At 25.8% G+C, this 70,287-nt stretch overlaps 5 protein-coding genes and 1 long non-coding RNA gene across 6 annotated transcripts; 2 read left to right on the forward strand and 4 right to left on the reverse strand.

Moving 5' to 3' along the window:
• The first annotated feature begins 843 nt into the window (after window positions 1-843).
• On the forward strand, window positions 844-12,217 carry LOC135926729 (metabotropic glutamate receptor 8-like). Its single transcript, XM_065462660.1, has 5 exons — window positions 844-1,119; window positions 3,929-4,092; window positions 7,502-8,642; window positions 11,905-12,153; window positions 12,212-12,217. Exons 1-5 carry the CDS (start codon window positions 844-846, stop codon window positions 12,215-12,217), a joined length of 1,836 nt encoding a protein of 611 aa, XP_065318732.1.
• Window positions 12,218-27,015: 14,798 nt separating this feature from the next.
• LOC135927632 (H/ACA ribonucleoprotein complex subunit DKC1-like) lies at window positions 27,016-39,599 on the reverse strand. Its single transcript, XM_065463749.1, has 12 exons — window positions 39,543-39,599; window positions 39,330-39,416; window positions 39,198-39,289; window positions 38,900-39,152; window positions 38,533-38,659; window positions 32,334-32,611; window positions 31,565-31,685; window positions 30,909-31,027; window positions 30,328-30,500; window positions 29,561-29,609; window positions 29,122-29,319; window positions 27,016-27,368 (listed from the first exon to the last, which is right to left on the reverse strand). Exons 1-12 carry the CDS (start codon window positions 39,567-39,569, stop codon window positions 27,294-27,296), a joined length of 1,599 nt encoding a protein of 532 aa, XP_065319821.1. The 5' UTR covers window positions 39,570-39,599; the 3' UTR covers window positions 27,016-27,293.
• A 3,290-nt stretch (window positions 39,600-42,889) lies between these two features.
• LOC135926004 (splicing factor 45-like) lies at window positions 42,890-51,128 on the forward strand. Its single transcript, XM_065461634.1, has 8 exons — window positions 42,890-42,986; window positions 43,032-43,108; window positions 43,199-43,261; window positions 44,421-44,620; window positions 48,984-49,253; window positions 49,471-49,631; window positions 50,006-50,152; window positions 50,322-51,128. Exons 1-8 carry the CDS (start codon window positions 42,935-42,937, stop codon window positions 50,813-50,815), a joined length of 1,464 nt encoding a protein of 487 aa, XP_065317706.1. The 5' UTR covers window positions 42,890-42,934; the 3' UTR covers window positions 50,816-51,128.
• A 3,716-nt stretch (window positions 51,129-54,844) lies between these two features.
• Window positions 54,845-59,193, reverse strand: LOC135926730 (uncharacterized). The gene is made up of 4 exons (XM_065462661.1): window positions 59,094-59,193; window positions 58,576-58,727; window positions 55,455-56,792; window positions 54,845-55,404 (listed from the first exon to the last, which is right to left on the reverse strand). The coding sequence occupies exons 1-4, from the start codon at window positions 59,191-59,193 to the stop codon at window positions 54,952-54,954; spliced, it is 2,043 nt and encodes a 680-aa protein (XP_065318733.1). The 3' UTR covers window positions 54,845-54,951.
• A 4,533-nt stretch (window positions 59,194-63,726) lies between these two features.
• LOC135926416 (beta-alanyl-dopamine/carcinine hydrolase-like) lies at window positions 63,727-65,168 on the reverse strand. The gene has a single exon (XM_065462290.1). The coding sequence runs from the start codon at window positions 65,110-65,112 to the stop codon at window positions 63,970-63,972; it is 1,143 nt and encodes a 380-aa protein (XP_065318362.1). The 5' UTR covers window positions 65,113-65,168; the 3' UTR covers window positions 63,727-63,969.
• A 2,345-nt stretch (window positions 65,169-67,513) lies between these two features.
• On the reverse strand, window positions 67,514-68,680 carry LOC135926527 (uncharacterized). The gene is made up of 4 exons (XR_010571906.1): window positions 68,400-68,680; window positions 68,295-68,343; window positions 68,179-68,248; window positions 67,514-68,135 (listed from the first exon to the last, which is right to left on the reverse strand). It is a non-coding gene; the product is annotated as an uncharacterized LOC135926527 (long non-coding RNA).
• Window positions 68,681-70,287: the final 1,607 nt, after the last annotated feature.

Consider the following 70,287-nt stretch of genomic DNA (forward strand, 5'->3'; position numbering starts at 1 on the left):
AATAAACGGAACTCCGAAATCTCTCGTTTGGAAGATACTTTTAAATATGTCCTATAACTCCTCTAAATTTTTACCGCTTTACATAAAATATTACCCTAAGCTATTTTCCCATTACTTTTATCCCACCATTAATTTTTTTCAGTTTTTTATTCTTGTTTTTTTCCTATCCTTTTTTCCATAATATTTTATTTTCCATATTTTTTTTTACCCTTTCTTTCCTATTGTGATTTTACCAAAAACGGATTATATATTGCTTTAAAGTGTTTGTGAGTTCAGATAATTAAGTTATTGGAAATAAAAGGCTTTAAGTGCTATCCAGCGAACCTAAAGAATACTTACATCAACACCAGAATATTGACTTAATAATTTGCAGATCAAATTCTTAATCAATCCATGGGTAGTTTAGAAATTTTTTTATAATTTTAATATCTCATATTTTTTTAAAAATTTATTTTAATACAGTTTTAATTGTTTTTATATATACATTTTTTTAAATATTTTTTAAAATAAATAAAAGTTTTAAATCAAAATAAGATGGTTTTGCATTTATATAATTATTTTAAAAATTAAATACCTCAGAGTTTCTCCAATTAAAAAAAATAATTGTAAAAAAGATTCGATTTTTCCACCCAATTATATTTTTGCAATTATTAAATTTGAGTTGTTCTTTCTAAAATATTATACCAACAATTTAAAGGTTATTGTTATTTAGACAATCGAATAAATTATTGAAGCTACCAATAAATTATATATTTTTTTATAAAAAAAAATCCAATAATTATTTTACACCCTTTAATTTATTAGACGAAAATGTCAATTTTTAGATTATACACTCTTTTACTAATGATATACGGCAGTGAAAGTGTCCTCAAAAATTTTCCTCTTACACAATTGTTGAATTTGAAAGATATCAATATCGGCGGGCTCTATGATATTTACGAAAGAGATCCCAAACATTTTTCTCTATGCTCAAACGAATTAAGTCATTCCTCTTTACTGAAATCCTTCAGCATAATTTATATCATTGAAACGTTTAACGAAAAATTGTTCAGACCTACTTATAACATAAGTATTGGATATTTTATTGTGCCCACATGCCATAATGGCGGAACTGCTCAAGTAAGATACAAGTTGTTCTTTTAGATTATATTCTCGATTAATAAATATAATTAATGTTCAAAACTAACTTTTACTTATTAAAAGTTATTTGTTTTTTATAAGAGGGGAAGGGGGGGGGGGGTAAAGAATTTTATAAAAATTTTTTGGGACAGAAATATTTTGCATAATGTCGTCTGATACCATTTTTTTGGACTCAGTCCCAAAATATTTAGCATATTGTTCTTGGCTGAAAAAATTATTTATTGACGTTATTCTAATAATTTGTTAAGTAAATGAATTACTTAATTCGATTGAATAAAACAAATTATGCGAATTAATCGAAACGAATAATTCTTTATTAAAATTTGAACCGAACAAATAATTATTTACTAATCCCATTCGCTACGCTATTCCATTCGAATTATTTGAAACTAGGCCTAGTCCTAGTCGTCTTTTTTTCTCTTTCCGAATTAGCTATTCGGAATAGTAACTTTTGGCTTTAAAAAAAAGAATAAAGTTATTGTTATCAAGAACATTTTCTTCCAAGGTACTTTCCATTTCATAATATCATAATTGACTGACTCACTTACATCGATTTGGATATCCATTTGCGATGACATTTTAAATAATTTACAACAGATGATTTAGGTTTATAATTCAAATTGAAAATATAAATTACAAATATAAATTTCAGTTTCAAAATTAAATAATAAATTATAAAAATTATAATTAATTATTATATTATATTTAAATTTTCATGTTTATAGTTACATTCATTATATTTTTGAAAAGTAGCTAAGTAGCGCAAAAAAAAGCGCGTTAAAAATATAAATAATTGTAAAAGAGTAGCGCTCTATTAGCTATAGCTATCAAAAAAGTTAACGTTTGACAACTCTGATGCTAACATACTTACATATAAATATTTTTTTATAATATTAAAGCAATAGAGAAATGGAACGAATATTATTTTGGAGATCAATAGTCTACAATACTAATATATGGGGAGGGGGGGGGGGTAAATGAATTATATTATATAATAGAAGTATATTTAAAAAAATATTGCGATAAAAAAACATTTTAGGGTTTAAGAGGCATTTTCCATCTTGTTTATACTGATAATTTTTGGTATAGTATTGAAATAAATTTGCACATAAAGAAATATTATAAATATTACAAGTAATACGAGGATCGAAACAAAACCTGGTACGTAAAAATAAATAAATATTCCTAAAATATAAATAAAAGAATTCAATAGAGTATTTATTTGTAAATTTTTTATTTCCATGTATGCCTTAATAAATTTTTGATTTATTTGGATTGCCTGGGCGAAGAGATACAACAAAATTAGAGCCTGAAAGCATAATTCTATGATAAGGTAACCAGGATTCGTAGGGTAAGGTGTGCAATATTCATTTACAAAAGGTTTAAAGGCAATTTTTACATTGTTGTTTGAAAGCTTGTCATGAGAAATATATTCAACGCGATATACGGTTCTATGTCCCGTTGTAAAATATAAGACGATTAGAATTATCTAGAATAATGAAATATTGTTTATAAATAGTGTTTTCTTTAGTGAAAAACATAGAAAATGGTTATTTGAGCGTGTTTTTTTTTAAACTTAAAAATCTGATTTTACAGGAAATATATTTTAAAATACCTATTTTAAGAAATTATAGGCAATTTTACCGTAAATCCTTTGAGTCATTTATAATTTATATAAATTATATATGGAATAACTAATATAAATTACATTTAAGCTCATAAATTCATGTTAAAATTCTCTGTAATTCATAGGGTAGCTATTCCAAACATGATGGAATACGTCTCTGGTGAAATCAGATTTTTAAGTTAAAAGGCGGGCTCAAAAATGGATTTAAAGTTGAAAAAATAACACATTGCCGTCAAGTGCCGCTAAGCACATATACTTTTAAGAGTATTAGTATTAAAGAATCTTAAGTAAAAAATCTATAATAGTATAAATAAACTAAAAAATGGTGTCAGGACTTTAATTTCTAAAAAATATTTAGAATTAAAAATAAAGTTTTCCTAAATTGCCCTTATAACGACTGATTTATTTAAATTTCTATTCTATTTGTCTATTTATGTTTTACATAACTGTAGAGATCTGCAAATCACGGTGGCTCGGTCGGGCCTAATATTTTTTAAAAATCGGGCAAGGCCGGGTTGGGCTTAAATTTTTAAATATGATATATCATTACATTTTATCAAATAAATTTATATATTTTTAAATTCTTGCAAGAAATAAGGCACTAATTTTTTTTATTTATAGAATATTTTTTTTACAGTAAAAAAATTATAAATTTTTCTACATTTGAATTCGGGGGGAGTGCTGGGCAAAAAAATAATTTTTATTTCTTCGGGCTTTTCGGTACAAGTAAAAGAAAATTTTGTTCGAGATCCGGCAGAGCAAATTATTTTTAAAAAATCGGTCCGGGCGTGTTGAAAAATTAAGCCCGATGCAGATCACTAGTACGCACCTTCTTCCACCCCATCCCCTATAATTTTGAATTTTATATCATTTTTTTTAAATTATATAATAGTCTTTAAAAATTATGTAATAAAATGGGTTATTTTTAATTACATCGCCATGACCTGTGATTTGATAGGGCATTGATAAAAATAATATTAACCCAACCTTTATCCAACTCCTTACTTCAGATATTTATTTAATTTAAAATATATTCCATCCAATTACACAAAATCTCCTGTAACTCAACATTCCTTGAGTTGAAGTATTTTAATAATACAACCCAAAAATTAATGTTTTTTCTTTGTAATGTTAAAAAATTTTTAAAAAAAATAATTGTAGATTCAATGCATAATTAAAAATGATATCAGGTACAAAATCGCTTTGGTTGGTATGATCGGACCATTAAGTAGTCATATGACATCTTTCGTATCACCATTATTAACGTATTATAAATTACCTCATATTAGCCCTGAAGCAAACTCTTTAAGCCTTTCTAGAAAAAAGTAACAATTTTTCATTCATATTCTATATTTTTTTATAATAAAAATAATAAAGCCATTGAAGGATAATAGTGCGATCTACAGTGTTGTGCAAATTTAATTTAAAACATTTCCATAATTTTTAATTAGTTTGTAAATAAAATTATTTAACTTGTATAAATGGATAAGAATATTTAAATATGTACAACACTGTAATTGAGCATTTTTGAAAAAAAACTGTATTTTTTTTTGATTATTTTTATATTTGGAAAAATACATATATTTATTATCACTTGTTATTTTGTAATTAAGAGAAAATAAATTGTGGAATATAAAATTTAAATTATTTTATAAAATTTCTTTCAAAGATGATAATATTCGAAATAAAAAAAATATTATATGGAATAAATCAAAGTAGCGTTTTCAACATCAACACGGTAACCAGTTTGCATTTTTATAAATGCTTGAAAGCGCTGATCAATTTGCGCCATATACAAATTGAAATGCATTGGGTTTTGCATGACGAAACAGAAACGCTTAATTAGCTCGCACTATAAGATATTTTTTTTCTAAAATAGGTCCAAATTGAGCCAGAGTTCAAAAAAAAATTTTTTAGCAAAAATCTTTGAAAATTTATTTTGAAGAACATTTATTATCTAAAAATGCTAAAATCTTTTTTTAAAAGTCTATTGTAATTTTCGTTCATGTATAAAAAATCAAAATTTTTAAATTCTTTGAAAATTTTTACAATCTTTAGGTAATCCCTGGATTACAGGGTTGCAGGTGTTTTATTTGGTGATATATTAAAAACAAGAACTATTAAGTGGTATAATAATAAGTTTGAAGTGTTTAAAAAAACAGAAATACCTCATTTATGTATTAGGAAAAAAATAGTAAGTGAATATTTTTTCAAATTTTTACAATAATTTTTTAAAAAAAAGTAACATAAGAATTTACCTATGAAATGTTTCTAGAATATCGTATGTAATTGCAAAATTAATTTTTTGGAAGTATAAGTCGTAATACTGTATTGTATAAATCACCAACAAAAAATAATACTATGTATATAATGATCTTTATTTCAGATTCTATGAACCTTAAATCTCAATATTGATCATAAAGACTTACACTAAAGAATTTAAACTTAAAATCAGCCACCACCCACCTTTAAAGTAATTAACTTATATTGCAGATAAATGTAAATGCCATTCTTTTTTTTCTATAGAAAGGCACTCGGAAGAACGAAATATAAAAATTAACAACCAAAGAATATTTTATTTTGTATATATTATAATAATCTATAATTACAAATACAAACACAATAATAATAATTTACATAATGATTTAATTTTGTAAGAAAATATTATATTTTAAAATTGCATTCTCGTTTAGTTTTGAGTGTTTCGAAATTGGCATCTTTATTTTTATATAAATAGAGAAAAGATAAAAATATATTTAAAATATTATATAAATTTATATTATCTTTAATTGATTGGTTGTCCACGAAAACCAAGTTCCAAAAAATCATGCATATGATTATAAAAGTTTGTAAAATCGTACATGTACTGATTTAATATCGAAGTAACATTATTTATGATTTGATCTCTATTGTTTGGCCTTGGTATAGACCTATATTTGTTTTTCATGACCCCGAAAAAGTTTTCAATAGGATTTAATTGAGGTGAATATGGCGGAAGATATTTAATTCGATTTTTATAGCTATTAATAAGATGACCCTTGTGTATTGCGGCATTATCTATAATGATAATTGCATCATTTGGAAGAATTTTAATTCTCTCAGATAATCAAGGAAAAGCAACCCATTAAAGGGCCCATATAATTCGATAGGTTATAAGGCCACCAATTCCTATTGTATATAAAATGCTAACGTTCTTGCCTTTGGAAGGTGGATCTATCACAGCTAGTGTGGCGTTGTAGGGGGCCAAAGCATACACAGGTACAACATGTAGGTTTATGCCTGTTTCATCCAGGGAGAACATTTTTCATAGGAATGTTTAGCATTTTTAGGCAATAAGCCTGGCGAATGCGAATTTCTCCTGGTTTATTTCGTCGATCGGGCTCTATTCCCCCTTTTTTTAGACCATCCTATTTTTTAAATATATTTTCGGATGGTCCCCTCATTTTTTGGGAAACCTGGAGGCTTTTCTATGATATCTTTGATAGTAGACGTGTTGTTATCCATTAAAAATTTATAACCTTTCTTTCGATTTTGGATGTGTCTTTTTTTGCATCCCTTTTTTTGAATTTGATATTGCTTCAATGGTCCCCCTATAAACTCTGGAAAGATTTCTTGCCTTAATTTGTTAACCGAGGCTATTGACATATCAATATGTTTGGCAATGTCCTTTATTTTCATTCTTTCCATATACGGCTAGGATAATAATTTAGTTACTATCTCTTTATTCCAACAATTATATTTTCTTTTTGGGTTTTGAATTGCCGGTGAATTTATAGGGTTTATTATAGTAGAATTGGCACTTATAGCAGATTGCGAAAATGATGTGGAAAAGGAATAATTAGATAAAAAGGAATTATTACTAAATAAAGAGGAATTTCTAAAACTATTATTGGTATTATTGGATAAAATATTATTAATATTAAACATTTTAAATTTAAAAAATTATTTTTTTGTAATTAAAAAGTTTTATGAGAAATTTTTATTTAATTATTAAAATTTTTTCTTATTACATAAATGTGGTATTTATGTTTTTTTAAACACTTCAAACTTATTAATGTACCACTTAATAGTTTTTGTTTTTAATATATTACCAAATAGAACACCTGCAACCCTGTAATTAATTATTTATTTTGTTATAAATAATTATCATTATATTATTATATCAGTAAAAATTATATGTGGTCGTATAAATCTGTATGATATCATGATTTCGAGTGAAAAAGAGGAGGAGGGTTGAGTTGGAGTTGTTTAAAAAGTATTTTATTTTGTAATAAGTTTTACTTTCTATTTAAATGTTATGAATTGGATTATAGCCAGAGGAATAGATATTTCTAGTGAGAAAGAAAAACAGATTGGCCCAGATCGTCTTTGGCAAAACTTATGCTTGATCTACATATACCCTTTAGATAAATATAAAATTGTTCTTTTTTTTGTAGATCTAGAATATCTTTTTCTTTTATTGATTCCTTTTCCTTTTAAACTTATACCCAACTTAGTATAATGTTCTTCTTCATCATTGTTAATCAAAAATTAGTTGGGATATTTGAAGCGAGTCCTCTCCTGCCATATGCTCGACTTTGGGCCATGTCAATGAAATTTTTTTATCTAATATATCCTGGCGAATTTGAGAAATCCAATTTAGTCATGGTCTGGCTTTAATTTATTGGCCCGAAAATATAATTACAGTTATTATTTCAATTCTTATCCAAATTATACTGTATAAATATTATTCAGATTCAATTACCTATTTCGGATAACTTCAAGTCAAATATCATATATCAATGCATTGATCAGTTTACTTCGACTCTTTAAATGGAATCAAATATCCATAATTTATTCATCCGCGTTGAACTTTGTTTGGCTTAAAGATCAATTAAAAGCTGCATCGATATATAATAAGTTTTGCATTTGGCACGAAATTGAGATATATACCACTACCGAAAATGAAGCGCACAAAAAAACTTTCAAGACTTTGATGAACAATACAAGGGCAAAAGTTGTATTTTTATTTATCGAAGACGGTCATTTTGAGTATGTCCTAAAATCGATATATTCCATAAATCCCGATCCCGAATTAATATTTGTGGGGATTGATACATGGCCGGCAACAGATGAATTAATAAGGCTGGGTTTAGCAAAAATTCTTGAGGGAGCAATAACGGTTTTTGAATTTAGCAGTGATTTAACTCATTATTCTTCATGGTTGTTAAACTCTAAGAAAACTTCTAAAGCACTCAATCCATGGTCTTTTAGTAATAAAAATGGGCTTTTTCATTATAAAAACGATAATAATTTCTCAGACATTATCGATATGGTTAAATCTGATAAGAGGATTTCTTTAAGCATGGATGCCACTATGGCTTTCCTATACTCCATAGAAGCTCTCATAAAAGATAAATGTCAACATATTAATAAAAGCCAAATAAAAAATTGCATAGTTGATAACAATTTAAAAAATTATCTTCAAAATTTATCGTTTTATGGAATGTCTGGTCAAATCCATTTTGGCGTAGATCAAACTGCAAATAATCCATTAAAAATTGGCAACTTTCTCAAACTCAATAGCCATTATGATGTTGTTAATGTTGGCAGTTATAATATGTATGATACGGAAAACGGAGATCAATTAAAATTGATAACCAAATTTAAATGGAGAAATTATACTTTTTACAATGATCTAACGGCACCATCTTCAAGCTGTTCAACTCCTTGTAAAATAGATGAATATCCAGTGACAACTTCAAGTGTATGCTGTTGGATATGTCGCCGTTGTTTTGAACGAACTATCTTTACCCCATCGGATATGTTTAGATCCCATAATTATGGGGAGTGTATAGCTTGCCCAAATTACAAGTGGCCGAATTTAAACAGGACCGTATGTTTAAACATGGCAATTCATCATATTAAAGACTCTAAATATCGCCATTTAATCAATTTTTTAGCTTCAATAGGTATCCTTCTAGCAATTTTCATGGTCGGGTTTTATATATATAAATACCAAGCTACCCCATTTAAATTAGAATTTCGATCTTTACTATATTTACATTACGTGGGAATATTTTTTGGATTTATATCAATATTTCTTATAACCAATCGTCGTCCAGTTAAATCTAGATGTGGGTTTGTTCTATTTTTCTATCTGATGTCCATCTCCCTCATTTTTGGCGTATTGTCAAGTAAACAAAGTTCGATAATAAAACGATTAAAAACAAACAAGCCGGGATTCAAGGATAGAAAATATGAAAAGTGGACACTAACATATGTCATTATAATATGTTTGGTTCAGGTAAAATCTATATTTTAGAGTTTTCTATCCAAAAAGAAGAAAGAAATAGAACCATCTTTATTTTTAATATAATCACTCAAATGACGATTAATTTATGATCCCTCTTAAATAAATATTATATAAAGAACTAGATTATTAATATAGTTCTTGGGGGTAAAATAAAGATAATTAAAAATGCTATTAATATAGGTATTAGCGCGCTACAGTGACACCGTTACATTTTAATTTTTTTGAGTAGCAGTTAGTAGTCCCGCTAACACAGCGCCGCTATTGTTTAGATACTTTTAAAAATTAATTTAATACATTATTTTGAGCTAGTTTTGTTAAGTTTTGATTTGAGCCACTTTAAAAAACGATTAACTCAAATATTTTATCTAGGAAAATATTGTCCAAACCTCGAAAATTGATGTCCAACACTTTGTGGCATCTATGAATAAAATCTTCAGTCTTGTGTAATATTTTTCTGGCTAAAATATTGAGTTAGCCGTTTTTAAAAATCGCCTCAAATCGAGCCGTTTAACACTAATTAGACCTGACTTCTTCTCAAAATTCTTCGAAAAATTTTCTGACTATCCCAATTATATCAATTCTATTATAGATATTCAACAATTTTTAGGTCCCCTGCTCTTTTACCTATATATTAGCGACAAAGCAGATCTACAGCTTAAACTTTTAATTCAAAAGGTAGGGGGGGGGAGTAAAGTTGGCCTCTATTTTTTTTAAAGGGATATTATCTAAATATTAAACTAAATTACTAACATTTCTAAATTGTTTTTAAATAAAGTATATATTGACGCCATTTATTTCGCAATAAAAAAATTTGAGTCAAATTCGTTACTCCAACTCGAGTTCTTTTTTTATATTCTAACTTAATTTTAGTATCAATAACAAATTCATGTTATTTATTTTGACCTTTTATCCTTGTGGATTTGGATTTTTCTGAAAGCAAGTTAAATTAAAATAAGTATAAGTTAATCTCATTTTATCTTTATAGGGTAAAAAGGTTGATAATTTCTTTAATCTTTCGAAACCAGACCAGTTCCCGCTGATAACATTTATAATTTTCCGTTCGGTTTTTCGGTTCGTCACTATAACGGTTTGTTTCGATTTTTATTATAGCAATTAATTTCGCTTTCGATTATTTTAAAAATATATAATCCTGGTAAGCTCTGCAATTCAGCCCAAATCCTGCCGCGAACGATAAAAAAACTATAAAAAAAAGGATTGTTTTTTTATCTAGTTTAAAATTTTTTAATTTTAATTGGTAAATTTTGGATCTGAGCGAACTTACTTTTTAATTATATGTTTTTTTAAAAAAAATTAAACACCTGAACCGAGTTTGCTTTTTATTTTCTAATTTATTGTGAGTTGATATTGCTTATCCAACAAGATATATAATTTATGATTAAAACAGTGAATATCTGCATCACTTTATTGGGTCCATTTTGAACTTAGATTATGGTAAGACAGAAATAAAAAGAATATATAATTAATTTTTTAATCACTTTTAGATATATATACTTGGAAAACTTCTTTTTTTATGTGAAATATGATGGGGAAGGGGGGGGGGATAATTTTTTTCACCCTGTTCTTAAGAATTATATATCTTCATATTTACCATTAAGGCAGAGAACTCAAATTTTTCATTATTGTTATGGTTCGATCAAGGTTTAAGTCAACAATATCATAAAGGCTTAGTTATAGTTCATATAACCTATAATGCATCGGTTTGCTTTTTTGTTTGCAGTCCTTTGTCTGCTGATATGTTTCATCTTTGGTTAGAATTTAAGAGGTTATAACGGCCTATTTTTGATTCCGGGACTCTACTTGTAAATCTTTTCATTTATAAGAAAAATCGTATTTTTTTAATTTTAATGGATCGCCTAATTTGGTATTTTAATTTATATAATATAATATTCTTACTTTCAGTGCCTCTATCAATATCAAAGTTAGAGTATTCCCCTTTGAAAAGCTCGCCATTGACCTTAGTATTGTTAAAGGACTTGATTCGATTTTTAAAAACGGCTAACTCAATATTTTAACCAGAAAAATATTGCCTGAACCTCGAGGTTTCGCGAAAAGATGTTCAAATCTTTATGGTGTCTGTACAAAAATCTTCAGGCTTGCGTACTATTTTTTTGATAAAATATTAAGTTAACCGTTTTAATCGGCTCAAATAGAGCCGTATAACAAAATTGACATTGAGTGATGAATTTAAGATTTTATTTGGACTGGTTGACCACTTTATAAAATTAGTGCAAAAGTGGTTTGTCGCATAGGGCTATGATCACTTTAAAAATATGAATAATTCTCTTTCCTAAAAGTATTCATATAATATAAATGGAAATTAATAATAGTAATATTCCTTTTATGATTAGACTCTTAAATATATGATTGTTATCTTTCTTTCTTTTGGTATGGAAAACCTTTTAATGTAGACTATCGGCACACGAGGCATGGTCAGTAAATAGTCCCATACGAAAAGAAAATTTTAGATGCCATATTTAATATATTCCCTCCTTTGGTTTTCTAAAAGTAAATTTTAGACGCCATATTTAATATATTCCCTCCTTTGATTTTCTGGAAATCAATCAGATGAACTAAAGAATTTTTATCTTTAAACAAATTTTAAAATTGTGAAATTTAGCGTGTTGCATTTAGAACAAACGACAATATCAGACCCTTTATAAATTTCTTTTATTGTATATAACCAAGTTTAAATAAATAATTTCTCCGTATGAGGCTATTTACCAACTTTTGCATTATGTCCGCTCTATTCTATATTGTACAAATATTATATAAATTTCCTATTCATTTACTGTAATAAAACACATATTTATTCCTTTTTTAGGTTTTGATGGTAGCCTTGTATCTTATATTGGGAAATAATCCTGTATATCGGGTCGAAAATATTCATGACTCTTTCTTGCTCACTAATGAAACTAAAAATATTTCCTACATTCCTTTCGTGAATGAATATTGCTCTCCTTACCCCATGAATAGTGATTATCTTATCATAGAGTTATGTTTTCAAGCTCTCATTTTGTTGTACCTAATAGCCCAAACCATCCAAATAAATCAAAAATTTATTAAGGCCTACGTGGAAATAAAAAATTTACAGATAAACATCTTATTGAACATTTGTATTTATATCTTAGGCATGATTATTTATTTTTCCAAGCCAGGTTTTGTTTCCATCATCGCATTACTTATAATATTTATAATACTTCTCTACGTGCAAATTTTTTTTAATACCATACCAAAAATCATTAGCATAAACAAGATGGCGCGCTCCTCTTCAATGAATGAGTGAGGGTTTTTTACTAAAATAAATCAACCTCTGAAAAGATCAATAACTAAAATTTTATTGTACAAAATTATGGCAAATAAATCTTAAAAACACCTTGCTGCTTTCATAAAAATCCCTGTGATGATTAACATGTATAACATATAATATTGTCATAAGATATTATGTAAAACTAAATATGTAATCTACGAATCTACATTTAAACATTACTTGATTGACATTAGATATATAAAGTTATATATATATATTGTAAAAATACATAAAACAAATACCTACCCATACCACTAATATATAAATTAATATTGACGATTTGTGATAAGATGTTATCGCCAATTCTTTATGAATCCAAAAATTTTGATTATTTCAACATCGTCAAAAATATTTATATCTTTTGATCCGCCATTATTATTCTAAATTTAATAATTAGAATTACGTATTATTGTTTATGTATAATAAGGAAATATTTATAACAAGCGTGAATAATATAATGTGTCGCTGGTGCTAACCACAAAATAAAATACGGATTGGCAAATCGTTCTTTAGGCCGCGATGTAAATTTATTTTATAGAACCGCATATTCATAATAAATTTTACCTATTATTTGCTTGCTATTAAAAAAAATATCCGATACGTATCTCATCACTTGAGTATACGAGATTAAAAAGGAGGCCGATGACAAATACAAATATGATTAAATTTAAAAAAATTTTTTATTAGGAATAATAATTAATGGTTAAGTAAGGGTGAAAAAATTTCTGAAAAAAAATGAAAATAAACATTGTTTTTTAAAAAAGAATTAAATGCTGTATATCAGACCGGTCAAATATTCTAAAATAATAAATTGGAGATTAAATATATATAGAACCGTACCCTGGGAGAGCGTTGGCTAGCTGGTAGCATCATTATGCTCCCTATAAAGTTTCCGTTGCCAGTGATGAAAAAATTTTCTTTTCACATTTTTGTCAACCATTTATGATATTATGTTTAAATAATATTAAAATTTAAATATATAATAAATTTTTAAATTATTTATGCATATAAATTTTATAGACAATTCACAAAATCTTAAGTAAATTCACGTATTTACAATGTGTAAAACAAAAATGTTTCAAAAGTTCATGATCAAATTATCTGAAATTTATAAAGTAGGTATCACAAATCTAAATTTTATTCTAAACTTTAAGACATTTTTAAATTACAATAAAAATAAATGGCAAAATTTTATGAAAGTTGCATGGGACTTAGTTTTTTGATCAGGCCTGGCTATGTCTGCAAAAAAAAATTTCAGGCCAGTTTATAACCCATATTTAAAATTAAATCTTAAAGCATCTCTATTTAAAATTTTATCCAATATGATTTCCATCACAAATTTAAATTTTGATATTTCTAATACATGCTCACGTTTATATAAAATTTATAAATAATGTATATTTAGTACCATACACACAAACCAAATAATTACCCTTCAACCCCGTCAGCTAATATGGTAATAAACGTCAAAATTTTAATAATATCAGCTATTAATTAATATATATATATATATATATAATTAGTATTTTAAATTTAATTATATTCAAGTTGGTGCATGCTTAAAACATACGCCTTTGAAACGGGAGGTTGTGGTCCGACTCCAAAAAAAATAACATTACACTATATAGTCTCCTTAAATTTTAAATACATTAGGAGGATACGAAAACGATCATGTTTTGATTATGGAGATTATATATATTAGATATATTTTTTGTTGTAGCAGTAGCTCATCACATATATTATGTAATAATTGCAAATATAATTAATATCACCGTTTTACAGAGCTTATAATAAATTTAAGCAGAATTATATTTCAAAATAAAATGGAATATATTGCACAATGAAATGTACTAGAATGCACAAAATGAATATTTCTGACAGCCACCGAAATAAAATTATAACATATATATAATAAAATAAAACACAACAAAACAGACCAAGTAATACTTCATCCAAAAACATATTCTGCAAATACTCCTTTTCCCTTACTATACGCTACCCATCTTCTTAAAATAGGGGTGTGAGCGTTGCCAAAAAACTCTCTTATATCCAATATCACATTCAAATATAGGACCAAACCGTTTTACCATCTCCTTATCAATAGAATAGCTATGTGATCAAATCGCTCCAATTATGAATTTGGTTTTATTTTTAGTTGAGCAGATATTTTATTACATATAGCTTACACTATGTTATTGATTGATAAAATTACCATCCCAAATTTTTAAATTACATTAGGAGGATATTGATGCTGTCAAAGAATCCTAATCATGTTAGCTTAATATAAAACACTTTTTCTTCAATAAAGTCTGCCACTTCTTCAAAAAAAAACTAGTATTTTTGGTTTCATTTTGGCAAATACTCATTTTAAAAGTAAAATACGTATTATTGTTAAGTTGATAATTTTAATAAATAAATGGATTTACATTTTATAATTCAACTTGCACTAAAAAAATTTTAAAAAAAGTAATTGTAATTGTATTCGTCTAAAAATTGTATAAAATCGTAATAAATTCAAAATATTTTTTAGTATTTAAAAAACATATAGCAAATACTTTCTAAACTCGTACAATATTCAAATAAATTTGTATTTAGTTTTTTAAATAATATTCGCATTACGACACAACCCAGAGATACCTCGCTTTAAGTTTTTGTGTAATTTTTAAAATTTATATGCAAAATCTATATTATATAATATATTAAATGTAAATTAAGAGTAGTTCAAAACTTTCCGATTCAGGCAAAATAAGATCTTTCATTAAAAAAACGCACGCTATAAATGATTTTACAATTTGATAAAAACATCCAGATTTGTTAACCCCCCCCCCTCCCCATACAACATTAAAGATAAATAAATGAATGCCTTTATTGATATTAAAAAAAGAAGAATAAATAATTTACAAAGAAAGCTCAAATTAAATGGAAAAATATTTTTAAAATTATAGAATTTTTTTTATAGAATTTTTTTTGACTTCTTTAAGAAGAGAAAATCCCTGGATGGATTAAGAAGATGGGCCCATCATTATTTTATTTTTACTCCACAAAGAAAAGGAAAAGTGTTATATTATTAAAATTATAACTATCTTATAAACTTCTATAAGTGATAAACTTTACCTTTTTTCTAATGAGCATCAACTTATAGTGAGCACATTTACCTCCTTATAAAATTATTTGTATTTTCCTTCTTTCTTTTTCTTATTCAAAAAAATGTATAAATAGGAGAATATAAAGCAAAAATAAAAAAAAATCTTGCATAGTTAAGCCAATTGATTCAAGTGTTCAGTATACAAAACAAATTCCAAACTGATTTTCAAAATTCTAGAGTAATTGTAGAATAGAGTGAGCGTCAAAGTTATAATATATTTGTTATATATAAATAAATTAACATTATTATTTATTTATTTAAAAATGAAACAATTTCTAAAATATAACATTTTATTGACATCGAATTTTTCTAGTTATTAAATTAAATTTCAATGATTTTGAAAACATTTTATTATTTAAAAAATTAATATTTTGAATTATATAATGTTTTGTTTTGTGTGCCTTTTTTTTCAAATCGTCACAAAGTATTGGTATTAACCATGGCGATGATGATGATGGTGATGATGATGGTGATGATGATGATGGGTTCTTCTCTTGTTTCTAGAGGATGATATTTCATCTAATGGCCCATATTCCATGGATTCATATGCACTTTCAACGGCTAACCCATTTTCAGCCGATGTAGCTAGAAAAGAAGCGCACACCAGACCAAATATCTTTTTTTTTAAATATTGTTTTAATATTGATTGAGAAGAAAATATTTTCTCTTTAAAAAAGGAAATAGAATAAAATTAAATAAAATAGGTTATTTGTTATAAATATAGTTTGTGCGACAAAATAAGATTAGTCAGTTTCTTTACTTATTTATTTAGTTTTTAGAGGATATATAGCAGAGTTGTTAAAGGAACTCCCTAAAAGTTTTTGTAACGTTAGGTAGTAACATTGCCACTTTTTAATTTAGGCCCTTATTTATGGTTAAAGCGATTTCCTTAATTTGACGCTGTCTAATTTACAAAAAGCAAGTAAATTATAATGGCTGAGAAACTTCGTTTATATAAGCACAATTCGCTCAAATGAATCGCATCGCAACATATGATTTTCAAATTTCATCATGGCGAAGTAACCCTGTTACATTGCAGGGCTCAGTCATTATAAACTGAGCCTATTATTTACTTGATTCTGTAAATTGAATAGCAATGAATAAGGGGAATCGCGTTTACTATGCCCTTAACTTTAAATAAAATGAAAATTAATTATAAGAAAAGGAAGATAATACAATTTTAGAGTTTTTTTTTTAATTCACAATTCCAGTTCGCAAAATAAACTCTTAAAAATTTGAGCTAAGGGACATTGTGTTAAATGCTCAAATTATACCTGTTTCTAATTCAATATTACAATGTGTATCAGAGACACCTAAAAGCCCGAGCCAAGGGACATTGTGTTAAATGCTCAAATTATACCTGTTTCTAATTCAATATTACAATGTGTATCAGAGACACCTAAAAGCCCGAGCCGTAATGGGCTAAAGGACGATAATATTAATATCTGGGCCGAGTTTAAAATTTTTCAAAATTATAACAATTAATCAGTGGGAGATTGTTGAAAAAATCATATAATGGAGCGTATTATTTACTGCTCATTTTTTTTTATTTCCTATGAAATATTTTTCCGCCAAAATTATTCCGAAATAACGAAATTTTAAAAATATCTGGACCGATCCGTTAAAATAATTAAAAATAATCCAAATATGGTCCAAATTTTCCAAAAAGTTACTGGAGCAGAGCATACAATCTTGACCTTTGCAGGTTCTCTGATATGTATAAAATGTATGTTATATAGTAATAACTTACGAGGGCAAGACTCATGACCGATTTGAAGTTCATTCTTTCTTAAATTGCTTCTTTTTTTTCGTTTGAATGAATTTTAAAATATTTTATGACTATTTTTATTTTTAAAGTTATTTTTTGAAATAACCTTGACAAAAGGGGTGAAAGGGTTAAATTTAAATGATAAATTTTTCGTGAATTGACTTTTTAACAAAAAAAATTATTTAAAAATCATGACCTAGGTAAAAAAAATTAACATTAAAAAATTGCCTTTAAACTTAGTAATTAAAAATAAAATTAACTTTATTTTGGAAATTTTTTTGATCGATTGATTGATAATAAGATACTTATTCTGCAAAAAAATTAGATTATCCTTTAAAGATAAATTTAAAAATATTATATAATTAAGATTACCCAGTACACAACTTATAAGTAACAGGAAGAATCTAGCTAGAGCATGCGACTTGTGAATGTATATTTGATTTCATATAACAAGCTAATGTGTAGATGTTCAATAGATCTAAAATAATACCTTAGTAATAGTAGTATATTTATGGGCGGAAAATATTTAAAATCCTTGATCAATTTTAAAATTTTAATTATAACAAAATGTGTTTTTTGATGTACATCACGATATCAGGCAGGTTGAATTAAAATGAATAAACTATTTTAATAACCAAAGTAAACATGATATTAAAGTTTAAACTCTCTTTTAATTTTAAAAAAGTTTCAGGTTTATAATTATATCACTTATATATATATTTTGAAGTTATTAATAATAATCAGAGCTGTAAGGGTAAGTGATGAGGCCACATCAGGTTGATAAACGCTGAATTTTGTACCCACCATGGTCAAAATATCTAATAGTATCCAAAGCTGATTTATTGCAAGACCATACATGTTTCCTATACTTGATTTCCATATAATTCTTATTAATCTTCCTTAGATTGCGCAGATATTACTAAAGTGCTTTCCAAATTTATTTATCCAAGTTTAATTGGACGACAGTCAATTCGACGAAAGGCGACTTACGATTTCACTCATTTAATTTGGTATCGTCAGCCTTCCTGTCAACACGTTTTAATGCGAGGATATAAGCAAGCTTGTGAAGGGAGGAAATAATCTATCTGAAACTGCCTGTGAAATATGAAGGGAAATTTATGCCTTTCCTCTCTTTCACAGTCCTTGGAGCAAAATGTCATTCTCAAACTTCTTCTGTAACTTTAAGAGGTAAAGATCCTTAAGAAACTCTGATTCTTAAATGCTTAAGATAAAACTCAGGGCCATAAATGGCTAGAAGCGGTTGCAAAGTGCTAATCTGCCAGTCTTTCTATGTTCCTTCATATGAGAACTGGAGGTTAAATAGGATATAGGTTAGGCTCTTTTATATGTCTAGCATAATAAATAAAGGGTTTGGGAAAGAGTTTGACCTTAAAAGTAGAAATGATCTGGCTTGCTTGTATTTGAAAGGGTGTTTCAGCTATCACTGATCAGTTGATTTCATAACGAAGAAATTGTGTTTGCCTAAATATCCAAATTGCCTTTAACGCTTAAAAATCGAAAAAAATACGACCTTTCGTACTTTCATTTAATTCTAATAGTTATTTATACCAATGGGCCCTTATCCCCATGGCTACAATTATTTTAAGATTTTGGTCAAAAAATTTCTCAGATTGATGTGGATAGTACATCCTCATTTTAAATTAAACAATCCTAGCTGTGTTTCGAGGTAACTATTTAATTTCTAGGAACTCAATGATTGATCTTATACATTTTTTAAAATATCTTTTTTATATTTTTAATATCTCTTATAATTTAAATTTATCTTTTAAGCAATAATTTTATTTAGTTTTTAGAAACATGTAAACTAACTATTTAAAGCTATATAAAGGAAACTCTATTAAATTTAAAAATCATATTAAGTAGGAAAAATACAATGAATCTAAAACAAAATTAAATGAAGGCTATCATTGAGATCTTATACTCTTATAGTAGCCACGGAGCGCAGCAATTTGGGCTGATTATAAAATTTTGAAAAGGATCCACGATCACCATTGATTTGGAAATTTTTTCTTACCTAAAATCTTAAAAAAATGTTAGTCTTCTAGGAGGTCTAAGGACTTGGATGAAATAATTATTTGAATGAAATGAAAATCTGAAAGGTCGTGGTACTTTCTAACCTTTTACTTTTCTGCTGTTATAATCGCCAATTTTGAGGTAGAGGAGAAATGAGAAACAAAGGTGAAATCTCTAACTATATGTTTTCCTCTATAATTCAAAGCCTATTTCCCAAAAGCTTTTATTGGAGTCATAGGCATGGTTAGGATTTTGCAGGGTAGGGAGGGGACACTATTAAGTTAATTATTCCCCTACAAATATTATTGCAGAATCTTTAAGATCACTTATTGAATACCTTTAACTGTGTCATTTTTTAATTAATAATTTTTATTTTTCACTTTTTTATGAAAATGTTTTTTTTTTAAAAAAAATTGAATTATAGTCAATTTTAAAGATTTCTAAACTTTTGCTTATCTTTCAAGTTTATAATGATATATTATAAATATTTTTGTGTGAGAGGGGGTGGGGATTCATATTAGCTTAAAATGATATTTCTGAGAACTGGCAAATTTTTGAAGATTAATTGATTATTATAAAGTAAGATAAAATTATGATCATAAGTGGAACTAAGGTTTAATAAGATCGACATCAAAGCCTTCGCCTGAACTCCTATTAAATTGTATTATAATTCATCACTGCTAATGGGAAAGGGGAAAGCGAAAGTAGGGATCTTAAGCGATGTTTGTCCCAAAGGAGTTTGGGGCGTTTCTATGGCGGCAAGATATTCCTCATTGAATGGGTCCATTTTATCAGATGATTTAACCAAATTAACCCCTGTTGCACCCCCTAGATTTTCTTTTTGGAGATAAGTTTGCATTTTAAAATAAGAAATAATATCATCAGTAAGGAAGGGATTTGTATATCCTTCTACTTGGGTTAAACTAGATTATCAAAGTTTATCATCTTATTTCTAGATTAATAATGGAGGAATCTTTGCCAGCCTTAGGAACACTTTATAGGGAAAGGCAAGGAAATTCTCTCAAACTGAAGGAAAATTAAAATTTTAATTCAGAGAGCCAGATATCTCATATAACTGGCTAATATTCTATTATTTTTTAAGTATTTAAAAGGAGGTGTGGTTTTTTGCTAAGTAAAAGTTATTCCTATCTTAAGTCCTTGTAGGATATTATTAAAAGTTTGATAGGTGGTAGTAGGGATATTGTTAATAATGATATTGTTTGTTGAAAGTTTCCCTGAAAATGGGCAAGAAACTCTAAATAAATTAATATGGAAATAAAACACTCCCTTCTTAGTGAGAAATATATTTTTGTAATATAGAAAAAACTAGATATATCTATATTATAGTTTTGATTTAAAAATTTGGAAGCGTGAGGAAAAATACACTCGGAGATTATTTTTGGAGAAGAATTTTGCAATGTTATGCTATTTCTAAACAGACTCGGCCTTTAAATAATTTTTGAACTAGCTTTTATATGTTCTATTTTATTTTTATAATATATTTAATATTTGTTTAGATATTCATCACTCCAAACTTTAGTTTATTTTACTTAAACAATTTTTTAGTCATATCTTAGTAATCAATAAGATAAGGTTAGAAGTTATTTTGAACTCTATTAAATCATTTATAATTGAATAAAGCAAATATATATTAGGAAATTAAATCTTGCTTTATTATTTAAATATTTATCGATTTAATAATCAAATTTGACAATATAATATTTAAAAAAATGATAAAACACTAAAATATTAAATTAAAATAAATATATAAAATTACTAAATAAAAATAAATATATATTTTAAGTATCGGAGGCTATCTTAATTTAATAATAAATATGTACCTTAGACTGTGAAAAATTGCCGTTAGTTGATATGACCATTGGCTGTAATATAAAGTAATTTAATTTTGTATATTTATTAATTTTTTTATTTTCCCCGCAAGTAAGAGGGTTTGTATTAATTGGTGAAGGAAAGGAAGAGACGCAGGTTGCGTCCCAAATAAGGGATTTGCCATTGGACCAGGGGATACAGATTAAAACTTCGGGTCTGAGGCCGTCCTTGTAATGAAAGGTTGGTTGGTTCGTGGATGTTGGGTGTTTTAGCCTTATAAGCGTTATGGATGATTTAATTAATCGACCTTGGCTGCGGGTGCAGTTTAGGCCGTGTCGAGCTTTGGCAAAAAGAATTTACTGTGGCTAAAAGTGTTTATGAATAAAATGTGAAAATAATAGTAAACAAAATAACACAAAATTTTATTTTTAGTCTAATATTTTTTTCTTTATCGTTATTTAAAAGCCGAGTATATATTATAATTATTATTTTAAAAAATGTCATAATTTTGTCGAAGAGAATTTTTGATGAGGTGTAAAGGTGAGGATTTAGTTTTTCACAGGCTGACTAGCGTTCTTGTGATGATGTCTTTTATGATAAAAATGATGATGTTGGTGTGTTTTATTTCCAGAGGACATTTCATCTATCGGCTTGTCCATCATGGATTCATCATCTTCACTTTCAACGGCTGGCCCAGATTTTTTTTGAGCTGAGATACCTATGAAAGTAACGCACACCAGCCCCAACACCTTTTAAATATCATAATTTCAAAAAAATGAAAAAATATATTAAATTCATAAGCGAAATAAAGGGTGTGCTAAAATAAGACAGCCTTTAGTTATATATATCAAATATTATTTTTGGCTTGGATTTAAGTATGCCTTACTTTTACATGATATCGTCCTTAAATTTTCATACTAAAAATAGTTAATAAAAAAAAGGTCTAATATATATTTTTTTAATTAAAAATTTCGAGCCTTAAAATAATAATAATAAAATGCTGGCCGGGCTTAACTGGGCTTATAAATTAATAAAATTTTGAATTTGAACTCTACCTTAGAGTATATATGACTTGACTGTGACCCAGCATTACATTGATTCTACTCTAGCTGGGGACAGTTTTTTTCTACTAAAATCAACCTTCTAAAATAGGTGCGTCGGTGCAACCTATGCAATTAAGCTAAACAACCCCAAATATTATTAAAATGAGATATACATTTTTAATATGTGGGGAAGAAGGGGGTTATATTGTCCTTAAAAAATTGTCAATTTTTTTTTACCCAGATTAAAATTAAAAGTATATCAACAGGTATAATATTTAAAATTCAATTTTTTTTTTTTAAATTTTTAGGAGAAAAGGCTAAATTATCTTAAGAATATTTATCAAATATTATTTGCAAACAAAATAATTTTAAAATATAAAAAGGTGTATGGGGAATTAGAAACTCCCATCTCTGCCTTTACAAGAGCGAGTAGTTAAACACTTCTCTGCTATATGATAATAAATAAGGTTTTAAGAAAAAAAATAAAAATTCAAGACCTTAGCATAATAATAAAATCTTATAAATTTACGCGGAGATATGCTCCAATGGTTTTTTTTTCTTATTTTATATTAGAGATCTGCAAAGCCTGGTACGGGTAACGTTTAAAATTTTTTTATTCTGGGCCGGGCAAAAAAATTTTTTTTATATATATATTTGATGGATTCTGATATTTCTTAGAAGTTTTAACTCAATAGTATAGCTTAATTTAACCACTTTCCAATAATATAAATAGTTGTGTTCAAAAACATATATATTGGTTTAGGCCTTTTATTTAAAAAATTTTAAAAACTGATCCGTGCTGGGCAATCTTAATAAAAAAAATTGAAATACGGTTGGGTTGGGCATAAATTTTTCCGGAACGGGTTGGATAAAAACAAACAACCGGGCCAGATCTACAAATTTTGCCATTTGCAGACCTCTACTGTATATATTTTAATATTTGTATAGTCGTAATGTAAAACTTACTAAGGTAAGAGTCATAACCGATTTGTAATTCATTTTATAGGCTAATCGTTTTTCATATTTATATTTTAAAAAAATCGAAAAGTTTCGGAATAAATAACCTTTGAAAGGTTGGGTTATATTTAGTATAAAAATTTTAAGTTGAATTAAATAGCCTAAAACTAAAAATTGAATTTATTTTTAGAAATTACTTACATAAATTAAATAACGAGTTATTAAACTTAGCCAAAAAAAAATATATAATATAATATACATATTCACCTGTGTCAATCCGATTTTTGTAAAATAACATAGAAAATTAAAAAATATTTCATTAAATAATGGAGCTATCGTAGACATTGATCTTTTATGTAATACAAATTAAATGTTAATTAAATATATGTACAAATATTTAGCTAAATATCTATACAAGATAGCTGAAAATCGAAAAAAAAATTATAAATCCTAAAATCTCACTCAAATAATCTGCTATTTTTCCAAGCATCTGAATATATATGATTATTAATAGAATGCATTGAATATGTTTTGAATTTCGATTCAAAAATAAAATTGGATTTGGCTCTCCTGCGTTAAGATTTAAGTTCAGAAAACTTTAAAACCCTGGTTTGGTCAGCAACCCTGTCTGACAGAATTAATTTAATTTCTTGTTTTACGGATTCATCCAAATTTTTTTGAACTTACTTATAGTTTGATTCGAAATATTTAAAATAATATTATAAGTTATGAAAAATTAATATATTTCAATATTGTAAAAGAAAGTTATTAAAATTTTTTGCTAATGTCCGAGTATAGGCAAACCAAGCCGTAGATGTTATCGGTCGGGTATGGTTAAGATCTGTGATCAGGTTTAGATTGTAAAGACCAAACATACCTATTTATAAAAAACGGTTATTAAATTGAGATTTCCAGCAAAATTTTCTATAATAATAAATGTGTCTTATTTTAATTTTTTTCTGTAATTAAAAAGATATATTTAAATATTGATAAAATTAAAGTGTCTTTTTTATTTCAGTAGCTTTATATGGGAGAGATGTACAAAATATTTTGTAAGCGATTGTATTTTATTTCATATAGTACTGTAAAGTAACGTCGTTCCTTTTTTGAGTATGATAGGCGAAATTTTTTACTCACTACTTTTAAAAAGAATTAAGAATATGGAAAAATATATTATTTTTTTGAGTTTATGGATAATTTACTTGAGTTTTTAATTCAGATCAACCACCCAAAATTTAGTTAATGTACAGTGCCAAGTTAACATATAGCAATTAGCTAAACAAAGTCAAAATTTATTTAAAATGCAATAAGAACCATTTTAAATATATATTAACAGATGGATGTGGTCATTTCTGACATACTATATATCAGAGACCTGAAGAGGTATCATTTGTTTGGCCCGGCCCGGATTTTTTTTAAAAAAAATTTTTTGCCGATTTTTTTTTCAAAAATTATTTTCGACCCAGCCTGACCCGGATATTTTTTTGAAAAAATTTTCAGGACCGGCCGGGGTCTATTTAAAAAAATTAAAATACGGCCTGGCCCGTGTACCAAGGTCGGGCTTAGGGCCGGGCTTGCAGGTCTCTGCTATATATTATACCCCATAGCCTATAACCACTAAGTTAACTTAGAAAAAGCTCAATCCTTTTTGAACTCAGTTCTATGCGGTAAGTGATATATGCATTCACCGAGAGTGCAGAAGCTTATCAAAACTACGATACCATAAATGGTAGTGGCGATCCAAGCAAAAAAAATGTTAAATGGATTTGTTAGACGCTATCTTTAGCACCGTCTAGTTTACCCAAAGTTCATTTTTATTTATTTTTTTTGTCAAATTTTGTAGTCAAGATTATCAATTTTATTAATATTAATCAATCAAGATAGAATTTATAATTTCTAATATTATAATTTTTAAGAATTTATGTCTATTTTTAAAATATTAAAAATTAAAATTTATATATTTTGCATCATTTTTTATTTGTTGGCAAGGTAACAAAAATATTAACGCGTTCCTTTTTTGAAGCAATGTTAACAGCATAAATTCATATGATACACGATTTGAAAAAATAAATAAATAGATTGTTAAGAGATTTGTATCACTTTAAAAACAACATGGCAATTATTTTGAAATATAAAATTTAAGTTGAACTAAATAACAAATAGCATAAGACGAAAAATAATTTAAATAAATTAACCTATTTATTCATTCATTATCAAGCTAGAAAATGAACGAAGTGCAATTTCATCACCTATCAGGAATTGAAGCGTACATTATGTATTTTCACTAATATATATGTCCTATACATGATGTTTACCCGTTTAAACCTAGCAAATAAAAAAAATATACAAGATAATGTATACCAAATATTTAATTAAATAACAGTCCTTGTAAATTTTTTAAACCCCGGGTTCTAGAATAAGTGTATTCAAAAAATCGTGGACAAGATAATCAAATCTTTCGGGTTCAGCTCGGAATTTTTTTTTATATATTTAAATCTCGTTTATGATTATTAGAAATTCAATTTTTTAGCTAATGGTATTCATAATTTTTAAAAAAACTAGGCATAATTTTGGATAAACTCATTGATGAAAAAGTAATCTGTATAACATATTTGTTTACATTCACATGCATATTTTCGTCATTCGCTGATTAATACCCTATGTCATAAACAATTTCAGGGTGAAAGAGTTTTGATAAAATTGCACCATTGTTAGAAGTAATTGTATATATTTGTTCAATATTTATTTTAAATTTTTTATTATATTCATAATTAATAGACTTTGATATAAATCGAATACCTACACCAATAATTGTAGTTATATGGATTGAGGAACAAATAAAAAAGTTAAATAATATAATTTTTTTTCATGACAATGATTTCATAGATTAAAAAACATATAAATTTTATTAATAATATTCACTTCATTAATATTAAATTGTCTCCTATTAAATGACTAAAAACTAATCTGAACAGTGTGGTTAAATTGTTTGGTTGGGTCAAATTAGCATGATTTTGGTAAAATGAACCAAAACTAACTCAACCAAATAAGTCGTCCTGGTTGGCCAAATAGGACCGGATAATGTATTTTATTTTTATTGTGCATATTTTGCTCAATCATATTTTTATGCATAAAGGACGAGTATTTCGATATTAGCATATAAATAATTTTCTTTATTACTTTTTTTAAAAATTGTCTCTTCTTAAACTGAAAATATTTGATTTTCTTTTTATGTATTATAAAATAGCAACCAATCCCGAGATATTATGTCAAACCGGACTAGTGAAGTTTTGTGTTGTTAAACAGCTCGATTTAACCGATTTTAAAATAAGATTTTAGCGAAAATAATTTTACTCAAGCCTCGATATTTCATTAATAGATTGATCCAAACCTTGCTGCCAGCTATGAGCAAGATCTCCAGGTTTGCGTAATATTGGGTTGGCTGTTTTTAAAATTAAGCAATCTAACAACACTAACAGTCTGGACGGAAAATACCGAGATTGCAAGATTTTTAAAAAAATTTATTTGGTCCGGTCTTCAGTCCTTTGGTTTTGGTCTGGTCTTTGGCCTTCTTTACATAGGACAAGATTATAATTTATATAATAAATAAAGCAAAATAGGATATTTAGTAACATGGCTTTCTTTATCAAAGATGAGTTCTTTGTTAGCATGGTCAATGGGTCACTTTGTTTTAAAAAAAAGTTTCTAACAATTTATTTTGATTATATCATATTGACCATTTTGTTGAACCTATATTAAATTCACATCTAAAGATATCAATTTTATTTCAGTAATTCTATATTGTGGGAGAGAGATATGTACAAAATATTTCGAAAATAATATATTTTCATATTTATAATATTCATGATTTGAAGAAAAAAATATTGACTAATGATTTTTGTATCAATTTAAAAATAATATGATTACATAATTAAATTTGTGAAGCCTGGAATTTTGAATATAATTTTTGAGCCATTTGCAATATATATCATGAAATATTAGAGTATAATCGATGTATTCCAAAAAACGGATATTATTTTAAACAAAAAAATACTATACAATTTTCAGATTATTATGCACTTTAATAATAATAGTATACGTTTCAAAATAATTATTTGCGATTCGATTACTGTAATTTCATTTTCTTCTTCTTTTTTTTCGTGCTTTCTGATAGCTCCTCCCCCGCAGATATATATTCCTCCTGTTAAATTTTTATATTTATTTAAAGTTAGATGAGATGATGATTTAAAATAAGACATAGGTGTTTTATCATTCAAATTAGATAGTATGAAACTACCCCAAATATATATTGAGAGTAACATTTTAAAATTAATTATTGTCAAATAAATAAGGTTGGCAAAAATCGTGACTTTTTTAAAAAAAATCATATCTCTATTTTTGATTTAAATCTCGTAAAAATAATTCAAATAAGTAAAGAATTATGAGCTAGATTCAAAAATATTGTTTTTTAAATTTCTGTTTAATATTATCTTGCAAGTAAAAGGCTATTGCTCAAGGGAACATGTTAGGAAATTGTTGAAAATTAAATAATGATATGTTGTAATTTGATAATTTTTTTAAATAAAGAGCAGAATAATGCGGCTAATATGATATATGTGAGTAATGATTTGAAAATAAATGATGAAAATTATATAATAACCTTATAGATGTAGTGCTCATTTTTTAAATCTGCTATCAAAAGATTTGGAAAATAAAAGTATCCGGGAACAAATAGTTGTGTGGTAATGTAATTCCAAAATAACCGTTTGCCAGTTTCAAACTGAAACAAGAAGAAGGGCGATATTTTGCCACTCCACAAGTTATTCGTTGGGAACTCAATTGTAGTTTAGATGTGGGCAAAATTATTTAAAATATGTGAAAGCAATCAAAATAAAATCGACATTGAAATTAGAAAAAAGATTGAAAATATTACACTCAAAGAGTTGCTGAAGATATGAAAAATCCTAAAACCAATTGCGAAATGTTTAAAATTCTTAGAGAGAAATAAATCAAATATTTTAAACACAGTATATTGTTGAAAGAATTAGCAAAAGTTACCATTACATGCCATTAAAAAATAAGTAGTAATCAACTTTCGTCCCTTGCTAAACGATACAATCAAGCTTTAACTCCTGCACACTTCTTATCCTATCTTTTAAATAGGAAATGTCATTTAAATTCAACCAATGAAATGGAAAAGGCAATGTAATGCGGGAGGCTTCTGTATCCAAACACTGGCATTTTATAAAGTTTCAAGCAAGATCAGAGCTATTAACTAATATGTTTTCGGATAATATAGTAAATATTCAAAAAATAATAAAACAACTATTTACTGCTTCTTCATCATCCGCTTCAGTAGAGAAAGTATTCTCATCGTTTGGAGTTGTTCACTCGGAGTTTAGGAATCGGTTAGAAACAGAAAAATTAGTTTTTTTTATTTAAGCAATTAAATCCATACCAATGTCGGCGATATAGATATTACTTGTGCTATATAATGTATGTTATTTCTTAATTTTACAAACTAATTGATCATTTTTTTTATTATAACAAAATAAAATTTTTTTAAAAATATGTCTAGATTTTTATTAGCTTCGTTATTTGTTAATATTAAGTAATTTTTCACTATTGCGATTAGGATCATCAGTTATTTTTCTATTATGTAAATTGAAATAAAAAATAAAATTTTATGTCTAACACTATTTGGTTATTAATTTAGATTTTGCTTATCTAAGTCTTTATCTGTCACTATTTTAAATTTTGATTAAAATAATTGATTTTTAAACGGAGCAATTTAAATAGGCCAACCTTATTATTAAATAACGTTTTTGTCTAAATATTTTTAAAAATTTAAAAATAAGATAAAAATGATTTATCCCAAACTTTCTTGCTTACAAAAATAGTTAGAATTTTTTTTATAAATAGGAATAATAAAAAAACTATATGAAAATGATTACTTTAACAGTAACGCTTTCTTCGTATTCTGATATAGTATTGGTAGTGCGATCATCGTCAGTGGTGGCGCCATTGCATTGTTCGGATGTTTTTTCCTTTTTAACATTTTTCTTCTTCTTCTTCTTTGTAACCGAGGTTAAATGCTCATCGCCCAGGCTTTCAAGTAGTTCGATATTAGTAGTACTTGAACTGGTATGACACTGATTTACATTATTTTAAATTAATTCTTTAGATGTCTTAATATTGAAAATTGAAATATTATTTACAAATAATTCATAAATTATCCTATTCCCTTCTGAAATGTTAGAGATGTAGAGTTTAAATAAATCGGTTTATTTTAAGTACAGAATCCTTATGAATCTAATGACTTGGTTTGTAACGAAGGATTTCAAAGAAAAATCTATTTAGAATAATCCGTTAACATATTTGAATAAGTAGTACTTTGGATGAAATGGATTGATTGTTATTGTTGGATTCGATTTCTTGTTTTCTTATTTTTTTTAAAAATGAAAATGTTAATTGATGGCATATTTACTTATTAAATCATATTTTCATTGGTGTAATTTTTTTAAAAAAAATTAATATCAATGACTTATTATTATAAAATGTGAACATAGTGTAAAATAATAGGATTTAAAATTGAAATGTCCCAACTTAGCGGGAAAAAGAAGCTTTTATTAATACTAATTTTCTTTTTCAGCAACCTTTTCTATATTCAGGCACGTTAGTTGTCTCTCTAATCCCCATTTAAATATTTCTTCGTACAATCCTAAGCATTGCCATTGGTGCTGAGACTAATTTTTTCTAACACTTTCATCCAGTTTATATTAGGTTCCTCTAGGCCAATATTCAAGTCATTTTCAACACAATAAATTCCTTTATCAAATCATGTTTCGATTTCTGCTCATCATAATCAAACCATTTCAGCCTATTTCTTCTCATTGCATCACCTATCGTTTCTAACAGATGAAGGAAATCGAGAATAGGTCCAAAAGAGATAAAAAAATACGTAGAGATTTATATAGTCTTACCCAAAGGATGCCCAGAATTGTGAAAACGTTCCTAGATTAATACCCGTTATGTTGTATTAAATTCGAATTTGCTTATTATTTATTTTATAAATCTAGTCCCCACCCCCATTTTATCTTATGTCTTCCCATACTTTCTTTTTTATAACCCCCCCCCCCATTTCTCCCAAAGGGTATTACATATAATTATTTAGTAGAGTGTCTGTATCGAGTGTTTGTTTTTTGAGTTTTGCAACGCTTTCGAAGGTAGCCTCTTTCTTTAGCAATTCTAACCATGATTCTGGAGTGGCATCATTAGGTCTGCCTCGATCATCTAACAAACCTTCTTTGACCATTAGTTTTTTCAAGGAAGCCTGTGTAATATCATATTTTAAAAAAATTGAATGACAAATATCGTAACATTGGATATTATTCAAAATAGATAGTGCAACCAAATATAAGTCAGCTATACATATATTTTATTAAAATTTTGGTTGATTAATTGTTGCCAATTGTCATTATGTCCCGATTTCTGATTTGAAACTTTAAATTAATCCAAAATACGGAATAGGACAGAGCCGATTTAAGATACTATAATTAAGTTTAAATCTTTTGGTTTATTTTTTTAGCATTTGCTACCTTTAAGAATTAATATTCATAATATATTATAAAAACTAATGTAAATGATGATTAAAATATACGCAATGACCATTTTACAAGTAAACGAATAGATTGTATGAAAAAATATATAGATATGAGATTTTTAAAAATAGATATTAAACCTTAGGTCCCAATCCCCATTTTCTAGGATAGGTATCTCTTTCCATAATAACCCGCTTTATCTTGGCCACACATCCATGGTCGCATGACGCTATAGTAGCTGAAGTCATTAGGCCGATTGCTATATAACATTATTTAACGTATATAAAATTAATTCAATACCTCATTACTAGATAAAAAATTTTAAAGTTTGATATATTATATTAAAAAAAGGAAGAACAATCATATGTTTCAATGGCTCCATATTAAATCACTCAGAATGCATTACTGAAAAAATCGTCTTCATTATAAATATCTATAAAATTCAGTAAAAATTAGTCTTCGGTTTAAATTTCTGAGCAATTAAGAAAAAAATACTAACTTTTTAGTTTTTGCGTTTCAATATCTAGATAGTTATCCTACTTAACTCAGTCAAATACCCAATAAATGGTCAACAATTAATAATATTTAAAAATAAATTTCAGGAGTCAGATTTTATCCGTTTCATTTTATCAGGCATTTCAAAAACATCCATAAAAAATAACAGAAGAAAATGGATCTCACCAATGAAGGTGCGGAATTATAGAAAGAAGTTTGGATAAACAACCGATTATCTGTGTAAATCTGAAAGAAAAAAGAGCTATTAACAAAAAAATGAATAGTATGAAAAAATATTAACCCAGACATATCGCTTCTCCTTTGGTAGTTATGCAGACGATTTCTTCATTAATTTCGATATTGTCTTCGTATCGCAATACACCGGGTAACATTATCTTGGCTCCATAACATATAGCATTTACCTATTAAAAAATAATTATAATTATTATTTTAATTTTAATTTAAGGATTATATTTGTCACAAATGATATATAATAACTAGTAAAACTGACGATTCATTAATATGAATATTTATCAATACAAATCAGCTGGTGACAAGACATTTCGATTTTCCATGCAACTATATTATATTAAAAAAATTAAAATCTCATTTATTTATACAAATTCTTATATTGTAGAGAACCAAAATGACGTGTCACCAGCTTATTTGTATTTAATGACGCTCCAAATGTATTTTAATGAATGAATCATCAGTGTATGTAAGTATTATAATGTCATTGATATGACCATCCTATAATATAAAGGTGTAAAAACAAAAAATAGTTTTATGGTTTTTCTTATACTATTTTTAACTTTTTTTCTACGGATGTACCAAAACTTTTTGCCAATATCAAGTTGATATCGGTCGATCCAAATTTGTAATAATAATCATTAAGACAAAAAAATCTTAAAGGAAATATATGCCCAAAAATCACTAAAAATTAAAGTTTTGGTATATTGGATTGGCCAATTAAATGATATCACGCAATAACTAAATTAATAATAGAGCCAATTCCGAATTAAAAAATATGACAGGTCTAGATTATTTAAGGGGGGGGGGGTTTAACTCACGGCACTATCTTTCATAACGATACGTTTATGGCCAGTTAGCAAGCTCTCAAGTGGCAAGATACATCTCCTGAGGTAAGTCTCGTCCCGATGATTATCGTAAAGCCATTGGGCGTCTAGTAAGTCATGGGCCGTAACGAGACTGGGAGAGTTTTCGTGGTTTATGCCTGATCTTACCCGCCTCAATTCGCTCATCTGGCCGCCGACGCCAAGTAAGAGACCAAGATGCACGCAAAGAGTCCGAATGTAGGTGCCAGCCTCGCATGATACCCAAAAGACGACTGTCATATAAGTAATGAAAAATATAAAAGGGTTGATAAATGGATAGAGAATGTTATAAGTTACATTTAGCATATTTTTCTTAAGTAAAATTTATTGAAAGCCTTATTTCTTTGCAAGTTGTAGCAGTTTAATCAATACTTAAAAGTCAATAGGATATAATTGATTTTATTAAACACTAAATGAATTAAAAATAACTAGTGTTGTAAACCAAATTTTAAGGTCTTTGCAGAATTTTTTATAACCACTAGCGAGTAAAAAAAATCAAATACTAATAGTTATGTCCAATGTTTTTATTGAAACCCGAGTTAATCTAATTTATATAAAACTTTAAATAAACCTCACCAAAAACCTTAAAAAAATGAACAATATTTTTTATACTTTTTAAAATGATCATGCGTTGATATTTTTCTATCATCAATCAATAAAAGTATTGTAAATTGTTAGAGGTCTCCACAGCTCTATTTTTTATACCTTTTATTGGTATTCAACAAATTTATTAATTTTCTTGTTATGTATTTTTTAAAAAAATCTCATAATTTGATGGACAAGGTGAAGATCCTTTTTTTAATACATGTTCCTGGGTGTTCCTGTAGCTGTGAATTTTTCCTGGATAAATTATAAGTTTTGGAATTCTCCCTTTTCTAAGTCCAATACAATATCTATTGGGGGAGATAGAGAAATTGATAAATAGCACTCTTGTTATAAATGATTTAGGATATCATTTTGTTTTGTCTGTTATTTGGGTGAAGTCCACTAGATTCAGTAAAGACATTTTTCACTTTAATATTTGGGACATCCCCATACCAAGCAATAATGAATAAATGGGTAAAACATTTCTAAATAAAAATTGTTTATAATATTTACTGAAATTTAGGATCTAAAAATGTAGGTATGAAAAACCAAATTATTTATATAATTATACAGATCAGTAATTGAGAAAATTTATGATACAGTAAGCTAAGCATGTTTTGTTCGAGGGAAACATATCTCGATATTACGATCAAATAATTCGATATTTCGTTATGAAACAAGAGAACCAAATTTAGCGTACATTCTTTTTGAAAGGATAAAGATATCAGCAGTATTTCTGAATGATTCTATTTTAAGAATTTAAGGAGATTTTCCACTAAATTTCAACAGAATTAAAGAATTAGAGCTCATGTCTCTCCATTCTATTAACTAAATCTTAATTAGTCGTCTGTTAGTTCCACTCACACCTTTGAGCATCATCCAAATACTATGACAACGAGTAGACAAATATAAATTAATTTTAAATTTTTTATCATATATTGTATATCCTTTACAACTCTCAGCATATTTTCATCACTCCATCCAAAGATATCTGAAGTATGTTCTATTATTACTAAACATCTTGTTTCTAAATCAATTTTCAAAATTCGAAGTGTCTAATATTAGCGCGACAATAATTTCTCTAAAACTTGACTCGTGTGTTCATAGTATATTAATATTCAAGTTGAAGTATTCAATTTTTTAAATTTAATATTTAAAAGGTTTGATCAAATAATAATAACCAAGGTAAACCGTAAATACGACAGGTAAAAATTATTTATATACTATATTATTAAAATCCAGGGTTGGCATGTCGGTCAATTGACCGGAGGAGTATTTGACCGGTCAAATACGGTCAAATACTCTAAAATATTAATGGCGAATAAATATTTTGATATAATTAACTAGTATGCATTAAAAGCATGTTTATCAATCTTATTAGGTTACAATTATTTAAAAAATTATTTGTATCATGAATTGTTAAAAACAAAAGAATTTTTTTATTGTTAAAATATAAATATGTAATTTTTCTAAATATAGTAATATTTTTAGTTATTTTTTTGCCTAATCATTGCCGTTTCTCGCCTTCTTTATTTTTTTCAATTCATTTTTCTTAAAAAATAAAAATACCCGATTTATTATAATCATAATATAATTTTTTCATTCTTATTTTTTAATAAATTTAAATTTTATTTAATATTTAGCCGAGTATAAATTATATTAATTCTCATTTGTTTTACTTACACTTGCTATATTTGGTTTTTAAAATTAATTTTCATTTTCTGGTCAGATTTACGGAATATTATTCAATTCTGGTAAAAAGTTATATATATTATATTATATTTATAATATTAAGAAATTATTGGAATAATTGGTCGATAATTATAAAATAGTTAAGATTGATTAACTTTACAATAATCAAAATCATTTTTTGTTAAATTTTAATATAGGGATTATGGTCAAACCAAAGCATCATGTTTGGAAACATTTTCAAGAAGTACACGATGGTAAATCAGTTAAAGCTGTGTGCAAGTTTTGCAAGATGTCCTATATCACCCACGTTGATAGAATGGTCAAACATTTATTAAGCAGCTGTACTATGTGCCCTGTTATAATTAAGGAAAAATTTTATTCAAATTCCAAAATATCAACCTCTACAAAAAATATCACAAATGTAATTTGTACTTCTAAGTCTAACTCTAATGAAGAATTGGGTGAAATTAGTGAGAATGATTATCAAATGAACAATATTTTGTCTTGTGACTCAGGAGAATTTGATTCCATTATTTCTAATCAATCTACAAGCAAGGCGATTAAATATAAAATCTCAATCTTGTATAACCGGTTTCATAGATAGAATTAATCCCAAAGAAAAAAATCAGCTGGATCAATTGTTTGCAAAGGCTGTATATGCGAGAAATTTACCTTTCCACATCACTGAAAATCCCTACATCCAAGAATTTTTTAAAAAAATACGTCCTATTTACACATTACCCAGGAGAAGGCAGCTGGCTGGATATCTTCTAGACAAAGCGTCAGGTGATATGGAGGTGAGAGTTGCAGATATAATAGATAAAGCTCCTTACTTATCAATTGTATCAGATGGCTGGAGCAACATTAGAAACGAGAGTATTATTAATTTTATGGTGATGACGCCTGTTCCAGTGTTCTACAAATTTCTAAATACTGAGGAAAATCGCCATACGGCAGATTATATTGCCCAGGAATTTAAAAATGTAATTCATGAATTGAATCCGGTAAAAGTATATTCTTTAGTTACTGATAATGCCGCTAACATGAAAGCAGCCTGGAGAATTCTAAAATCTGAATCTATTTATAATCATATACAATGTTATGGTTGTGCAGCGCATACATTAGTTATTCTTTCACGATTTTGAACGATTGAACGCCTTCAGTGACCATATTTCAATAATTAAAAAATTGTTAAATTTTTCAAGAATAAACACATACCAGCTGCAGTATTTTCCCGTAATAAGAATCTTCATGGCATACCATCTACATTAAGTACAATTAGCCAAACAAGATGGGCATCGTCAATAAAATGTATGGAGCAAATTCAAATATGCAAGAAAGCTCTAAAAGCATCAGTTGTTGAAGAAGCTTGTGATATTTGTCCCATAGAAATTACCAATAATATATTAAACGAAGAATTTTGGACGAAAAATTTAAAATTTTTAGCTATACTCCAACCTTTAGCTACCTCATTGTTGAATTGCAAGGGGATAAATGTACTTTGGCCCAAGTAAAAAACGAGATGCTTAATTTGGAAAAACACATAATACAATCATGCCATGATTCTATATTTTCTCCATCTCAAGAAAAAAAAATTAAGGTTGTTTGAAAAGAGAAAAACTGATCTAAATACATGTGCTCACAATGCTGCTTATTTATTGGACCCCCAATATCAAGGGGAGCATCTTACTAATACTGAATTTGATGAAGCATGTAATATAATACAAGAATTGGGTATTTTACAAGGTGGTGATAATTAAAATATTTTGAGTAATATAGTAAATTTCAGAAGCAAAAGCGGTATATTTAATAGCCATAATATGTTGAAAGTTGTAACTTCCATAAGAAACAATCAAATTTCGGCCTCAAGTTGGTGGAATGCATTTTGCCCACCTTGCCCATTAAGAGAAGTCGCTAATATTTTACTAACATTTCCTATTTCGACTTCTTCTTCTGAAAGAAATTGGTCGGTTTGGGGCAATATTCACACGAAAAACAAAAATAGATTAAAGGCTTCTACAGCAGGAAAATTAGTAAGAGTGTATCATAATTTAAGATTGATTAAAAATATTAAAGAAAATAATGATATTGAATATGAATCGGAACAAGACACTGCCAAGGAGGGTGAAAAATTGACTATAGAATGAATTAAAAAATATTATATTTATTATTATACATAGATTTATTATAATATTATATAAATGCAAAATAAAGTTAATATTGGTGTAAAAACATTTATTTCCGGTCAAATATCGGTCAATTGACCGAATTGTATTTGACCGGTCAAATGCACAACCCTGTTAAAATCAGATTTATTTTTTATAACTTACAGGTCATTAAGATTAGATTAAAATAATAATAAAGTAATATAAATTAATAATTATATCTCGTTTAATTTAACCCTAAATGTTTAAAATTTTAATGAAATAATATTCAAAGTAGAATAAGAAATCTATAATATTTATTTTGCAAGGTGTAATATTTTATTTTTTTAAAAAAAATTTCGATTTTTAGTATATTTTTTTAACAAAATTATATCAAAGTCTAAAAGAGTCGTCAGATATGGGGGTAGAGTTAATATAATTTCAAAAAATGGTTTGACAAAAAAATTCGTTGTTTGATTATAATATACCTTTACTTTTTTGGTGAGTAATATCAGAACGTCTATCGTTTTAAAATTATTTCATATATAATACAAAAAACAATAAATGGCACTAATATTAGATTAAATGTAACATAATAATTAATTTATATGACTTTATTATTTAATAACATAAATTTTATTTTTTTGACTTTGTTTATATTATAAGAAGATAAATCTCGATATAATTAACAGAATATTAATGCAGTTTACCTATTCTTTCATTCTTCTCTTCTCTTTGGGTACCTAGCACTTATTTGATGCTTAGTTATGGTTGATCCTTATATAACATAACTTTTTAATAAAAACTTAACAGGACAATTTTAAATCAATATTTTTAAATACTTGTATATTTTTCTAGATGTTATATAAAAATTAATCTAAATATTGGATTGATTATCAGATTGGTATTGTATAATTATTGGAAATATTGTATAGGAATGGTAAAAAATTAGTGGAATATTTTTCAATGAAATAAATATTATATTGGTGTTATATTATTTTAGTGCAGTTATGTTTTAATCTTATAGTAAAAATATTAACCGTTCATTGCACTATGAAAAAAAATCACAAGAGAAAATAGGTGGGTACCCTCAGACTCCAATTTAGAAACAATATATATATAATTAAATTAATTTGTAGCTTTCATATTTTAAAATTATATAAAATAAGGTATAGGTTAATGATTTTAACTGTTGTTTTAATAATTTAATGTTTTTTTTATCTATGACAGCTTTTGTCAAGGGAGTCAAAAGTGTAAGAAATTATTTTAAATATAAAAAAATATATATTAAAATACATGATGTAGAATATTTATCTAAGGCTCAAATATTAACATAATATAACTTTTAATAAAAATGATATATAAAAAAAAGTGTTTATTTATGCTTAATATAATGCTACAATGGATGGAAAAAAGTCACATGGATGAGTCTATGTGACCCCATGCTCCCAAAAACCTATATAATTCTTGAACTACTGAAAAGAAATCAAAATCAATTTTGCACACATACTATATCTATATGTGTTAAGCTACTAAAAGATTCAGGCAAAACTACAGAAAGAATTTTAAGTAATGTTTTTAAAATGACTGGGGTCTGCCTAGTCCCACCTATTCAATGAAGGGTTAAAAATGATGGGTTATATAAATTACTCTTGAAAATTAAACTAATTTTAAAAATAATGAAAGTAGTAACTCAAACTAATCATTTCTAAAGTATATTTTATCAACATTACTTTGATTTGTGCTTTCATCATATTCAATTAGCTTGCTTTCATAGATAGTTCTAATTCTAAGTTGTCTTTTGACAGCAGATATCAATGGAGGTCTTTGAAATAATGCACCAGTCAGGGTTTCAAGAGCCTTAATAAAAAATTTTATTTTTAATTTAAAAAAGTGGTTCACTTGTAATTTATAAAATAAATCTTATGACATAAAATTGAATACTTTATGAAATAAAAGATTATTAAAAGTAATAGGTTTATCAAATCATTATTCTCATGTGATGTGCATAAAAATTTATATCACATATAAGAATTTCTAGTGCTATTAAATATTATTAAATAAAACAAATATAGGTACTGATGATTATGTTTTATCTACTTGTTTAATTTTTTTAATTCCTCCATCAACCTTGTTGTGCAATTTAACAATACCAACATATTCTTTTCCAGCTCCTTGCTGGGACTTAACAAGTCTGGTAGCTCTGTCAATACAAACTATAAGACATCCAGTGACTTTAGGATCTAATGTGCCACTATGACCAGTTTTTTGAACTCTCAATATTCTTTTTAACCATGCAACTACCTCATGTGATGAAGGATTAGCAGGTTTGTCCAAATTTATAATACCAGATCTATTTATTATCATAAATTTAATTATAAAAATGTATAAACATTACCTAACATGGGATACTATATCACGTTTGAGGGGTGAACACCCAAAAGGTAATGGAGTGTAATGATTTGTGCGAATATTTAATTTATCAAAATTCTTATACAAAACAATGTAAGAAAAGTAAAATAAAATCTACTTTTAATAATAAGGGCCAATCAGAAGTATCAAGTTTAGATATAGCTTCAGATGGTTTTATAATAAAGTTTTCTGATTTTTGTAGATCCTATATATCAAAATGTTTTAACAAGATAAAGAGAATATTATTTATACATTATATGATATTTTAATATAATTTATCAATGAGATAAAATTTAATATTAAAAATATCAATTTAATTTCGGTAATTTACCCCAATATTACTCATTGAATTTATCATACTTTAGATTTTGAAATCTCAAATCTTTTCCGCTAGCATGTGAAGTCAATCTAATTAAACATTATTGTCTATTAGTTGACTTTTAATTTAAACTAAATAAATCAGAAGTTCTTTTCCTATGTTTTATACAAACAAAATTAGTAATTTTATGATTTATAAAATATTACTTATTAAGAAATTATCAAATATCAATATTAATCACAAGTATAATTAAAAAATTAATAATTAAACTTGTATTAGTTGAATATTGAAAGCTTAGAACTTCTCTTTCCATTTTGTAGATAACTAAAAAAGTTAATATTTATTTTAATTTAGAGCAGTGGCGGACTTGCCACTGAGCATATTGTAAAATTTCCTATGAAAATGATAAAAAATGCACTTTTTGTAGTAAGTTATGGTAAAAATTCTATTTTGTAGAGGTCGGTTGGAAAGTAAAATCTTTAGAACTTGTATTTTTACTTTTTATTTTTAGTAATTTTAGATTTAATTTTCTTTGTCTTAAAAAATAACAATTGTAAAGTGAATTAACTGACTATATTTTGATTAATTCCTATTATCAAAAAATAAAAATTTACAATTAAAATATTGAGCGATATTTAGAAATTCTGTTATCTTATAATCTTTTTTTTATTTGGTCTCTGAAAATTATATAATTAACACAGAATATTTAATATATTAAATTAAAAATGTTTAAAACTTGGAAAATCATAGTATACGAGGCATTGCCAAAATATATTAAAATGATTATAATTTTACTTATATCATTATATCTTGCTAACATAAAGCAATGTTTACAATATTTTGATAAACTAAACTGAGAATTAACAAGTAAACTGTGAATGGATAAATAAACTGAGAATAGAAGTAAAATTTATTTATGGCCTATCAATTATATTTTAAAAATATAAATATCTTTATTATGTAAATCAAATTTATCCAAAATTAAAATTATCTAAATATATAAAATAGAATATATCAGAAATTGTAGTCCATAAATATAAAACATGTATAAGAAATATTACATAGAAAATATATAACTTTATAATAAATTTTAAAGATCATAAATATATTTCCGTTAGATGGCGTAATAGACTAAAATTTAGTTTTTAATTATAAAAAATATGAATTATAGGAGCACAATTTTTTACTTTGGATTGATTTATTTGGTACAAACTGATATAATCATAAAATGAAAAAATATATAAGTTTCCGTCACTATTTTTTTTATGATGTCAATTCTCAATTTAGTCAATTATTTTTCGATTTTTGGGATTTTAAAAATATTTTATTTTTTTGACTCATTTTGTGTAAACTTACTCATATAAACATAAAATGAAAAAAAATTTAAATTTCATCATTATTTTTTAAGTTATGATGTCAATTCTCAGTTTAGTCAATTTTTTTTAGATTTTTTGGATTTTAAAAATATTTAATTTTTTTGACTCATTTTGTGTAAACTTACTTATATAAACAAAAAAATGAAAAAATTTTAAGTTTCCATCATTATTTTGAATTATAACCAACGAAATCCTTCCTTATATTTTTCGCAATTTCTTAACTCATTATAGTAACGATGAAGAATTACCATATTGTCAATATTTGGCTGAGGCTCAAAATAATATGATTTTTAATTTGTTTTTGTTTAAAAAAAAAATTATTTTATGAATATACGGGCCAAAAAAATTGAATTTTTTTTAACTATATATTGAAGGACTCGATCCTCTTGTCTTTCCAGTCCAGACTCGGCAATCATCCTCTAAGACTGTTTCGCCAACATTTTTTAATATATTAAATTTATTATTTATTACAAAAACCTTATTATTTTTTACCCCATTGGGTATTAAATTCAATACTTTTATAGGGTGTAAAAATAAAGACATTAAATCGTCAGTTTCTAAATATTTATCAAAATTATTAAAACCTTTCCCTGTTATAGAACTTTCTTAAATAGGGGTAGCTTTAATGTCTAAAGCTATTTTAGACGGATAAAGTGCTATAGATGTCGAAGGCTGATTGGACGGAGAAAGTGGTATATATAACTAATCGGCAAAATTTTAAGATTGAACTTCAATTGGATTTTTTTACTCTCCATATACAAAATTAGTAGGTGAAAATACACTAGACGGAGAAGATGTTCTAGAGAAAAGAAATACTCTAGATGGAAAAGGCGTTTTAGAAAGTGGAAATAATCTAGATGGAGAGTTCTAGAAAGTGGAAATACTCTAGATGGAAACGGTGTTCATAACTTTTTCCTCTATCTCTAAACAACATTTTTACAATGGTGAATAAATATTATTTAAGTGCAATAATATTTCGAATACCGTTTTATGTAATGTATACATTGCATATTTACTAATTTTATAAAAAATTATTATCTTTTTAAAACTTTGAAATTTGTTTGTTGTACCATTTCCGCTTTTATATTTAATTTATACAACTAAAATTATTTAAAAATCTGCCACAGGTGTGCAACAATATTATGTAAGTCGTTTAATCTAAACTAAATTAATAATTACATATGACCGAAACCATATTCATACAAAAACATTTGTAGTTCAGAAGAAAAAATGAATTGTACGACCCTTAATATCCTAATTTACCCAAGATAGATTTTCTTAAAAATACCCGATGGTCTATTTTAAGACCAATAAAGTAAACTAGTTTTCCGATTCAATAACGACTATAAATTATTAAATTTATTTATGAGTCAAAAAAAAAAATTTTTTTAAATCTAAAAAATCTAAAAAAAATTGATTAAACTAAGAATTGACATCATAACTCAAAAAATAATGTCGGAAACTTAAAATTTTTTTCATTTTATGTTTATATGAGTAAGTTTACACAAAATGAGTCAAAAAAATAAAATATTTTTAAAATCCCAAAAATTTTAAAAAAATTTACTAAACTGAGAATTGACATAAAAAAAATCATGACGAAAACTTAAAATTATTTTTCATTTTATGTTTATATGAGTAAGTTTAAACAAAATGTGTAAAAAAAATAAAATATTTTTAAAATCCAAAGAATCTAAAAAAAGTTGACTAAACTGAGAATTGACATCATAAAAAAAAAATAAAGGTAAACGGAAATATATATATATATAATTTTTAAAATTTATTATGGGTCTTATATTTTCTATGTAACATATCTGATCTATACATATTTTAAATTTATGTACTACAATTTCTTCTATATTCTATTTTATTTATTTATAAAAAATTAATTTTGGATAAATTTGCTACATAATAAAAACATTTTATTTATATTTTTAAAATAAAATTGATAGGCTATAAAATAAAAATAAATTTTACCTGTCCATTCTCAGTTTACCTATCAATTCTCAGTTTAGTTACAGCGTAGAAATAATGTCATTGTACGAAGGAATCGATTTTGAGCTGACGAATAAACATGAATCTAGTATTATACTTAACTTAATTTTCAAATATTTTTATTTCATTAAAGAAAAAGAAAGCTGGTCGTCTCAAATTAAACTTTTACAATCACAATTGCAATTGAAAAAATCTCAATCCAATCAAAAAGTATGTATGATTCAATTGAAAATGTTATCATCAATGTTATATTCAATATCTCTTATTTGATGCTATACTAATACCTATAATCTATAATAGTCAAAGTTATCTAAAGGGTATGGATTGCCAATAACAAAAGATCCTGAAGGAAATATTTCCCAAGTTATATTTTTTTATATTTTATTTGCTATATAATATATATTTTAAAATATGTTTTGCTTATTTATATTATAATTGAATCCAATAATATAAATATTTTAAATAATTTTCCATCTTCATAGATGAAAAAGAGTTTTCATATTTTATAATTTTCTAACCTTTTTTAATCTCAAAAATTTAATAATTACATTTAAAATATGTACAATGTTTATAATTAAATGTAGTATTGTTAAACTTAGCCAATTTTTAAAAACAACTAAATCAAGATTTTTAGCCAAAATATTATCTGCATTGAAATTTTGTAAATAGATGTACAAAACTTCATACCATCTTTAAATGGCTTAGGTATTTTTTGGCTAATATCTTAATTTAACCTTTTTTTAAATCGGCTAAATGAGCTATTTAACAATACTAACTAAATATGAACTGCTAGATATCTAGGGCTATTCTGATATTTAATATAGTATCTGCACCGATATTTACTGTTTTCAAAAAACAGTTCAATTTAGCCAAATTTAAAAATGATTAACTCAAAATTTTGACCATGAGTAAATTACCCATGCTTATTGATTTTTCCCACAAATATCTGAAAGGTTTGGACTTATATTGGTGAAATTTTGAGGCATAGGTAATAATATTTTAGTTAAAATTTTATTTTGGACCTTTTTAAAAATCAATGAAATGGAGCTGTTTAACAACACTATATTTCCAGAAGCATTACAAATATTTTAAATGAGAAGACTAACTTATAAAAACAAAAGAAACTTAATCAATAATGAAAGTTTTTGGTTTTTTTAAAGTAGAAAATATTTATATATTTATAACATTGATACAAAGATAGATGGTAAATAAAAATCAATATAAATATTGGAATTGGATTTGTAAAAAAATTTTGGATTGGCACAGCTCTAGATATCTTAGTTTCCATTTATTAATTTATTATTATTATGAAATTAATTATGTATAAACAATCATATTATTTTATATACAGTAATAAAATAACCAAAAACAATGAAAATTTTGGATCAGATTGATTTTTCTGAAATATTGTTCCTAGCTGATATTTAATATCTGCACAGCCCTTATTTTTTTTTATGAAATAAATTGTTTATTTTTTGAACATTTATGCAATTTGTATTTAATTTACAATTACAAAATCAAGATTCAATCAAATGATAAATCTGAGACAAATATTACAAACAATGAAATTGATAATACTTCTGAAGAGATCTTACCTATAGTTGCAAATGAATATGACCCAAAGTATCCAAATGATTATGACAAGATCATGATGCTCAGGGAGGAGGCGAAAGAAAGGGAGAGGGCTGATGATTGGAAAAAGGAACTAGAAGAAAGAGACAGGTATATTTTTAAAATATTTATAATATAAATAATCCAATTATTTGTTACTACCCTCCTTCCAGTTTTTCTGAATGCACATTATTAATTCAGCAGCTGATAACTGATGATTAAAGACTCTGAATTTAGAGGCTTGCAAAACAAATTTTTTAATCCTATTTGTAACAACTGTCTCAACTCAAAAAATATGAAATTAATATTCCTAACCTGCCCCAAACTTAACATTATTTCCATATTCCCAACCCAATTTGACCCTATAATTGAAAGATAAAAAAAATTTATCAAAAATTAATTTATTTTTTTGTAAAATAATCTAAAATGAACCATGTTATAAAATTTATGCAATCAAAGCATAATTTATTGATAGCATAAAAAAAGTAGTAGAGACAAGTAATTTTTGCTAATTCCTGCTTTTCATGCTGATTTAATAATGATTCTTACTTTATATATAAATACTTAATAATTTCCAGAGATGTTTAAGCACTATGGTACTGTTCCTGTGATATATTTTTTGTTTATTCTTTTTGAAATTTCAATGTATCGTTATCTTGGTCTGATACATTTTAGGTATCAGCATCATTAATCAATATTTTATTTATCTTCAATGATAGTTAATTCTCTATTTTTTTATTTTAAAAAATCAATAAATTGGTTATTAAATTTTAATTCAAAATATTTTATATTATATATTTTTTAATTATTTTAAACAAAGGATTACTTGCATTGCTATATATGGAATTATGAATGGCAATGCAATTATTCAAGGAAGCCATTGTAATAGCTTGCTTTAAATAGAAGCGGATATTATCATTATCATTTATTTGTATAGCTGTAACATTTCTAAAAAAATTGAACGCGTTCAACGTTCATTGGCAAAATCGTACACCTTCACTTTCAAAAAAAATTTACACCCTCACGTTCGTTCAAAATTTTATAAATTTTTTTTAAAATTTAATTAATATAAATAAATGTCATATATTTTTTAACACAATATATTAACCATGTTAAAAAATAATAGTTTTATTCTTATTTATAAAAAAGATTTTATTAATTTTTAATAATAATTGTTTTTTAAAATTTTCATCTGATAAATACAGCAATAGCTATATTAAAAACGCGCTCTATGTGGGCAGAAGAGGGGATTGCTATACTTAATAAACAATTCTTTTAATGCTGGGAATATTAAAGCATTTAATGTTTTATCCTTTGCTTCAAAAAATTGAGATAAGTTATCCTCCTCAAATCCATCCTTTACTTACTAGCAAAAAAAAGGATATCTCGAATTAACGTTCTTGCATTATTATTTCTAGGGTTTTCAATGCATTTTTTTAATAGCGCTATAAGTTTGTATTTTATAGGTTCGATTTGTGGAAGTTTTATTCATGGCCATTAAAGCTTGAATACTGGATGTATAATTGCAGAAAGAACATATTGATATATATATGTTCAAATCTTTAAAAAAATAAAATATATGTGATCAATTATAGTGATAGGTTGACCATATTTTAGACCATTAATTTTTTTTAGTTTTAAAATAACTATCCTTATTGTTTGGTCCAAATAGCCTAAATGCATTTTTTCTTCACTTTCTAAAATAGTGAGCGCAGTGCAAAAGGTTCCATGATCTATTTTAATATTTAAAAAATTTATTATAATATTTATTCTAAAAAATTTTATTAGGACTTACGGTACAGCATTCTTCCAAAAAAATTTAACAATGCTTGAAAGCCTGGCTAATCCCCCCATATTACACACTTTGTCAAGCAAATTAGAATTTTCTTTTACTAATGAGTCTATCAACATAGAATTATGATAAGAATTCCAACTTGTAATCAGGCCTTATAAGTAACCTTGAGATATTCTTCAAATCAGCAACAAATGTTGTAGATTGATTTATTCCATAAATTTTTGCACTTATCAAATACCCTTTTAATGTGTTTTTATAAATTTTCTAACGCTTTTTCATTAACACTTGCCACTAAATTAAGATTGTGGCAAGCACAAGAGTGAGACATCATTTAATGATAATTTGTACAAATTAATCTTCCTCATCTTCAGATATTTTCTCAAATAATCTATAATTTTTTAAAAAATTAAAATATAAACTATTTATTTATAACTAAAGACCTTTAAAAAATATCTTGCATTATTGGTGAAACATAATATTACCTTATTTTGTATTTTAAATGAACGCCTTTCATCATTTTTCCCAAAAAAAACGAATTTTGTTCATGAATGCGTTCGTTAACAACACTAATTTATTTAGCTTTTCTCCCCACTAATGTGATAAATTTAATGAATTCATTACCCGTGTTATGTAGGATACAAATTACGTTAGCGATGTCTGAATATTTATTTATTTTCAAGATTTTTGCCGAATTAATTGCTGAGGCATTTCTGTTGAATCTTGCCGAAATTGTGTGTAATCTCAAGCTACTGGAAGACCGGAAGATGACGGTAATATGCTGATACCATTGGGTCTTTTGTTGCTTGAGCATAATTAATTGGACTTTTGGGTATTTGAAATGCTAGCCCGATTAATAGCTTTTGTGATTAATTTATCTATGTTTGTAATATGATTGTGCTGATTGACAAATTTTTTACCGATCAGATATTACAAAAAAAACCGATATGATATTTATTGATTTTTATTTACCATCTAGCTTTGAAACAATGTAATAAAAATATGAATATTTTCTATTTTAAAAAAACCATAACTTTCACGAATGATTAAATATACTTTTAAAAAAATTCTCCAAATTTAATAATCTTAAGAGTTGCTGTTAATGCATTCTAGAGGGAGTTTTTGTCTATTAAGTATTGATTGAAGTGAAAAGAAGATTATTGTAAAGTGGATCCATAAGACTAGTATTTTTTTGGTAGTGTTGTTAAAAGGCTCTATTTGAGTCGATTTAAAACGGCTAACTCAATATTATAGTCATAAATTATGACTACTCCTCTATTTGCAATGGGTAAGTGTAATTATATTATGACGAAATCAAGATATCTAAGCCTCCAAATTTTGCCAATAGAAGTTCGAACTTATCTGCCATATATGGGCAAAATAAATAAGCTTGAGTATGGCCAAAACCATTTTCAAAAGTTGGCTAAATCGAGCCCTTTAACAACACTACCTGAATGTGGCTCTACATATTTTAAAACGCTAATTATCAGGCCGATTCGATATTTAGTATGAGCACAGTCATAGTTTGTATGCCACGTGAAGCGGCTTTGGAATATTAACAATGTGAAAGATAAGCTTATATTCTCTTAAATTATTAATTATTTGATTAAATTAATTAATCCATTTTACATTTTGAATAAATATTAATTAAAAATATTTTAAACAAATTTCTGATATTTTTTAGGGTAAGGAGTAATTATTTTACAACTTTTAATAATTTTTCTATTATTAAACGATTATTTATTAAATACAACACTACATTTCCTTACAGCGCACCAGTTGAGCACTTTCAGTATCGCTAAAAGTCTTTTTACCGATATAAAGAGAGTCTCCTCGATACAAACCTTGAAAATGTTTTTTTGTTAATTTGTAAATATTATTGACATATTATTGCTGAATAAAGTATCTATAATTTTATGTAGTATCTCAATTACATTTGGGGATAATGTATTTTTATTATCGCCTGACCTATTTATAATTTGTATCGATCACAGTTATGATACATTTTAAAAGTATCGTTAACAAGTTCACTGATTTCTTATTAGAATTGTACTGGATACATTTAATTACCTAAATGTATATTGAATCTTAAGAAATATCCATCATAGATATATTTTTTTAAATATAAGAGAAATTTACTTGCAAAATACCATAAAGATATATGGGGAAAAAGAACTTATTCATTATTTGTAAATCATCATTAAAAATATATGCATTAATATTTTTAAAAAATACCTGGATATTTTAGTAGAACCGGCCAGATACAGGGGACCTGGTACTTCTCTTTCTTATTATAATATTTACAAATTATTTGATTGGTCTATTTTTTAAATTATTTTTTATTATACTTTTTTTTTATATTAATAAAAATATCTAATAATTTGTTATAAAATATTATTTAATAAATATCAGCCCGCTCATCCCGCTCCTGAAATATTTCAAACTCACCCGCCTATTATATAAAATTAATATATAAAAAAAAACCTGCCTCATTACAGATTTATGACATTTACAACTCATTATTTTCAAATTTTATTAGAAATCAAAATTATTAAAATAGTTAAAACACGTTTACTTTTGGAAAAATAACGAGTAACCCTATTTAAGTAAATGTTTACAACAGTAAAATAAATATTTTGTTTATATAATTTAAATTAATATTTTTATATTTTGAATACAAAGGAGAAGGCGAGAAAAACTGGAAAGAAACCTTCCAAGACCTGAAAATTCCCTATTGAACCTTGCTGGGAAGCTGTATGATGATGAATATCCATCCGAAAATATATATAACATAGGTGGCAAAGTTGGAGGAGGAATAGCTATAGCCCCACCTCAATGCATTTTAAATGATGCAGAAACTATAGTCGAAGGGGGTGATGCAGAGTTCGGTGAAGGTGTACAAGACCAAAGAAAAGATGGCAAAAAAAAAGCTGGTTTTGCCCCTACATTAAAGTATATTTTTAATCGTTTGATTTATTAAAGGGCGACTATATAAAACAAATTCATATTTTTTATTATTTAATGATTACCTTTTAAGATAGGCCAATACTGTATTTAATTGCAATCATAATTAAATCTAGTTTACTCGAAACTTATTTAATTAAAATTTTTTAATAATTTTGGGGTCCCCAATTTAAATAATCGTTAACGCAAATTTTTTTTAAAATAGAAATTCGGTAGCTGCAAAAATAATGGCCAAATATGGGTTTAAACAAGGCCAGGGTCTAGGTAAAAGTGAACAGGGTATGAGTCAAGCTTTACAAGTGGAAAAGACGAGTAAAAGGGGCGGTAAAATACTGCACGAAAAAGATTTACCCTTTTTCAATAAAAGTTATTTATTCTTTTAATAAAAAATTTTCTCTTCTTATATGTTTAGTTGGTTAATTACTATATTTTTAACCTAAAATTCCTACTTTAGTTCCTGGGATTTTTTAAAAAATATATAATCTCAGCGAGTATTTAGTCATTACCCAACTATACATATATGATTTGCCCTGCTGTTTTTAAGCCTACTTATTTTTTTCACTCAAATTATCAATTGCTTTTCGGATTTGAATAAGCTCTATGCTGAGAAGGACGTATGCCTCAATAACTACTATTTGTTTAAATTTAAAATATAAATTTTTTAATTTAAGAAAAAAAATATATGACCAATGATTTTGGTATTATAAATCTTTGTGAACCTCATTTTATTTAATATTAAGGTTCGAATCTTGAAAATTTAAGTCAATTATACAGTGAAGATGACCCTTCTTTGTCTCCTTCCTTAACATTCGATGATCACATGATTACTAATGAGTCTGGATCAGAAAGCTTTCAAAATACCCTCAATGGAGAAGAGACTAATACTCGTAATTTTTAAATTTTTAAAAAATTTAGTATGCATAATCAGGCAATACCATGCAATTTTAGTATATGAAATTATAAATAACTTGCAACAAAAATTAAAGAATAAATTGTCTGAAATTTATAGGATAGGTATTTTACATTAGTTCTTATTTCCTCTTCCACTATATTTAGAAACATCACAAGATCTCCTTATCCCTTCATATTCCATACTAGCCGGAGCTTTACCCCCCATCGATCCCACGCCCACCCCTTCTTCGGTACACACCAATGCACAAGCCTTACCTTATAGTTTGGAAACTACTGCCACAATTCAAGCCTTCAAGGTTCCAAGTAAAGTTGTCCTACTCCGCAACATGGTAGGCTCGGGCGAAATAGACCCAGACTTAGAAAATGAAACCAGGGAGGAATGCAGTAAATATGGCGAGGTTAAATCCTGTACAGTCTTCGAAATCCCGGCCAATTTCTTCCGAGCATCCTCTAAAAGTTCAAATGACACGGTAAGCGAATTGGATAGGGTCAGAATATTCGTGGAGTTTGCCAGGGTTGAATCGGCTGTAAAGGCTGTCGTCGATTTGAATGGGAGATTTTTTGGAGGTAGGATTGTCCGAGCCGATTTTTACAACTTGGATCGGTACCGAACATACGATTTAGGGGAGGGAATTTGAAGGGTAAAAATAACTTGAGTTTAATAAATGTATATGGAAGGAATGCATCATCAATTTTACAATCAAAATTCATACTGGATAAATGATTATGAGTGAGAAAAAAAGAAAAACATTGATATATGGGAACTTTAGAATAAATGTAAAATTGGCTTTGTTTTTTTTACAGGTATTTTTTTTAAAGTAGGTTAAAACTTCCAAAAATAGGTCTTTTAAGAAACTTTTTCGTATTTTTGTTAAATCTACCTTTTCTAATCTGTAATTATAAAATGTATTATAGTATTTACATATAAAAATTTACATTTTAAATATATCTTTTCTTATGATGCACTACATGTTTACATAATATTTATAATGTTAATAATGCTTGGATATTATATATTATAAATAAATTTTTCGTCAGTCAAATTTTTTAAAATTAAAATAAGGTTATTTTTAACCAGAGTTGTACATTTGCTCAAAATAAAAAGATCTTCAAAGATCTAGATCTTTGAAGATCGTAAAATTTGAAGATCTTTTACTTTTAAAAAATTTTGAGCAACGATCTTCAAAGATCGAGATCTTTTGAAGATCTTTTATTTTTAAAAATTTTTTAACAGCGATCTTCAAAGATCTAGATCTTTGAAGATCTTTTATTTAAAAATATTTTTGATCAACGATCTTCAAAGATCTTCATATTTTATAATGTTTTATTTTTTTGATATTATTTTTTGAAGTAAATGGATTAGTAAGCATAAGCATGTTAAATTAAAATAAAAATTTAATAAAGATGTACCGACAATTTTCATAATCGTTATTTTAAACTTTTTTCGACATATATGGGTAAAAAAAAATTTATATAAAAAAAAATTTATATTATAATTTCAATGAAGATGTAATGTATTAAAAAGTGGAAATTGTAATAATCGTTATTTTTAACTTATTTGATTTATTATATCCTAAATTAAATAGGTTATAATTTTTAATATTAAGATGTAAAAATAAAATTTCAATGAAGATGTACCATAGAAAAGTGACAATTGTTATAATCGTTATTTTTGAAAATTTTTTTAAAGCATAGCATAGATTTTATATTGTTAACATGTTAAATTAAAATTTCTGTGAAGATGAACCACAGGAAAGTGACAATTATCATAATCGTTATTATTGAACTTTTTTAAATTTTTTTAAAGCAAATGGGTAAAAATAGATATTGTTAATATGTTTTAAATTAAAATTTCAGTGAAGATGTACCACAGGAAAATGACAATTGTCATAATCGTTATTTTTGAACCTTTTTAAAATTTTTTTAAAGCAAATGGGTAAATGAAGATATTGTTAACATGTTAAATTATAATTTCAGTGAAGATGTACTACAGGAAAGTGACAATTGTCATAATCGTTATTATTGAACCTTTTTAAATTTTTTTAAAGCAAATGGGTAAATGAAGATATTGTTAACATGTTAAATTAAAATTTCAGTGAAGATGTACTACAGGAAAGTGACAATTATCATAATCGTTATTATTGAAATTTTTTAAATTTTTTTAAAGCAAATGAGTAAAAATAGATATTATTAATATGTTAAATTAAAATTTCAGTGAAGATATACCATAAATAATCTTTATTTTTGATTTTTTTATATATAAAATTGAAAACTGATAATTGTCATATGTAATATTTTTAAACTCTTTTTATTAAACAAGGTTAGAATAAAGATATTTTGAAAATTATTTATTATTTCAAAATTATTAAAAAAATATATTGTTAACAAGGTTTGTTGTTAATAAGGTCCTATCCCATTTAATTTAAAAAAATAACCGATCTAATTTTTTTTAATAAAAAATATTGGCTCATTATGTTTCTTAAATTTTTGATGGCTTTTAGATTGTAAAATATTAAAAAGTGGTGCCTTCTAACTTCTATAATTTGAGCGTTATTTAAGTAAAGTCGTGCTTTTACAATGTACAACGACATTAAACAGCAAGAACTCAAATTTATATTACGAGCCAAATATATTTATGGATTGTCAAATTCTTGGTTTTTTAGTTTTGACAAAATAATAGACCTGACCTAACTTATTCAATTGGATAGATTTAGTTTTTTTTATACTGAAAATATTTTATATTTTTTTTATTTTAGTCTATCAATTCGAGTCGCGAAAGGCAGTTTTAAATATGAATATTTATTGTAAACCTAGCATATAAATATTTCTCCTTTTAAAATTCAACCCATACTTTTTGATCCTTCACTATAAAGGTGGAAAAAAATCCCTTAACTACAAAGGTGGGGTCTATTTTATCCCAAATTTTGATTAATATCTCAGAACATATTAAAACTTGAGATCTACAAATACAATTTTGAATATATATTCAAATATTATTGGAAATAATAAATACAAAATCTTAGATTAATAGTTTTCTAAAAACAGTTATGCAAATTTTACTAAAGTTACTAAAATAAAAATTTTTTTCTGAGACCTTTCTTTAATTATATTTTGATCACCATAAAGTATTTAAAAAAATGCAAATTTTATTATATATTTTATTAAATGAATGTCGAATATAGATAATTATATAAATTTTATAAAAACATATCAAATATTAAATAAAATACTAATCATCAAATATCATGTAAATTTTTGTACTAACATTCACGACAAAATGTATGCATATGATCTAATGAATTTTTAACAATTTAAACAAATAAATGTTGTTTTTACCTCCTTCACTCTTGGACAATCTTTACATACTCCCTTTTTATTAGTTGGAATATGTTTTTCATCAGTTATATTGAGAATATCCCCAATGTTGTTACGTATTAATCTACATATACTACTCTCTAATTGTCCCATACATAATATTTCTCTATAAAATCAAGATCTACAAAATAATTCTCTACAAAATAATTCTCTACATTCATTTTAAAATCATTCTCTATAAACGACATTCTCTATAAAACCATTTGTTATAAATGCATTCTCTATAATTGTTTTCTTCTCTATAAATGTTTCTCTATAAAATACATTCTCTATAATGGTTTCTCTATAAAGACGTAAAACCACATTATTATTATTAAAAAAAATTTTATATATAATTCTTTTTATAATAAAAATAAAAATAAAAACTTCACCCTTCGCCTTCTATTTTATTTGAAAAAAAATTAGTTTTAAAATTTTGGGTTATATTGATGGGGGATTTCTTAACATGTGATGTTAGTGAAATGGGGGATTTATTAAAAAAAATTTTAAGATTATATAAAAATCTCTCTAAAATTCTTTCTTTTTTATTAGTTATTCAGAGTCAGATAAAATATAACATTATATATTTTTTTTTAAATATATAATTCTTTATATTAATAAAAAGAAAAACTTCTAACGTTTCCTCGCCTTCTATTTTTTTTCCTTAAAAAATTTTAAATACCCCTTTATTATAAATCATAATCATAATTTTCTTTTTCATTTTATTTTTTCTTTCAGATTCAGATATATTTGAAAAAAAATTAGTTTTAAAATTTTGGGTTATATTGATGGGGGATTTCTTAACATGTGTTAGTGAAATGGGGGATTTATTAAAAAAAAAATTTAAGATTATATAAAAATCTCTCTAAAAATCTTTCTTTTTTATTCGTTATTCAGAGTCAGATAAAATATAACATTAAAATATATTTTTTTTTTAAATATTTTTTTTATTAATAAAAACTTCAAACGTTACCTCGTCATGTAAGCCTTAAGATTGTGGTCATAGATGGCACAAAAGTTTGGACATTTATCAGCGAAATGTCAAGGTTTAGGTAAGTTAAAAATATTTAATTCCCCTCAAATATATTTAGTATTTTTCTTTATTAAATTTAGCCCTTTTTGAAAATCTAGCAGTTTAGCACTTAGATTTATATAAAATTCCCAAAAACATGATTTAATAAAACAAATTTATCTTTCATCAAAAGAAAGGTGGGACTATAAAGACCTCAATTTTAAAAATTTCAGCACTTAAAACAAGTATTTGTGAATTTAGATTTTTTTCAGTACTTCAAGATTTTGGGTAACAATTTTATTTTGTATTTCAATTATTCGTATTTTAATTAGTAAAATGATTATATATAATTAAATAATACATGATATAATATATACAAATAAAAATTTTATATAAATATAATAAAAATCAAAATATAACGTTATTTAATACACTTTTATTAAGTTTAATTAATAAAATATCATTTAATATAGATTTCTCTAATCTTGTTCGTAGCGGTGTAAGGACCAATCCCAGAGCACTGAATGATCTCTCAACAGATACTTGAGAGCAAGGAGCGGCTAGAACTACTCGCGATAGGGCATATAATTCCGGATCCTGAAATTTTTTGGATTGCCAATATTGCAAAATATTTTGATCAGATGGCAATTTTTGACCATATATTAAAGCATTAATTTTGGTCTTCATATCAAGGATTTCAATATTTTGGTATATTGGAGCATTAGCGCTTTCTCGCTCCAAATATACATCTAATCTGGTTTTTTTACAACTTACAGGGATTAAAGGAGAGCCACTCAGAGCTGGATTATCTTTTGGCTTATTAAAAATTTGTATTTGTCTCCACGTAGACATCAGATGTTCCTAAAATAAAATAAATTTATTTAATTTAAAGTTATATATTATAAATTTACCCTGGCCAGCAATTTATCACTTTCGGATGGATAGATTCCATTCTGATAATTAAATCTGGGATCCATGTAGATCCCACTTCTAAAAACATTATTATCAAAAAGATATTTTTGACGATAATCCAGACAATTAATCAAATTATTCGAGGATTCATTATTTATTTCCTCTAAATCTAATTTGCATTCAAGCCATAATTTAAAAAAATCTCCGATTGTACAAGATTTTTCTTGCAGTTTAATGGTACATAAATTAACAGGAGATAAGACGGTGAGATATGCGTCAATTCTATCCCAGAGTCTTGAATTTATAAAAGTTTCTAAATATATATGGCCCATTTTTAAGTAAAATATTTTATTATCCTTTAGGTTTTTTAGCATTCTATAGGTGCTATTCCACCTAGTAACAGTGTCCAGCACTGGTTTGTTAATTTTTTCTAATGAATATAAACTTTTATATTTTTGTGATTTGCATATTTTTAGAATAGATCTTATATCTTCTAAATCCTCCTTTAGAAATTTTTTTATATAATCATTAACTCCTAATTGAATAGTATGGGCACAACATCGCACACAAATCAGCCCAAATGATTTTCTTAGATCATTTAATAAATTTTCCATATCATCATTTATTTGTTCTTGATTATCATGTTGAAAATGTATGTTATCATCTTGATTTAGATTATTTATTATATACTCCCCAGAAGAATCATTATCATGTATATTTGAAATATCACTGTTATTTTCCTGGGTGATCTCTATATTATTATAATCGTTATTTGGTTGAGAAGAGTCGTTATATTCCTGCGAGGACTCATTATCGCTATTTTGTAACAAATATTCTGAGAATGCATCTTCAGAAAGATCGATATGAGTAATTAGCTGTTCTTCAGCTATCATTTCCACGGTTTTTATCATATTGGCACCATTGTCAACAGTGATACTGTATATTTGGCTCAAACATATATTATACTTTTTTAATAAATTTTCTATTTCTTCCTTTAAATTAGACGCCGTGTGCGCCTTTACAATTTCTAACATGCCTAAAGTTCGTATTTCAATCTTATCATCTATAATAAATTGGGCATTAACCCCCAACACTGATTTTTGAAATCTTGTGGCTGTATCTATCTTCAAAGAAATGAGCTTATTTTTTACTTGTTGCATTATTAGGCATCTTATTTCTGATGCCGCATATTTTATTTTATCATTTACGATGTGTTTGTTTAAAGTCATATTCAATGATTGGACTATTGGATCTAATAATAGCTTGAATGATTCATATGTAACTAAATTGATTGGCAAGTTGTTAATAGCAATTAATCCCACAACCGATTCGTAAACCTAAATTTTTTTTAAAAATTATTTAGATTTAAGATAAGATTAATAATTAAAGTCCTGCAAAATTCAACTTTCATATCAAATCAGATTAAAAAATACCTTTTAATTTTATTTTGTTATCAATCAGATAATTTTTTATCTGAACGTAAATCTGAGTCAAATAGCATTTAAAAAATTAAAATATACGATACCAGAGTTGTTAAAATATCTAGATATAAAAATGAGATATCTGTATTTAGATATTATTTAAGAAGTAACTGTATCTGATTTGAAATTCATTCTAAGATACATTTTGATACACTTTTTAATAATAAATAAAAAATAATTTAATGCAAAATTTATTTTATTTCATTAAATGGCTCGTTTTGAGCCGATTTTAAAAACGGCTAATTAGTTTTTTATTCAGAAAAATATTATGCAAACCTGAAAATTTTGCTCAAAGAAGGAGCAAAGGTCTGGACATATAGTTTCAAAATTTCGAGGCATAGTTAATATATTTCTGGCAAAAATATTGAGTTAGCCGTTTTTAAAAATGGCACAAAACGAGCCGTTTAACAACATTAGCTAATATGCATATTAAATGATAATACTCGCCGAAAAATATGATAAAATACCGAATAGGTAAATTTTTGTATATGTCAGGTCGAATATGATTTTAAAAAATTCCGAACAGGGCCCAAAAATTTTTTTAAAAAAAAACCGGCCGGGCCGGATTTTAAAATTTTTTTTAAAAAAAATCCTGACGGGGCCGTGCAAATGGTATTTCTGCAGGTGTCTGATATATATTAAAAAAAATTAAAACTACTTTAATAAAAAATATATATATAAAATATTAAAACTTATTAAGTGCCATAATTGATGTTTATGGTTTATCAAGCCCCATATAAATTAAGAAATCATGATCGAAATAATATGTAGATATAATAAATACTCATAACTTTCCCAAATTATAAAAGAGTGTTTAAAATTTGCTATAAATCTTAATTTAATATAAAATCAGAGGGAAAAAAGCTGGCTTACCAGGATAAACCTGCAAATTGCCATGAAGAACAATAAAAATTAATATTCTGTCATGCTAAAATCCTTTGAAAATTTCAGTATATCATTAATAGTGATCTGCATAATGTATAGTATCTCAATCTCGGCCCGAAATATTTTGCAGGACCGGCCCGGTATAAATTTATTTAAATATTGAAATTAATTTTTAAAATTACTCAAAATATAAGACATATGTTATATGGCGTCTAGTTTCTATAAATAAAATTCAAATAATTAAATTTTACATAAAAATCAAATAATTTAATATTACATAAAAAATTCATTATAAAATTGATAAATTTAGGTGTATTTAAAAAAATTACATGGTCCGACCCCACCCAGTTTAAAAAAAATTAGGTCCTAGTCTGGCTTGATTCCCATTTTTTTTAAAATTATTCCCGTACACGGCCCGAATACTGCTTGTGCGAGGCCGGTAAACTTTTGCAGGTCTCTAATTATTAAGATCAATTGAATTGGATAATTGTAATAGTTAAATTAGATAATTATATAAAAAGCATATATAATTTTTTTAAAAACATAATCGATACAACAATCTTGATAATTGTTTAAATTGTATCTGTACAAGATACATTTTTAAAATTGTATTTGTATCTATAACTTTTTAGACTAATATTTATTTCTCTACCTAGATCCATTTAAAAAGTATATTTTAACAACTCTGCGATTTACCAACAATAATCATAATTGTAGTGTTTTATTGTTTAATAATGTATGTAATAAAAAATACTTTCGATTTGCTCATGACAATTTTAATTGTTTGAGATGTCTTCTCGTTTGACTGCGAACTTGATGTTGATATATCTAAATTGTTAACTTCATTTGAATTTAAATTAGCTGCAATATTAGGATGTTGACTGAAAATATGTCTTTTAAGATTCGCTTTAAAATGCATATAATTAGTAGGTTATTAAGTCATTTTTAAACTAGGTAGGCCTAATATAAAAAGAAAACAATTGGTGGGGTATATATAATTGGTATCGAACTTATTTTAATTCCGTAATAAATCATTTGTTACATATAGGTTTTGTAGTATGTTGAATGACTTTAAAATTAGAAAAAAAATTATAATATTCTTCTTAATTATCCTTTAATTCAATTTTTAAAAAGGCCAAAGTATCTTAAAAAGAATTAGCTTAAAAAATTTAGATAATATACCTAATTGTGAAGCAAAATTTAGATCACCAAAATTTAAAGATGTTGTAAAAAAACCAATAACAAAAATAAAATATATTTAAAATATCTTACATGGAATTGATTTGAGCTTTTTATGGCATGAGCTGCATGTTGCAAAAATATTGTCTTGGTCAAATAAAAAGAAGTTAGATATAAGAGAATTTTTTTTCATATTATTAATTAAAAATTTTTTATTTAATAAAGAAAAAATTTCATATATCTTAATCTGAAAGAAAAAATAAAACGAAAAAGAAAATTATGATTATGTATATGTATGATTTATAATAAAGGGGTATTTAAAATTTTTTTAAGGAAAAAAAATAGAAGGCGAGGAAACGTTAGAAGTTTTTCTTTTTATTAATATAAAGAATTATATATTTAAAAAAAAATATATAATGTTATATTTTATCTGACTCTGAATAACTAATAAAAAAGAAAGAATTTTAGAGAGATTTTTATATAATCTTAAAATTTTTTTTAATAAATCCCCCATTTCACTAACATCACATGTTAAGAAATCCCCCATCAATATAACCCAAAATTTTAAAACTAATTTTTTTTCAAATAAAATAGAAGGCGAAGGGTGAAGTTTTTATTTTTATTTTTATTATAAAAAGAATTATATATAAAATTTTTTTTAATAATAATAATGTGGTTTTACGTCTTTATAGAGAAACCATTATAGAGAATGTATTTTATAGAGAAACATTTATAGAGAAGAAAACAATTATAGAGAATGCATTTATAACAAATGGTTTTATAGAGAATGTCGTTTATAGAGAATGATTTTAAAATGAATGTAGAGAATTATTTTGTAGAGAATTATTTTGTAGATCTTGATTTTATAGAGAAATATTATGTATGGGACAATTAGAGAGTAGTATATGTAGATTAATACGTAACAACATTGGGGATATTCTCAATATAACTGATGAAAAACATATTCCAACTAATAAAAAGGGAGTATGTAAAGATTGTCCAAGAGTGAAGGAGGTAAAAACAACATTTATTTGTTTAAATTGTTAAAAATTCATTAGATCATATGCATACATTTTGTCGTGAATGTTAGTACAAAAATTTACATGATATTTGATGATTAGTATTTTATTTAATATTTGATATCTTTTTATAAAATTTATATAATTATCTATATTCGACATTCATTTAATAAAATATATAATAAAATTTGCATTTTTTTAAATACTTTATGGTGATCAAAATATAATTAAAGAAAGGTCTCAGAAAAAAATTTTTATTTTAGTAACTTTAGTAAAATTTGCATAACTGTTTTTAGAAGTAACTATTAATCTAAGATTTTGTATTTATTATTTCCAATAATATTTGAATATATATTCAAAATTGTATTTGTAGATCTCAAGTTTAAATATGTTCTGAGATATTAATCAAAATTTGGGATAAAATAGACCCCACCTTTGTAGTTAAGGGATTTTTTTCCACCTTTATAGTGAAGGATCAAAAAGTATGGGTTGAATTTTAAAAGGAGAAATATTTATATGCTAGGTTTACAATAAATATTCATATTTAAAACTGCCTTTCGCGACTCGAATTGATAGACTAAAATAAAAAAAATATAAAATATTTTCAGTATAAAAAAAACTAAATCTATCCAATTGAATAAGTTAGGTCAGGTCTATTATTTTGTCAAAACTAAAAAACCAAGAATTTGACAATCCATAAATATATTTGGCTCGTAATATAAATTTGAGTTCTTGCTGTTTAATGTCGTTGTACATTGTAAAAGCACGACTTTACTTAAATAACGCTCAAATTATAGAAGTTAGAAGGCACCACTTTTTAATATTTTACAATCTAAAAGCCATCAAAAATTTAAGAAACATAATGAGCCAATATTTTTTATTAAAAAAAATTAGATCGGTTATTTTTTTAAATTAAATGGGATAGGACCTTATTAACAACAAACCTGGTTAACAATATATTTTTTTAATAATTTTGAAATAATAAATAATTTTCAAAATATCTTTATTCTAACCTTGTTTAATAAAAAGAGTTTAAAAATATTACATATGACAATTATCAGTTTTCAATTTTATATATAAAAAAATCAAAAATAAAGATTATTTATGGTATATCTTAACTAAAATTTTAATTTAACATATTAATAATATCTATTTTTACTCATTTGCTTTAAAAAAATTTAAAAAATTTCAATAATAACGATTATGATAATTGTCACTTTCCTGTAGTACATCTTCACTGAAATTTTAATTTAACATGTTAACAATATCTATTTTTACCCATTTGCTTTAAAAAAATTCAAAAAAGTTCAAAAATAACGATTATGACAATTGTCACTTTCCTGTAGTACATCTTCACTGAAATTTTAATTTAACATGTTAACAATATCTTCATTTACCCATTTGCTTTAAAAAAATTTAAAAAGGTTCAAAAATAACGATTATGACAATTGTCACTTTCCTGTAGTACATCTTCACTGAAATTTTAATTTAACATGTTAACAATATCTTCTTTTATCCATTTGCTTTAAAAAAATTCAAAAAAGTTCAAAAATAACGATTATGACAATTGTCACTTCCCTGTAGTATATCTTCACTGAAATTTTAATTTAACATGTTAACAATATCTATTTTTATCCAAATGCTTTAAAAAAATTCAAAAAAGTTCAAAAATAACGATTATGACAATTGTCACTTTCCTGTAGTACATCTTCACTGAAATTTTAATTTAACATGTTAACAATATCTATTTTTACCTATTTGCTTTAAAAAATTTCAAAAAAGTTCAAAAATAGCGATTATGACAATTGTCACTTTCCTGTAGTATATCTTCACTGAAATTTTAATTTAAAACATATTAACAATATCTATTTTTACCCATTTGCTTTAAAAAAATTTAAAAAAGTTCAATAATAACGATTATGATAATTGTCACTTTCCTGTGGTTCATCTTCACTGAAATTTTAATTTAACATGTTAACAATATCTATGCTATAAAAAAATTTTCAAAAATAACGATTATAACAATTGTCACTTTTCTATGGTACATCTTCATTGAAATTTTATTTTTACATCTTAATATTAATAATTATAACCTATTTAATTTAGGATATAATAAATCAAATAAGTTAAAAATAACGATTATTACAATTTCCACTTTTTAATACATTACATCTTCATTGAAATTATAATATAAATTTTTTTTTACCCATATATGTCGAAAAAAGTTAAAAAAATAACGATTATGAAAATTGTCGGTACATCTTTATTAAATTTTTATTTTAATTTAACATGCAGTTCAAAAAATAATATCAAAAAAATAAAACATTATAAAATATGAAGATCTTTGAAGATCGTTTGATCTAAAATATTTTTAAATAAAAGATCTTCAAAGATCTAGATCTTTGAAGATCGCTGCTCAAAAATTTTTTAAAATAAAAGATCTTCAAAAGATCTCGATCTTTGAAGATCGTTGCTCAAAATTTTTTAAAAGTAAAAGATCTTCAAATTTTACGATCTTCAAAGATCTTGCTCAAATTTTTGAGCGAGATCTCGCTCAAAAATCTTCAAAGAAGATCTTTTGGTACAACTCTGTTTTTAACTAAATTGACTAGTAAAAATATACTTAAAATAATAATCATTGCAAAAAATATAAATTTGATTAAGATTTGATAAGCATGATACTGAATATTTATAAATCTTAGATTACACCATGAAGTTTATACATACTATATAACTAGCAGATAGCTAGTTATAAGATGATAGGTATATCGGAAATTTCCCCTTTATTGATAAAATATGTTAGTGTAATGTATTACAAGACTTTCAATATTATTATGTGGAACTATATATCATATCACATACTTAAAAAAAATTCTTTTATTTAATATTTGTAATTATTATTCTACAAAACCTTCACCCTCTGTGTATTTTAGTAGTGATCTACATTGGGCATAATTTTTCACATCAGGCCCGAATTTTTTTAAAAATAATGTCTGGTTCCAAACGATTTCTTGCTCAAACTAGCCTAACCGAATATATTTTTTATTATCCCGAAAACCTGCACCCAGATTAATATAAAAAAAATTTAAAAATATAATCTTACATTTATTAACGCTAACATAAATTTTGATCATTCTACAAAATATAAATATTGGCACCTTGTTTCCTGTAAGAATTTTAAAATATCTATTTTATTTCAAAATTTAAGCTCCACTCAATAAAACCCAATATTTTTTAAAAAACCAATTTGAATTTTTTAAAAAATCCACCTGAAGCTTTCTAATTTAAAGAATCAATATGTCGCGTCCATAGGATGTAATGAAGATCAACAAATTAAAAGATACAGAACAAATTTATGATGAATTTCGATATAAAAATTATAAGAAGGTTTTGCCATGAGAAAAAAATGGATGGATCAAGCTCATAATTAGTTTTAGACCACTTTTCCAATAGTCATATCTACCCTAGGGATATTTGACAATAAAGCCCTAGGTAATAAATAACTAGGATAAAAATACATAGGCATGGGGGAAACACATCCATTGGGGAGTGCAATTGAAAAACAAATTTTCTATTCAGGTAAGTTCAAAATATCAAAGAATACAATTTACAAACTTAAAATTTTATAGAAAAAAAATATAAGCTAATTTTTAATATAAAAATAAAAACATATCAAAAATTTAATTCTAGAAAATTTCAAAAATTTATTTTATCAAAAAACAAGATAAAAATTGGGAAAATTGGATCCTTTTCTGTAAAATTTTACCAAACATTACATATTTAAATTGGTATAAAATTTTATTATATCAATTTTAATCATTGATTTGTTAAGACTTTGGGTTTTTATTTTAAATAGCCATTCGTTTTTGTCCATCAAATATTACTGTGGCAATAGATTGAATTGTTTTATACTATTTCCTCTGAATACAGGATTAAATTGGTATACAATTCTATTTGATATCAATTTTAAATATAGGCTTGTTAAACTTTGGGTTTTTATCATAAAGAGTCCATTCTTTATGGTCCATATCAAATATTCCTGTGGCTAATGTAATAGATTGACTTTGTTCTATACCACTTTCCCTGAATATAGGATAATTGTTATCACTTGTATCACCAAGAATTTCTAGCATATCTTGTATATTGTTAGCTTGCAATTTAGATCCGAATGTTTGAACAACTTTCTCACGGTGCTGTGAACTTATTAAAAATTCTGATATTTCTGGAACTTGTAATCTTTCATATTTGTTGAAATGGACATAATATTTTTTAATAATATCTATTTGTAAAACATTCAATTGTGACTTTCCAAATTTTGTAAGAGATGGTGCTACCTCTACATTAAAAAATTTATTTGGTGATGGATGGCATATATTGTTGTTTCCAGAAATACCTATATTAATACTGAATCCTACTGCTGTTCCCCTTCCAAAATCATATAATATACTTAATAAGCTCTTCATATCATAACATTTACCTATAACAGCTCTACATAGGATGCCTCTGGGAGTTGAATCTAATATTCCTACATGTTTAGCTGACAATCCATTCATAGTTATTATAAATGGATCAATGTTATTATTAAAACCCATACAATTACCTGGTAAATGGCCTGGATAGCAATAGGCTGTAAATTTTTCTTTTATTTTACAATTTGATTCATCAATAATTTCAACATCAACTACATATGCTTTATCCTTAATTGCTGCATGCATGTCCTCATTATGACCAAGAATGTTTACTTTGTCAACAAAAAATACATCAGTACAATCAAGTAAATCATGTAGATTCTCTTTAATTATTATTGTTATTTCAACCCTTAGTATGCATAAGAAAAAATAATGAAAGGGAATTTTAGATCCATCTGCATATCCTTGAATTTCCTGAATATACTCAGGATATATTTGTTTAGAAGTACTTAAATAATTGTCATATATTTGCTTACCAAATTTAGAATGATAGAATGGTATAAAAGTCTCATGTAACCAATTATATTGCTCAAAAAAATCAGATATGAGGTATTTAAAAGTTTGTCCAATTTCTAACCCTACATTATAATAACTACCTCTAAATTTACATATAGAAATTGACATTATAAAATAATTTTATACGACTAATATATTAACGACATTCTCTTGGTAAAATTCGAATTCGGTACGAAACAGCGAAAATCAGAATAGCGAAAAATAAAAAATGTTCCCATTATATATAACTCCACTAAAAAGTCATAAAATAATATTATATCTATTATTAATATATATAGTATATTATTAAATATGTTAATTTTTTCCAAATAAATTAAGTTATTATCATGGTATTTATATATTGTCCCTTTATAAATACTAATTTTTTGTATATGACATTAATAAAGTATGGCCATTATATGAACTCTATCTTCTTTAAATATTATCTATAAAATACTAATCTTTTGTTTATTTAGTGTATTTTTAATTAAATATAATATTTAATATTAATTTTATACGACATTAATAATGTATGGCCATTACATAAACTTTAAATATTATCAATAAAATTATATTTTGTATATTTATTGTATTTTTAATTAAATATAATGTTTAATTTTATTTATACAAAATAACTTATAGACCAATAAATATGTTATTAATTTTTTCACAATTGTTATTGCCTTGCCTAATATAAAATGAATAATTTTTAAATCCTAAATATGGTATTTATATTTTTTCAATTTATAAATACTGATTTTTTGTAATTTTAATTTAAAAGCATGGCAAACAAAATATCTTTCTTATAAAAATTTATTCATGTAAACAAAGGGTTTTTTTAAATTATTTATATTTTAAATAATAACTTTTACATTCAATTTTAAGTATACACTGCATAGACAGATTGATCATTTATATTTGCACTGAATAATATATAATATTATAATACACAATACAATATGCATTGATAAAATATTAACAGTATATCTATTGGAAAATGGCAATCATCTAAAATAGATTTATTGATTATGTTTATTTAAAGGGTTAAAAAAGGAATATTATATTCATATAATAATAATAATTTTCAATAGCTGCTTTCCCTGCTGATTTATTATCATTTGCAAGCTGAATTATTTGCCACTAAGAAATTTAAATAATATTAGTAAATAAAGGGTTTTTTTTTAATTATTTATATTTTAAATAATAACTTTTACATTCAATTTTAAGTGTACACTGCATAGACAGATTGATCATTTATATTTGCACTGAATAATATATAATATTATAATACACAATACAATATGCATTGATAGTGTATCTATTGGAAAATGACAATCATCTAAAATAGAATTATTAATTATGTTTATTTAAAGGGTTGAAAAAAAGGAATATTATATTCATATAATAATAATTTTCAATAGCTGCTTTATTATCATTTGCAAGCTGAATTGTTTGCCATTAAGAAATTTATTTAATATTAGTAAATAAAGGGTTTTTTTAATTATTTATATTTTAAATAATAACTTTTACATTTAATTTTAAGTGTACACTGCATAGACAGATTGATCATTTTTATTTGCACTGAATAATATATAATATTATAATAACACAATAATAATACAATTTGCATTGATAAAATATTAACAGTGTATCTATTGGAAAATGACAATCATCTAAAATAGAATTATTAATTATGTTTATTTAAAGGGTTGAAAAAAAGGAATATTATATCCATATAATAATAATTTTCAATAGCTGCTTTCCCTGCTGATTTATTATCATTTGCAAGCTGAATTATTTGCCACTAAGAAATTTAAATAATATTAGTAAATAAAGGGTTTTTTTTAATTATTTATATTTTAAATAATAACTTTTACATTCAATTTTAAGTGTACACTGCATAGACAGATTGATCATTTATATTTGCACTGAATAATATATAATATTATAATACACAATACAATATGCATTGATAAAATATTAACAGTGTATCTATTGGAAAATGACAATCATCTAAAATAGAATTATTAATTATGTTTATTTAAAGGGTTGAAAAAAAGGAATATTATATTCATATAATAATAATTTTCAAGAGCTGCTTTTATCATTTGCAAGCTGAATTGTTTGCTATTAAAAAATTTAATTTAATATTAGTAAATTAAGGGTTTTTTTAATTATTTATATTTTAAATAATAACTTTTACATTTAATTTTAAGTGTACACTGCATAGACAGATTGATCATTTTTATTTGCACTGAATAATATATAATATTATAATAACACAATAATAATACAATATGCATTGATAAAATATTGACAGTGTATCTATTGGAAAATGACAATCATCTAAAATATAATTATTAATTATGTTTATTTAAAGGGTTGAAAAAAAGGAATATTATATCCATATAATAATAATTTTCAATAGCTGCTTTATTATCATTTGCAAGCTGAATTGTTTGCTATTAAGAAATTTAATTTAATATTAGTAAATAAAGGGTTTTTTTAATTATTTATATTTTAAATAATAACTTTTACATTTAATTTTAAGTGTACACTGCATAGACAGATTGATCATTTTTATTTGCACTGAATAATATATAATATTATAATAACACAATAATAATACAATATGCATTGATAAAATATTAACAGTGTATCTATTGGAAAATGACAATCATCTAATATAGAATTATTAATTATGTTTATTTAAAGGGTTGAAAAAAAGGAATATTATATCCATATAATAATAATTTTCAATAGCTGCTTTCTCTGCTGATTTATTATCATTTGCAAGCTGAATTATTTGCCACTAAGAAATTTAAATAATATTAGTAAATAAAGGGTTTTTTTTAATTATTTATATTTTAAATAATAACTTTTACATTCAATTTTAAGTGTACACTGCATAGACAGATTGATCATTTATATTTGCACTGAATAATATATAATATTATAATACACAATACAATATGCATTGATAAAATATTAACAGTGTATCTATTGGAAAATGACAATCATCTAAAATAGAATTATTAATTATGTTTATTTAAAGGGTTGAAAAAAAGGAATATTATATTCATATAATAATAATCTTCAATAGCTGCTTTTCCTCCTGATTTATTATCATTTGCAAGCTGAATTATTTGCCACTAAGAAATTTAATTTAATATAATAAAATAAATAAATCTATACCTTCAGCAGAAGTAAGCATGACCTCTGTATCTTCTTTTTGTATTTTAGGTTGGCTGAATTAAATTTGGGCCTAAAATCATCTAAATTTCTAAAATCAATTGCTAAAAAATTTATACTTTCATGAGTATCTCTTATGTGAAAGTTGCTTGTAAACTGAATTTGTTCCTAAATTATTAAATTTATTTACTGTATCACATTAAATTATTAATATTTCATTAAACCTAATTATATACTTTTCTCATATCGAAAATGTTGGCCATCTTTTGGGAATGTTTTTGGGAATATTCCCTGATTTTCGCTATTTCGTGCCCAGGCCGTAAAATTCATTCATTACCACCGTGCAATTTCATCACCCACCAGGAGTTGAAGCGTGCATCATGTATTTTCACTAGTATATAGATCCCATACATGATGTCTACCCGTTTTATTATAGTGGACGGTACCACTATGTAGCCAGTTAGCAAAGTGAAGAAGGAAGAAGTACAATAATGGTGATGTATTAGTTCCGTTTCCGGTAGAATAGTGTTAAGGAAAAAAAAATAATGTCATATAAAAAATGTACCTGCATCCTTAAGTGGTATTTAGTGAGGCAACAAAAAATAATAACACTTATATCTTGGTAAGTATTGAGAATTTATGTTAAGTTTGCAGAAGAGTCTCTTCCTTGTTGTTCGGTGTGCCAAATATCATATGTCCTGTAGATCTTGTATGTGCTGTGCCAATGATATTTGGGTTCGTTCGAGTTATTGCGTTATTATTATAGCCAGTTTATCTTCTCATTGTCCATTATACAACTAATAGTTTCGTAATCGTTATCGTCGCCGATATCGTGTGCCCAGAAAAGAAGGTCGTGGGTTAATAAAAGGAAGTTATGTTGTTGTTCAGGTTATTATCATTATCAAATATACTTATTCCATTTATTGCAAGAACGTAAAGGAGAAGAACGGTTGCAATATTAATTTAGGCCATATTTTAACATGTATTGTAAATGTTCCTTTAGGTGTTTCTTGTTTTTGCTGAGCGCCATGAAATCTGCAAACGAGAGGTTAATCAGGTCCATATCTATCAAAAATTTCGCCAACCAATAGTATTTAGGAGTTTTCTTCCTACCGTCAGGGCACCATTTGGAGGACGAGAATATCATATTTTCCTGCGAGTGTCTTAAGCTATGGCCTAGTAATTCTAGTCTCCTAAAGGGTATGAGACGATTGATTGGTAGGATGTCGCATCTATTCCAGAGCATTGTATTTGATGTGTTGTATGGGGTAATACGTTTTGGTGATTCTTCTAAGGCATTTGTTTATAAAAGTCTGAATTGTGTTGATGTTACTTTTTGAGTCTTGCCAAGTCGCCAGGCCGTAGGTAAAAATGGGTACAATTAGGGACTTGTAGAGTCTTATTTTTAAATTAGTTGATATTTGGTTGGATGACCATAATTTCGACAGTTGATGATAGCGGAGTCTAGCATTATTCGTTCTCGATTTCGTATCTAAAAAAGAGAGGCCTAATGACGTTATCCGGGTTCCTAGGTATTTAAAATCTGACACTAATTCTATCGTATTACCCTCAAAGTTAAAGGGGTTTAAGTGACTCGCATCGGTATTCGAGGTGATCAGTTTGGTTTTTGTGTAGTTAACTCTTAAACCATATCCATCACAGTTGTTGACAAATAATGATAAAATATTTCTTAATTTGTATTCTGAGTTGGCAAGAATACATACGTCGTCAGCATAACATAGAAAGTTTAAAAAGTTGTGCATATCATTGAGGTGTTGTTGATCACTGTAATATGTGTTGAGTGCATATTCATGTTTAAAGGGTTTATTTAGGATATCATTCATAATTACATTAAAAATAATCGGTGAAAGGATGCATCCTTGTTTGAGGCCCCTATTTGCTTTAAAAAGTTGCGACTTCATATTTAGATGCTGAGGAACTACGTTATGATTGTCGTAAATTATCTTAATTAGCGCTATCAGATTCTTATCTATTCCAATGTTTTCCAGCAAGGGCCATATCTTATTCTGAATTATGGAGTCAAAGGCTTGACTTAAATCAATCATTAGGGCAAAGATGGGGGATTTATGCATTCTGGCCTTTTCCAGAATG

This window comes from Gordionus sp. m RMFG-2023, chromosome 3 (genome assembly GCF_954871325.1).
Source record: "Gordionus sp. m RMFG-2023 chromosome 3, tfGorSpeb1-WG-v2, whole genome shotgun sequence".
NCBI classification, from domain to species: domain Eukaryota; kingdom Metazoa; phylum Nematomorpha; class Gordioida; order Chordodea; family Parachordodidae; genus Gordionus; species Gordionus sp. m RMFG-2023.

What these genes read in the sequence shown, in the direction of transcription:
- LOC135927632 (XM_065463749.1), bottom strand. Translation starts at nt 39,569, where the DNA reads ATGATAAATTCAATGAGTAATATTGGG. An exon ending in ATTGGCCCTTATTATTAAAA is followed by an intron (nt 39,290 to 39,329) that starts GTAGATTTTATT and finishes GTTTTGTATAAG; the next exon opens with AATTTTGATAAATTAAATAT. An exon ending in AATGGGGATTGGGACCTAAG is followed by an intron (nt 30,501 to 30,908) that starts GTTTAATATCTA and finishes GATATTACACAG; the next exon opens with GCTTCCTTGAAAAAACTAAT.
- LOC135926416 (XM_065462290.1), bottom strand. Translation starts at nt 65,112, where the DNA reads ATGTCAATTTCTATATGTAAATTTAGAGGTAGTTATTATAATGTAGGG.
- LOC135926729 (XM_065462660.1), top strand. Translation starts at nt 844, where the DNA reads ATGATATACGGCAGTGAAAGTGTCCTCAAAAATTTTCCTCTTACACAA. An exon ending in TTAAGCCTTTCTAGAAAAAA is followed by an intron (nt 4,093 to 7,501) that starts GTAACAATTTTT and finishes AATATTATTCAG; the next exon opens with ATTCAATTACCTATTTCGGA. An exon ending in GGCCGAATTTAAACAGGACC is followed by an intron (nt 8,643 to 11,904) that starts GTATGTTTAAAC and finishes TTCCTTTTTTAG; the next exon opens with GTTTTGATGGTAGCCTTGTA.
- LOC135926730 (XM_065462661.1), bottom strand. Translation starts at nt 59,193, where the DNA reads ATGAAAAAAAATTCTCTTATATCTAACTTCTTTTTATTTGACCAAGAC. An exon ending in TTGTCATGAGCAAATCGAAA is followed by an intron (nt 56,793 to 58,575) that starts GTATTTTTTATT and finishes AAAAAAATTTAG; the next exon opens with GTTTACGAATCGGTTGTGGG. An exon ending in GTGATAAATTGCTGGCCAGG is followed by an intron (nt 55,405 to 55,454) that starts GTAAATTTATAA and finishes ATTTTATTTTAG; the next exon opens with GAACATCTGATGTCTACGTG.
- LOC135926004 (XM_065461634.1), top strand. Translation starts at nt 42,935, where the DNA reads ATGTCATTGTACGAAGGAATCGATTTTGAGCTGACGAATAAACATGAA. An exon ending in GAACTAGAAGAAAGAGACAG is followed by an intron (nt 44,621 to 48,983) that starts GTATATTTTTAA and finishes TTGAATACAAAG; the next exon opens with GAGAAGGCGAGAAAAACTGG. An exon ending in TGGAGAAGAGACTAATACTC is followed by an intron (nt 50,153 to 50,321) that starts GTAATTTTTAAA and finishes CACTATATTTAG; the next exon opens with AAACATCACAAGATCTCCTT.